Genomic DNA, 72,089 nt, shown 5'->3' with positions numbered 1-72,089 from the left:
GTCTACAGCCCACTCTAGTACCACGGAAATTAATATTTGCTTTCTTAATTCATGTCCCACCATCCTGTCCCATCATCTTGTGAGTGTCTTCGATACGTTCTATTCATCGCCTCATACTGTGGAGAACCTCCTCATCTTAACTTACCAGTCCATCCAGTATTCAACATTCTTCTGTAGCACCACATCTGAAAATCTTTGATTCTCTTCTGTTCCGGTTTTCGCAAAGTCTAAGTTTCACTACCATATAATGTTGTGCAACAAACGTACTTTCTCAGAAATCTATTCCCCATTTTAAGGCCCAAGTGTCATACCAGTAGATTTATTTCGTTAAGTAATACCGTTTATGCCAGTGCTAGTCTCCTTTATATAGCCTCCATGGGTTATTTTGCTGCCTAGATAGCAGAATTCCTTCACTTCGTCTGCTTCGTGATCCTCAATTATGACGTTAAGTACCTCGCGTTTCTCATTTTTGCTACTTCTCATTACTTTCGTTATCTTCGATTTTCTCACAATCCAGATTCTGCAGTCACTAGACTTTTCATTCCATTCAAAACATCCCATAATTCTTCTTTACTTTCACTGATGATAGCAGTGTCATCCTTTCACAGATAATTCTATTCCTCTTGTAACGCTACCACCGACCACCTTAAACGGCAATCGATGCTAGCGTTATTACCTCTGCGAGAAATTTTTAAGTAGTTTTGACCGTGAGGTAACCTAATGGAAAGAGAATAATCAAACTGGGATTCGCTTCAGAAACACTCCAGCAAAGTAAACGGTGGGGCGGGAACAGTCGTTCTCCCAGCACGAGAGCAAGTTGTAACATCACATATTAAAACCGGTCGCCAGCCTAAGTAGGCATTCTTGTGTCAAGCAAAATGATAAAGCAGAAGGCAGTGCTAGGGCTAACCCAAACTTTCTTGACACACACACACACACACACACACACACACACACACACACACACACACACACTAAACTCTTTCCTTATATATTTTCATGCTTCAACACATTAACCTAACCTCGCAGATAAATGTGCTGCTAACAAACAAATGACCATTGAGATAGTAGACAGTAACATATGCCTCTCAATAACACGTACCTTAAATGAACAGTTTATGAAACCGATTACCGACACACATGAAACTAGGAGCACTACTAAATGGGGAAAAGCTTGAAGTGATTCTGAATTTTAATCAGAGGGTCTGCTAATAACCATAATCTATAACTTCTATGCTTTGTACATGGTGTCAATGCATGTGCATTAACCAGCTCGCGATGCAACCAAACAGAATGCAAATCTAACTTCCCTGGCACTGAAGGAGCCTTTGCATTGCTTCATTAAGTAACTGGCCTAGCCGGCCGCAGTGGCCGAGCGGTTCCAGGCGCTTCAGTCTTGAACCGCGCGATCGCTACGGTTGCAGGTTCGAATCCTGCCTCGGGCATGGATGTGTGTGATGTCCTTAGGTAAGTTAGGTTTAAGTAGATCTAAGTTCTAGGGGACTGATGACCTTAGATGTTAAGTCCCATAGTGCTCAGAGCCATTTGAACCATAACTGGCCTAGTACATGACGGCCATTAAACTTTCATCGTTTGAAGAACCATGCTCATTAACAAATCTACACCAGCGTGTATGAGAAATTGTAAGTATTCTTGTCGTTAATTATTAATTAAGTAAAGCACAATTACATAAAACTCTTTAAATAACAAACGTACTTTCATAAACAATTTTTTGACCTACACATAAGTATAACCGCCTGCGCAAATTGCCAACACAACATTAAATTCAGGTTCAACCACTATCTTACAGTGAATCAGGACACTCGGAATTAAATTCACTAGGATATGAGTCCTGTCCAGATTTGTGATTTCGGGTAGTCACGGATGAAAGATAGAGATTTTAGCAACTCCCTGATTATTATTATAAAATCAACCAAATTTCAAAAATACCCCGTCCATTTACAGAGTGCCAAATACAAATAATTTAATGGAAGGGTGGTGGAACTGGTGACGAAATTTTCAGTGGCTATCAATCTGGCGGCGTTGCTATCATAGCAATACTGTTGGCTTCGCCCTCTTACACATCTTCCTGGTGTCGGAATTATACAAACATCAAAAACGTTTTGCATTCCCCTGGTTCCTGGATATCCTGAAGACAGATGTTGACTGTGGTTGTTGTATCACAGGCACAGTCCCTTTGACTGTTCAGAGGTGTCACTAAACCCACCCAAAGATGTAAATAACCATGCATGAGCAGCGCGTATTCGTCGGAGGGAGTACGACAGCCGATCACTTCCAGTCATTCCACCAGGAAGGAGGTACATGGCTCGTAATGTCTGTAGTTCAACCATGCCTACATGGTCAATACCACCCGATCGCGTCCGCATTGTTGCTTTGTGCCAGAAACGGATCTCAACAAGTAAAGTGTCCAGGCGCCTCGGTGTGAACCAAAGCAATGTTGTTCGGACACAGAGGTGATACAGAGAGACAGGAATGGTCGATGACATGCCTCGCTCAGGCCGCCCAAAGGCCACTACTGTAGTGGATCACCACTACCTACGGATTATGGTTCCGAGGATACCTGACAGCAAAGCCACCATGTTGAACGATGTTTTTCGTGCAGCCACAGGACGTCGTGTTACGACTCAAACTGTGCGCAATAGGCTGCATTGTGCGCAACATCACTCCCGACATCTACGACGTGGTCCATCTTTGCAACCACGAAACCAAACAGTGCGATACAGAGGGACCCAACACCAAGCTGAATGGACCGCTCAGGATTGGCATTACGTTCTCTTCAGCGATGAGGGTCGCATATGCCTTCAACCAGACAATCGTCGGAGACCTGTTTGGAGGCAACCCTGTCGGGCTAAACGCCTTAGACACACCGTCCAGCGACTACAGAAAGGTGGAGGTTCATTGCTGTTTTCAGGTGGCATTATGGGGGGCCGACGTACGCCAATTTTGGTCATAGAAGGCGCCGTAACGGCTGTAGAATGCTTGAACATCATCCTCCGACCGACAGTGCAACCATATCGGCAGCATATTGGCGAGGCATTCGTCTTCATGGACGACAATTGTGCCCCCATCGTGCACATCTTGTGAACGACTTCCTTCAGGATTATGACATCGCTCGACTAGAGTGGCCAGCATGTTCTCCAGACATGAACCCTATCGAACATGCCTGGGATGGTTTTAAAAGGGCTGTTTATGGACGACGTGACCCACCAACCACTCTGAGGGATCTACGTCGAACTGCCATTGAGGAGTGGGACAATATGGACCAACTGTGCCCTGATGAACTTGTGGATAATATGCCATGATGAATACAGGCATGCATCAATGCAAGAGGACGTGCTACTGGATATTAGAGGTACCGGTATGTACAGAAATGTGGACCACACCTCTGAAGGTTTCGCTGTTTTCTGTACAGGTTCTGGAACTCTCGGAACCGAGGTGATGCTAAACCTTTTTTGATGTGTGTATTTATAGGGCCAAAAACCATGCAATGATAATGGTATCACCAAGTGAAGCATTCGAGGCCCATAAACACTTCCCATAAGCTCTGGCCTTAAAGCTCCAGGAATATGAGCCATAATGATCCGTTACTGCTAGCGAGGTGTTTACCACATCACTGCTCAGCTGAGACTCCTTACCTGTGACAAAGGTCGAGTTGCCACTTGCCCGCGAAACCTTTTCCACTCCGCCAGACTACTTCCGTAGCTGCTGGGCTTCCCCGCATCTTTTACATTCAATCTACATTTCCTAAATATGGACCAAGTCATTTACAGTACATTATATAACAATCATTCCAGTAGTTATTTAAGTTCACAAGCACTATTTAAACATCGTTCCAAAGTTCGCATAAATATATACACATAGTCAAAGAATTTTCATGACGAGATATAACATTCTACATAGGCAACACTACAAACTGACACAGAAATATCGATAAAGATACAAAATAGGTCAAAATTACACTGTGTAATCAAAAGTATCCGGACACCTGGCTGAAAATAACTTAGACGTTCGTGGCGCCCTCCATCGATAATGCTGGAATTCAACATGGTGTTGGCCACCCTTAGCCTTGATGACAGCTTTCACTCTCGCAGGCCTACGTTCAATCATGTGCTGGAATGGAAGATTTCTTGGGAAATGGAAGAAAGGCAACCCATTCTTCATGGAGTGCTGCACTGAGGAGAGGTATCGACGTCGGTCGGTGAGGCGTGGCACGAAGTCGGCGTTCCAAAACATCCCGAAGGTCTTCTGTTGGATTCTGGTCAGGACTCTGTGCAGATTAGTTCATTACAGGCATTAAATTGTCGTGTAACCATTCTGCCACAGGACGTGCATTATGAACATGTGCTCGACCGTGTTGAAAGATGAAATCGCCAGCCACGAATTGCTCTTCAGCAGTGGAAAGCGAGGAGGTGATTAAGGCATCAAAGTAGGACTGTGCTGTGATAGTGCCACGCAAAAAAACAAGGGGTGCAAGCCCCCTCCATGGAAAACACGATCACACTATAACACCAACGCCTCCGAATGTTGTTGTTGGCACTACACGCGCAGGCACATGACGTTCACCGGGCATTCACCACGCCCTGCCATCGGATCGCCACATTATGCAACCGTGAAACGTCACTCCACACAACTGTTCAATCGTCCAATGTTTACGATCCTAGCGAGGCGTCGTTTCGCATTTACCGCCGTGATGTGTGGCTTATGAGCAGCAGCTAAACCATGAAACCCAAGTTTTCTCACCTCCAACCTAACTGTCTTAGTACTTGCAGTGGATCCTGATGCAGTTTTGAACTCCTGTGTGATGGTCTGCATAGACGTCTGCGTATTACATGTTACGACCCTCTTCAACTGTCGGCAGTCTCTGTCAATCAACAGACGAGGTCGGCTTGTACACTTTTGTGCTATACGTGTTCCTTCATGTTTCTACATTACCATCACATCGGAAACAGTGGACCTAGGGATGTTTAGAAGTGTTTAAATCTCGCATACATACGTGTGACGCAAGTGACACCAAATCATCTGACCACATTCGAAGTCCGTGAGTTAGGCGGAGCGCCCCTTTCTGCTCTCTCACGGTGTCTAACGACTACTGAGGTCGCTGATATGGAGTATCTGGTAGTATGTGGCAGCACAATGCACCTAATATGAAAAACGCATGTTTTTGGGTGTTGCTCGCATAGTGTTGGTCCTACATTATCTTTAGGCTTTCTTTTATTTCCATCATTACTTCTTCTGTGTATGTATATGTAGGTGGAAAGCCTACATCCATTTCTTACACCATTTTCATTCCGAACACTTAAATCTTGGTCTTCCAGTCTTATTGTTCCCTCTTGGTTCTTGTACATGTTGTATATTACATGTTTTTCCCTATTGCTTACATCTTTCTGAATTACCAACGCCCTGAACCATTATACATTTAGAATGCTTCCTCCAGGTCGACAAATAGCTTAACTGTGTCTTGATTTTTCTTGCGTCTTGCTTCTATTATCGGCCGCAACGTCAGGACTACCTCTGTGATGCCTTTAACTTTCCTAAGGCCAAACTGACAATCATCTAACAGATTGTCATCTTTATATTGTATTCTTTTGTATGTTATACTTTCAGAAAATTGGCTGTATGAGAGGTTAAACTGATTGTGCGATGATTCTCGTACTTGTCGGCTGTTGTTACATTCGGAATTGTGTGGGTGATGTTCTTCCGAAAGTTTGACTGTACATAGCCAATCTCACGTATTCTATACTCCAACGCGAATAGTAGTTTTGTTGCCACTTGCCCCAGTGATTTTAGAAATTCAAATGGAACATTATCTATCCTTTCTAGCTTATTCGGTATTCAGTAGACCATAGCTTGTCCAAATTCTGATTCTAATACAGGAACCCCTATCTCTTCTCGGTCGACTCCAGTTTTTTTCTCGTGTCACTTCGTCAGACAAGTCTTCCCCCTATTAAAGGTCTTAGTGTACTCTTTCTACCTATCCGCTCTGCCCTCAGCATTTAACTGTGGAATTCCTATTGTACTCTTAATGTTACAGCCCTTGCTTTTAATTTCAGCGAAAGTTGTTTTGACTTCTCTGTATGCAGAATCAGTCCTAGAGTAAACCATTTCCTATTTCATTTTTTCGCTTTTTTACACAGACACGTAATCTTAGCTTACCTCCACTTCCGTTTTATTTCGTTCCTAAGTGACTTATATTTTTGCATTCCTTAGTTAATAGCACATTTATTATGTCTTTCAACTTAAGTATTTCTTCTGTTACCCACGGTTTTTTCGCAGGTACTGTGTGGTGTCACGCCAGACACAACACTTGCTAGGTGGTAGCTTTTAAATCGGCCGCGGTCCATTAGTATACGACGGACCCGCGTGTCGCCGCTGTCAGTAATTGCAGACCGATCGCCACTACACGACAGGTCTAGAGAGACTTACCAGCACTCGCCCCAGTTGTACAGCCGACGTTGCTAGGAAAGGTTCACTGAGAATTACGCTCTCATTTGCCGAGACGATAGTTAGCATAGCCTTCAGCTAAGTCAATTGCTACCACCTAGCAAGTGTGGTGTATGGCGGTGACACCACATTCTGTACCTATTCTCGACCTATTTTATATCTGTATCGACATTTCTGTGTCAGTTTGTAGTGTTGCTTATGTAGAGTGTTGTATCTGTCATGGAAATTCCTTAACTACACTCCTGGAAATTGAAATAAGAACACCGTGAATTCATTGTCCCAGGAAGGGGAAACTTTATTGACACATTCCTGGGGTCAGATACATCACATGATCACACTGACAGAACCACAGGCACATAGACACAGGCAATAGAGCATGCACAATGTCGGCACTAGTACAGTGTATATCCACCTTTCGCAGCAATGCAGGCTGCTATTCTCCCATGGAGACGATCGTAGAGATGCTGGATGTAGTCCTGTGGAACGGCTTGCCATGCCATTTCCACCTGGCGCCTCAGTTGGACCAGCGTTCGTGCTGGACGTGCAGACCGCGTGAGACGACGCTTCATCCAGTCCCAAACATGCTCAATGGGGGACAGATCCGGAGATCTTGCTGGCCAGGGTAGTTGACTTACACCTTCTAGAGCACGTTGGGCGGCACGGGATACATGCGGACGTGCGTTGGCCTGTTGGAACAGCAAGTTCCCTTGCCGGTCTAGGAATGGTAGAACGATGGGTTCGATGACGGTTTGGATGTACCGTGCACTATTCAGTGTCCCCTCGACGATCACCAGTGGTGTACGGCCAGTGTAGGAGATCGCTCCCCACACCATGATGCCGGGTGTTGACCCTGTGTGCCTCGGTCGTATGCAGTCCTAATTGTGGCGCTCACCTGCACGGCGCCAAACACGCATACGCCCATCATTGGCACCAAGGCAGAAGCGACTCTCATCGCTGAAGACGACACGTCTCCATTCGTCCCTCCATTCACACCTGTCTCGACACCACTGGAGGCGGGCTGCACGATGTTGGGGCGTGAGCGGAAGACGGCCTAACGGTGTGCGGGACCGTAGCCCAGCTTCATGGAGACGGTTGCGAATGGTCCTCGCCGATACCCCAGGAGCAACAGTGTCCCTCATTTGCTGGGAAGTGGCGGTGCGGTCCCCTTCGGCACTGCGTAGGATCCTACGGTCTTGGCGTGCATCCGTGCGTCGCTGCGGTCCGGTCCCAGGTCGACGGGCACGTGCACCTTCCGCCGACCACTGGCGACAACATCGATGTACTGTGGAGACCTCACGCCCCACGTGTTGAGCAATTCGGCGGTACGTCCACCCGGCCTCCCGCATGCCCACTATACGCCCTCGCTCAAAGTCCGTCAACTGCACATACGGTTCACGTCCACGCTGTCGCGGAATGCTACCAGTGTTAAAGACTGCGATGGAGCTCCGTATGCCACGGCAAACTGGCTGACACTGACGGCGGCGGTGCACAAATGCTGCGCAGCTAGCGCCATTCGACGGCCAACACCGCGGTTCCTGGTGTGTCCGTTGTGCCGTGCGTGTGATCATTGCTTGTACAGCCCTCTCGCAGTGTCCAGAGCAAGTATGGTGGGTCTGACACACCTGTATCAATGTGTTCTTTTTTCCATTTCCAGGAGTGTATGTATACATATTTCAGTTATGCGAACTTTTTTAACGAAGTTGTTTAAACTCTGTTTGTGGATTTAAATAACAGCTGGATTGATTGTTATATTATATACAGTGACTTGGTCCATCGTTAGGGAACGTAGAGTTGAATGTCAAAGATGTGTAGTAGCCCCGCAGCTACGCAAGTAGGCTGGCAGAGCGGAAAAGGTGTGGTCGGTGTGCAAGTGGCGACTCGTCCTTTGTTATTGGTAAGGAGTCTGGGCTGAGCAGTGCTGTGGTTAACCTCTCGCTTCCAGTAGAGGATCACTGTGGCTCATATTCTTGGAGGTTCGAGGCCTAGGAGCTTAAGGGCAGTATTTATGGGCCTCGGGTTCTGCATTTCGTGATACTATTATCGAGGCATTTCTTTCAGCCCCATAAAAATGTAATTCCGACTCTAAGAAGATCTGTAACAGTGCAAGGCCAACACTACTGCCATGACTGCATCACCGCCATATCAACAGCCACTGAAAATTACGCTACCATTACCACCAGCATTCCACTAAATTGCTTATATTTGGCACCCTGTAACTGGACCAGGTATCTGTGAAATTTGCTTGATTTTGGTAATAATTGTCTTACACCCGTGATTACCCCAAACCACAAACCTGGACAAGAATCCAGTGAATTTAACTCCCAGTGTCCTAATTTATTATGGTAAGACTTATTCGGCGGCTATAAAGTAGATGTGACTGCTTTGTAATGTGTGGAGTTATAGTGTTTAAAGGTCAGTTTTATAATTTGAGAAATACTCCACTTCCAGTGCATTTTTAAATCAATCTACAGTCATTACGTTAAATAATTTGCCTTACTTGAAAAGCTGCTGAAAATAGCAAATTTGACCTGAAGTGAAAAATATTATTAATTGCCGTATTTATGCACTTCGATCAGAACTACGAACTTTTATCACTGTTCATTTCATGAGATAGTGTTTGAACTTAGTTTTTTTGGCATTTGCACAGCCAATTATTTTTGAGTAGGTTAAAATACTGCTTACCAAAGTTCATTTGTTATTTAAAAAGTTATAGTTTGTTGTGCTTTACTAAATTAACAGTTATTGATGACAATACTTACCATTTCTCATAAGTAGTTGTGTAGTTTTGTTAATGAATGTGGTTCTTCAAACTATGAAAGTTGGATGGTCCTCATGTACTAGGCTAGCTAGTTAATGAGGCAAAGCAAAGGCTGTTTCAGAGCCAGTGTGATTAGATTTGCATTCTGTTTAATTGCTTCAAATCCAGCTTCAGAAAGAAATATTTACTGTGTTAGCTGTTCTAAAGCAAGTTGCATCATGTACAGGCATAGAGACCCTGTACTAAGCAATGATATTTTAGGGCACGATGATTAACAGGCCCCCTCAGAATCATTCATACTCTTCTCTGTTGCTATTAGTTTCATATGCGTTGGTAATTGGTTCTATAAACTGCTGCTGCTAAAGTGCGCGTCATATACCTTGGCGGCCGAGTTTAGGTTCGTTCGGCGCATCTGACGTCACAAAACACAGTCAGCCAATGAACAGAGAACGACGTTGCCAGATCTCGACTGCAGTGCAGAGCACGGACGAGTGTCTTCAGTTTTAGAAACGTTCCGTCATAAATAAAGTAATAGAACAAAAGCAATGTCTTGATAGCCGACTTTCATTTATAGAAAGTTTGGAAAAAGCATTCTTTATACCAATTGCTTCATATTCTATTAATTAAACCAAACAAGTAATAAGACTCCTACTTCAAGCGATAGCAAGGAAAGGTGTTTGTTTCAATCTCATGAATTGTTTATTTCCTATTGTACTTCGACGAAGCGTGAGTAATTCATAATCATACCAACAGTGTTTATAAGTAGTTGCGTGCTGTGTTAGACTCTGTATGGAGATAAATATTCGATGAGCTGAGGTAGCGGAACGGATAAGGTGTTGGGCTGCCAAGTGAAAGGTTGTGAGTTCAAACCTTGGGTGGTGTGTAAAATTTTCTTTATTTAAAAACAATATTGGAGTGCCTTAATTCACGAATTTTATTCGTTTCAATGAAATTTCTAGTGCTTTGTCTCTTCATTAACTTTTTCGCTGCTGCAGACACGTGCTCCTCGCATTTCGCGCTGTGCGCGATTTTGTCATCACTGCACTTCTCGACTGTGCAGACACATGGTGTTCCCACTGCTTTGACACACTTGTAATTCGATTTCACAAAAACTATTTGGCCAAAAAATTTGATTTTTACACGTCTACTTGACTGATACCTTCCCCCCATAAATGACTTAATTTTGTTTTGATGTGCAGCATTAAATGTAGTAAACCATTGCACGAAATTTTGAAGAGTTTGCAGAGGTAAAAGTCCATAGCGTATACTTTCCGTATGGTCGATTTTAGTTGCCACAATGTTGAGAATGAAATGTGGACAAGATACCTAAATTTCATATAATATTTACTGTATAACAATATCTCATTTAATTTAAGTACCACATAGGTGTCGTATGTAATATTGAGAAATATTCCGTCTTTCGCGACTGTAATAAAAGTTTTATTTGCACACGGCGCGTTTGGCTTTATTTTAAAGCACTTCCATCGGTGAAAGGTACATACACTATGGTATTCATGTTATATTTCTTGTTTTTGTTCCACAGTCGCAGTTTTACCAATGGTATTGAAATATATCCCTCTTCTGCAACTGTAATAAGCGACTTATTTAGTCGAGACGCGTGTCTCTCTTTTGAAGCATCATAAGAGGACTGTATTTTGTGTCCTCCATTGCCAAGTCACCTTTCGTAGTTTTGTGCTGCGGTAGCACAATATTCAACGTTTGTGTCGGCTGATCAGTGTTTTAGCAAATAAATACTGTTTGTGTGTGCCACACACAAAATTATATTTGACATAGCTCTGAGCACTTCACTGACAGACGGTATATTCAAGTCTTAATGTTTTTGTAAGTCCACAGTTTTGTTTAATGTATTTTGTCTACTTCCTTTTGATTGATTGAAGTGCTTTAAAATAAAGCCAAACGCGCCCAGTGTAAGTAAAACTTTTGTTACAGTCGCGAAAGGTGGAATATTTCTCAATATTACATACGACACTTATGTGGTACTTAAATTAAATGAAATATATAGGTATCTTGTCCACATTTCATTCTCAACATTGTGGCAACTAAAATCGACCATCCGGAAAGTATACTCTATGGACTTTACCTCTGCAAACTCTTCAAAATTTCGTGCAATGGTTTACTATATTTAATGCTGCATAATAACTGCGTTGAACATCGAAACAAAATTAAGTCATTTATGGGGGGAAGGTATCAGTCAAGAAGATAGGTAAAAATCTAATTTTTGAGCCAAATAGTTTTTGTGGAATCGAATGATAAAGAGTGCCAAAGCAGTCGGAACACAATGTGTCTGCACAGGCGAGCAGTGCAGTGACAAAATCGCCCACAGCGCGGAATGCAGGGAGCACGTCTATGTAGCAGCGAAAGGGTTAATGCGGCCGTGGTGGCTTTACTTCATGAACTGCGCGCTCCCCCCTAAACGTAAGCTTGCGAACTATGCTATACTACGGCGCTGCTTCCATTGGCGCGTGCGTCGTGTGCAACTGGCAACGCAGCAATCTCCCGCGTCTGGGCGGGCATGCGCGAGCCGCCAAGATAAAAGAAGTGAACTATAGTTCATTTAAGGTACATGTTGCTGAGAGGCATATGTTACTGTTTGTCATCTCATTATCCATTTGCTTCTCTGACTTACAAGTTAGTAGTACATTTATCTACAAGGTTAGGTCACTGTATTGTAGTGTCAACAGATATAAAGAAAGTGTTTAGTGTGTGTGTCAAGGAAGGTTAGGTTAGCCTTTGCACTGCCTTCTGCTTTATTATATATCTTGACACAGGAATGCCTACTTAGGCTGGCGGTCGATATTAATATATAATTTTACGAGTTGCTTTTGTGCTGGGAAAACGTCTGTTCCTGACCCACATGTTTACTGTTGGTTATGCTTTGTTGGGGTGTTTCGGGAATGTATCCCAGTTAGATAGTTCTGTTTCCATTAGGTTATCTCACGGTCAGAACTTTCTAAAGAATTCCTCGCAGATGCTTAACGTTAGCATCAATTGCCCTTTAAGGTTGTCAGTGTTACAGTTACAGTACATTCCTTGTACCTACGTTCTTGTTTCCTCATCCATGGTCGCCCCTTCAACTGAACTGTCTACTGGGCTATTCATTACTGCAGTACCCTTGGCTTCAGAGGATCGCAACATATCTCTTCCTTCCTAAGCAATTCAGTACCTCACTTCTTTTCGCACTGATTCTATCTGTATACGCTCCCAAATTTCAGCCTGTTTTTCATCACCAGCATATGACTTCGGAATGTCTGCCTGACTATGATGTATTATAATTGAAATCTTCCCATATATCCTGGCGTTTTCCAAATGTAACTCCTTCTCTTGTGATACTTGAACACAGCATTTGTTATTACTGATATTTATTGCAGAACTCAGTGAGATAATCTCCTCTGTAGTTTGTACTAACAAGGCCATAATCTCCCATAACCTTCTCGTCCAATCACTCACCTACAACAGCATTCAAATCCCTCAGGACTACTAGATTTTCATCTCCCTTTACTATTGAATTAACCGTTCAATGTACTTATATACTTTTGTAACGCCAGAAATGCATATACTCCTATTTCCATCTATTGTACTATTATTTTTTTTCCTTGTTTTGTTACCTCAAGATATGACATTTCTGTCTCTTTATATATTGTAATTGTTTTACTGTTTGTATATATATATTTATGCACTCATGTCGATGTATAATTGGTTTGTTTCGTAAATATTATTTGTATTTTTACGCTGGGTCTTGCCTAGGGAAAACTGCTATCGAACGATTACGTCGATAGGTCGTGGTCCTATGCAAAGTATAAGGCCTAACGACACCTTTGAGTTACTGTGCGTGGACTTGTACGGACCTTTGCCCAAGTCATCAGGAAACTTTGCTTACATTTTAGTAGTGCTAGAAGCTTTTTCCAAGTTCATCAAACTATACCCGATTAGGAAAGCTACAGCCAAAGCAGTCTATAGCAAGCTTGTGAACGATTATTTTGTTCATATTGGTAAGCCCAAGGCGATTCTATCAGACAATGGGGCACAATTTACTTCTAAGTTGTGGAATGAAGGCTTGGAAAGTAATGGGGTCGAGGTGATCCATATTTCAGCTTATTGTCCGGCTGGGAATCCCGCTGAGAGGTATATGCGCGAGCTAGGCCGACTGTGCCGTACCTATTGCCATCACAACCATAGGGCATGGGGCAAATATGTAGCAGTATTTGAGAGAATTATGAACACCTTGAGACATGAATCGACGGGATTTTCTCCAGACGAAATCCTGTTGGATGACAGAAGTAAAAGTTTAGTGGAAGAGATAATCAAATTCCCTCCACGGATTGACATTAGTATTGGTGTGAAAAAAGATCGTTTGCGAGAAGTAATGAAGCTTAAAGCCGATGCTCGCATACGTCGTCATGACGCTAAAGCGCGTTTTGCTAAGTTTGCGATCGGAGACTTAGTACTTGTAAAAGCTCATGAGAAATCGAGCGAGATAGACAATGAAATCTCTAAATTTAAGTTTGTTTATAATGGACCATATAAAGTCATTGGTATACCTCACACAAATGCTTATTGCTTAGAGTATCCAAGCTCTGGAAAGCTATTAGGTATACGAAATATAGTAGATTTGAAATTGTACCAACCTAGGATCGATTAATACCACACAATGGGTAATTTGTACAATATGTAAATATAGAGTGTAAGATTTAAGGTTTGCTAGATTGCCATGCTTTTGACTGACCAAGAGGACATTAAAGAAGTTGTAATTAATAAGTAATTAATTTTGACTAAATGATTTAAGAGAGAGTGATTATTTATCAATTGAAAAATCCAAGCTGCTAATTTAAGTTTTCAGCTGAGTCACAGTAGATTAAGCAACGTAAATATGATTTTGTAACTAGCTGTAAGATTTCATGAATATGTGTTTTACTAGTCATTGCCGATGTACTTAGACGCTGTTTTAAGTTTCAGGCTAGTACATGCGTGTGATGATGGACAGTGTTGAGTTATCCACTGTGATAGTATTAAGGGACTCCTTGAGATTACTCGGGAGTGAGTTTTTCCTAAAGAATTCAGTGAAACGGACGTTCTGGAAACGCCGTCACAAGGGCGAGTGAGATCAAGCGTGCCGCACACGCGGGCGCAACAATACTGGCGAGGCGAGCCGCTGTCGGCTCTTGTGCCGCTGTTGGCTCTTGTGCCGCTGTCGGCATTCTTTGTACTTGCGAGTACGAAAGGCGGAATAGTTTTTCTTCCCGGACAGCTGATGTGAAAGAATTCTGCTGTCAATATTTATGTTTTTTTCGATCTACTGAATATTATTTTCTTGTTTAGCGTTAAGTGGAATCTCATGACGAGATATTAATTATGAAAAGGTTATGTAAAAATGTGTATTCTATGTAATTAATTATTAATTTGCGTGTTTTGATCTACCTGTTTTTATGACCATGTACTCTGATTAATTTTGCAAATAGTATTCCATTTCTCATAGTGTTACGAATTTTAATGATTTTGGAATAGCTAAACCATTTTCTATATCTTCTATGAATTTTAATATGTTGTCAACCTGTTTTATTTTGTGCAAGATGACAGAGTGGAATAAGATTAGGAGTGTCCCCACTCAATTATTATGGTCTAAAAATTGATTTATGATTAATTAGACGAATGCTAAATTTTGTTGATGTTTTGAGCATATGCATTTCCGCTGTTTCTTTTTTGGGACATTTTCTGAGTCTGTTTACGTTACACGAACATCCTCAGACAATGTGGGGCACGTGTAACGCCGGAAATGCATATACTCCTATTTCCATCTATTGTACTATTATTTTTTTTCCTTGTTTTGTTACCTCAAGATATGACATTTCTGTCTCTTTATATATTGTAATTGTTTTACTGTTTGTATATATATATTTATGCACTCATGTCGATGTATAATTGGTTTGTTTCGTAAATATTATTTGTATTTTTACGCTGGGTCTTGCCTAGGGAAAACTGCTATCGAACGATTACGTCGATAGGTCGTGTGACGAATCAAAGTGTGTAGGATCTTTGGTAGTGTTAACTCTGCCGCGTGGAGCGCGGGCAGAACAGTGGGAGTCTGGCGGGAGTAGCGAGTGGAGCAGGTGTTGTGTGACGCTCCCGCGAGTTGCCGCGCTTTCGGGGTTTGGCAGCATGTAATTGCGCTCGACTCGCGATGATAGTTTCTGACATGGTGTCGCGGACGGGAAGCATTAGCTGGCGCACATCAAGAGCCCGTTTCGCCTGGTGACCGTGTCGAGAAGAAGGCGCGCCAACATCCAGCTTCTGCAACAGCGACGGCCGACAATGAGTGACTGTCGCCACCTCCTCGATCGACGGCTTCAAACCTTCAATCAACCAACAAGGAAGACTAAAAGCACGTAAAGTTTCAGAACTGTATGGCAGACCTCAGCTTTTCAAATTGTTCCATTTGCCTCGCAAAATTACAGCAACTTAGCATGAACCTTTGTTGCTCATTGTCCCAATTGCATTGCCAAGCAGGGTCCCTTCCTTTTCCGAAATGAACCCGAGTGTCGTTGAAATTCAAACGCCAGCATTAAAAAATATAATTAGATTTCACTGCTTTAATTTCAAAGTTCAGTAGCTGGCTACAATATTTAGGTTACACGAGCACAAATTTAGAGTGCGAGTTTTGTTAGCATATTTTAGCTTACCTGTGACTGCAGCTCAGCTTGGTACGTACTAAATTTTACTATTGTTAATAGTTCAGAATCATTTAATTCAAGTTCAAAGTTAAATCTCTTGTTTCTAAATTGCATAGAGTCAAGTTGCTTTTGAAATGATTGTTGAGGTAGTCCAAGACTAACCGTATTTTACTGGATTTCGATGTGCTTCAGAAAGAAAGCTCACTATTAACTTCAGTCACTAAATTAACTTTCGATTTTCCGGTTTTATTAATTCTTTTGCTTAATTAAGTCAGAGTGTAGCGAAATTTATTACTTCTGACAAACTTTCAGTTTTCACACTACACGTGTCAACCTTCAGTTGCCACGCTTCTAGTGTTAATTATATGTGTAATAACCTTTCTTTTTCAGTTACTATAGTAATTGTCCTTAGGACTGGCGACCGTGATTTCCCCCAAATCTCAAATATCTAATTACCGCTAGTTAATTGTTAACGTAACGGCCGCACATTTACTTTCTTTATTAACTTTACCCCTTTTCAAAATTAAGTTCCACCAGTTTCATTTGCATTTTTCCTTTCATTTAGATGTAACCCTTTCCTCCCTCTTTACCGATAGATTGACTTCGGTGACGATTGCTTTTCCCACATTTCCATTAGGTACACGCGGTTTAATTTTTCACTGTCATTAAGGTCGATAAGTGAGGGGGAGGTTACACTTTCTCTATCTATTCTTCTTCTGCTTGCCACGTTGGCACATATACCTGAAGTATAGTTATCGCTACTGGTTTGCTGTAGATTCTGATGAGGACAAACCTTTCCCTGAACTATTCATAGTAACTAACTCTCTGTCCTACTTTTCTGTTCATAGCGAATTCCATTCCCGCTATACCATTTTTTCTGCTGCTGTTGACATTACCCTATACTTGTCTAACCAGAAATACTTTCCTTCTTCCAATTTCACTGCACTGACGCCCACTGTATATAGACTGAGGTTTAGCATTTTCCTTTATAGATATCCTAGCTTTGCTACCATGTTCAAACTTTTTATATTCCTCGCCCCAATACGTAGAACATTATTATTATTTTGGCTCTTAAATATTTTTCTCCTGATCGCCTGCCCCTTGGCAGGCCCCTCCCTGACATTCGAGTAGGTGATTAATCCGGAATCTACTACCACTGGAGAGATCATCATTAGTACAGGCCACATGTCCTATGGATAGGTATTATGTGCCTTTAATGCCGTGGTTGCCATTGCCTTCTGCATCCTCATGGAGCTCATAATTGTTCATCCTTCCGCCTTTGAGGGGCAGTTCCCACCCTCAAGGGCAAGAAAGTATCCTGAACATATGTCTGCTCCTCCGCCCTCTATGCCAAGACTGTTGGCAGATCGAGGATGACATTTTATGCCAGAAGTGTTCGGCCACCATTTCTGATAATTTAGAACCCGGGGCCTAACCGCTTTTGCTTCATTTATTATGTTCATCATTGTTCTCATCACGGGATTTGGACGGCCGTCAGATGATACCCCTTGAAGTTCTTCGTTGAATACTTCACTCAGTTTTCCTATTTCAGAGGGCAGACAGCCATCTGACCAAATACGCTGAGCTACCGTGCCAGCAATCCGTAGACCACAGCTCCTTTACTATTCGCGTTTTTGGAATGAGAAATCCTTCCTGCTGTCGAAAAGATTTTATACTGATTTCGTGTACGATGACGAAGTTGGAGCGCCAGCTTATGATGAGGACTCGTTTATAAACGGACGGCCGTTACAGGTCAAACGATTTTCCAGGCTGTTCACTTTTATCAAGCTGAGAATCCACCATCAGTAAGCAAAATGGAAAATGGTAACTGACTTGGGTGTGTGGGGCGGCAGGTGGAATAATTGTAAATGTTCCTATTACTTATTTAATGCTGTTGTTTGCCATTCTCAACACTGGTTCTCTAACTACAATATTGGCAACCAGAAAGTGATTAGCAAAACGTGAAGCCTGTAATTAGAATTCCTAGTGCCCACTTCATCTGAGAAATACATTTATAGCTCTGAGGAATTAGGAGATTGTCTGGGATTCATAATCAAAAATCATTATCTCTAAAATGTTCACTATATTCTGAAAGTCACAGACCACAAAGAATCCACACAATCTATAACTGTTCAAATTAAATGTTTAAGTGACTGCTCGCCATAATTTGATGATAATGTTCATCAAACGCCACGCTAATAATGGTAGAATGTCTGTCCTGCGGTGGCACGTGAAAATACGACATACGCAAGCTAAAGATAGATCATTAACGTCATCGTAAAATTAACACTTCACTCGAAAACGATTTCATGGTTACGCATATCTCGAGTAACTTATTACGGCGTTCCTACATATAAAGCTTTGGTGCGGACGGCTAAGGGAACGCCTGATCAAATCTGCTCTCCCGACTAGCCGCTGGGCTTGTAATGCACCACTTTAAGTTATCGAATAAATCATTGCTTCCTTTGCTGATGGCCGATGAAGCTCTCAATTGAAATGTGCAATCAGCACACAGGTAAGTATTCATAATAAAAGTCTGACGTGGCTGAGTCAAATATTTTGGCCGAGATAATTAAGTTAATTACATTACATGCAGTAGACGAGCTCTGAACTAGCCCTTTGGAGATACGCTATCGCTATAGTTATATAGTTATTCTGTTGAAACTACTCACATCTTAATGATTACAGCGGATCTCCCTTCTACTTAAATTTAAACTTCCTACCTTTATTTATTCGCCTACTTAATCCCTCTTGCTTCCTTAATTTCTAAGACCAAAACCAGAAAATCATGAATTACAACTAAAATATTAATTTGTGAGATCCAGAATACTGTTTCTACTAAATTATTATGCAAAAGGAATCTAAATATAAATTTTTAAGTTTGTACCTCTTTTCTGTTGCGCCAATGATTTTTACAGAAAAACGTCCAAATTTCGAAAATGGTTAAAGTTATTGTGATGTTCAACACATATTGATTTAGTATTACTCCTGACATGCTAGAAGCGTTTCAGGTTATTTACTTGATTATTAAAGTATTGCGCAACATTTATGATGTCAGAGCTAGTTACAGCGGACTGGCTGGCACACAATGGAAAGACTGATGTGAATTTTTAAAGGCGTGAGTAGGCTGCTTCCCTACAGGTGCTCAAATGCTCATATGATAGTTGGCGGGGGGGTTGGGAGGGGAAGGGCGGGGGGGGGGGGGGGGGGGAGGACGCTTAGACCTAGGGTTGTGGAGTATTTTTACTACTTTGCAAGACGAGTGGCGACTTTCAATCCTTCCAGATCTCAGCTTATCTGGAGGAAAGAAAATTTTTTTAATGATTTTAGGTGCAAGATTTATACAGAAATATGCAATCATTTTGAAAATATGCTTTGCACACATGGATTCATTTTACAAACTAAAATAACTAATTACGAATTATTTTCTGTTGTAATAAATGGTAAAATGATCATTCAGTAATTACCATGCAAAGTAATTACAACAGGATTTAGTAATTACTATGCAAAATAATTATTCAATACTACAGTGCGTAATGGTACTTGAATTACGTAACCATTACGGCTCCTCTCCTCAACCTCTCGATACCAGCAATATTCTACTGTGTTTCTGTAAAATAGTTCACATATTTCTGTGACAACATTCAGATTTGATTTCACTAATGTCGAGGTACTTCGATACATCGATATGTATATATTACAATGATATTATTCTTATGTGTATCCTTTCTTTTGTCACTATGGTCATTGGTGTACTTGTAACTCTGATTTTTGGGCGAGTAAGCGGTTATTAGAGAGTCAAGCTTTGGTCGTCATGTTAAAAAGACGCAAATTGTAGTCAGTTTATGAAATGTGAACTTTAACAGTGAGGAAAGTATTTTCAAGTATGTTTTATATTGTGAAGTGATGTTTTGGAACGCGCTACGTGATATTGCAACAAAAGTAATAAAAAAGAAGTCTAACTTAAATTAGGAGTGCTGATTACTTTTTTACATCACCATTGTCCTAACTTGCAAAAGTTTAATCTTCAAGAATGGATTATGAAACACATCTATAAAACTTTTGAATATCACAGAATAACACCTAGGCCTCTTCGCATACGAGCTTGGAATCATCACTACCTAGATTTTCTATGATTGAGCCATGAGTTCACAACGAGACCAGCGTGGCAAACACGAAAAGATGAGTGCCTAGTTTATCCATTATTTCAAGAAATGACTTTATTAACAGTGCTCTAATGACACCTGCCACATAATATAACTTTGTTGTTGCCCGAAAATGCAATATTTAGCAGCGTGAGCAACACTACAAATTTCAGGAAGAGGAAGAGGAAGTTAACAAGAGACTCGCCTTTCTTCCATATTTGGGGCCCACATCAGCCAAAATCGGGAGGCTATTAAGAAAAGCAAGCATAAACACCGTCTTCCGACCACCGCCGAAGACGAAAGAGCTGCTGGGCTCAGCTAAAGACCCACTCAAACTAAACACACCTGGTATATACAACATTGCCTGCGAATGTGGTGTGCAGTACATCGGTCAAACGCAGCGCTGCATCTCTAAAAGGTGCGAGGAACACATCAGGCATGTTCGACTTGGACAGATAGAGAAATCTGCTATAGCTGAACATAGCATCAAAGAAAACCACACTTTTCATTTCGAAAACACCAGGGTGCTGTGCCGAGCCGGGAGCTATTGGGATAGCGTCATTAAAGAATCAATAGAAATACGGGTCCACGAGAATATTGTGAACAGGAACGAAGGCTATCAACTGAGCGCGGCCTGGAATCCAGCATTAGCCGCAATACGCCAGGAACGCAACAAGAACCGTCCAGCTCACGAGACGCGATCAGAATGCTCTGACGGAGACACGAACGGCGCACCCGCTTCCCCCTCCACCCCGCCCGCCGGCTCCTCTGGACCCAGCCTCCCGCGGCTAGGTGGTGGGGGGCACACCGCAGGTATAAAGGGACCGGCATCCGCAAAGTCTCGGCACTTCGCCAGAAGATGATGAGTATGTCACTCGTCGAAACGTCGCAGTTTGAAGACACCGCCACCCGGCTGGAAGCCCGAGAACTCTTCGCCAGCTGTATACGCCGGGAAAGCATACATTCACATTTAATACAACCATAATTAATTTTTGACCTTTCTTGTGTTAGGATTGTTAGAAGTGGAATATATTGAACCAACCATATCTGTGCATTCTGGTGATCAGAAGACGCCACACACAGCCACATTTAACTTGCTGATATTTTGATTGTGATGCTCGATAGTTGGCAGCACTTGTGCATGATGGAAAAGTTAAACATTCAAAAATGTGTACATCAGGTTTCCATTCGGAAAAAATACTTTTCTTGCAGCTAAGACACAGAAAACGTTAACGTGCACAATTGTAGCCAGATGGTCTGAAATGAAAGCGGCCGTAAGAAAGTACCTCTTCCGACCCTATTAAGAGCTGCGTAATATCGATTTGTAAATCATTTTCTTTGAAAGAAAACTATCTGACTTCATTATGTTTTTCTTTCCCTGAGAACTAAGACTAAGAGGGGGAGGGGAGTGGGGTGGGGTGGCGAAGGCCTTAGCCCTGGTATGCGTATAAAATCAAAAGCATTAAAAACTCGTCAGTTGTTGAAGTCACTTAGATTGCATCGCAATCCTACAGATGTATGGGCATTATGCATTGCGCGTGGTCAGTATTCACGCAATATGATGTGCGTTCGAGAAGCCGAACGGTGGGGAGACGCACAATGGCAGGGAGCAGTGTGTGACGTGCTGCTCCAGTGAACAGCGTTATTCTGCAGCACTTCAGTGCTGAGTGCGAGTTGTGATAAGAGTTCTACATTTTGTACTAATGTGCGCGTTAACTCGGGCTTTGTGAATAGATTTAGAAATTGTAGTATTCGTCTTAGATTACGTCTGTCAAAGGCTACAAGACTTGTGTTAACTAGCGACAGTGGCAATTTCCCGATTGTACAAATTCTACGCGAGATAGTTAGTAGCAAAAACTGTGGCTCGATGTACGCGCTCGCTCAAGCTATGCCAGTGAACAAAGTAGGCAATTTCTGGTTCAAATGGTTCAAATGGCTCTGAGCACTATGGGACCTAACTTCTGAGGTCATCAGTCCCCTAGAACTTAGAACTACTTAAACCTAACTAACCTAAGGACACCACACACATCCATGGCCGAAGCAGGATTCTAACCTGCGACCGTAGCGGTTGCGCAATTCCACACTGTAGCGCCTAGAACTGCTCGGTCACTCCGGCCGGCGCAACTTCTGAAGCGTAAGGTGTGGAACGGTGAGAGTCAACACAATGGAGATACCGCAAACTCATCTCCATCTCTGTGTGTGCAGAAACGCATCAGACGCCCGCCTCCTCACTTTCACACCACTCTAAGTACTGCAGTCTTCAGAAAGCTATCATAATCAATGTACGCTATCGAGGACTTTCCTAAAGGGTGGAATTATCGCTCATTATAATGCACGTATCCTAGTGTCTAATTATATGGAACACACGCCATACGTAACAACCCTTTAGCGTAACGCACAAAGTGAAAAAAAGAGGGAGAGCTACAAGAAGGTATTTCCTGACATAATCATTTTAACCATAGCGACATTAGCGAGTTCAGTTTATAGTACGATGTCTCATGCTGATGTATTCAGGTTATTTGTTGCGCACTACAGTGAGGAGATTTTCTGCAAACCTCGTAAAGCGGAACAGTGGAAGGGACGCGTGGGCCGCTGGAAGCGTCGATGACCAGGTCGGGTTATGTCTCCTCTGCGGACATTTGTGTGCTAATGTCGGCATTGAGGCTCCGTAGGGTGTGTAGTGAGATAGGAACACAATGCACAGCGTGGCCTTAGCGGCGGGTCTACCGTCTGCTGGCCTCCCGGACGCAATTACAGGGCCACGCTCGCGCGTTAAGACGTAATCACCTTGCTCTTCAGTATTCTGCCCAGAGGCCGGATTACGGCAATGCAAATAGCAACCGTGTGAGGCTCTCGATTTTCGTTAATGACGGTAGTGCTGTATCACCTTTAATGCACTGGAAGACGCTTAGTATATGACGGTATTCCTGTTCTCTCACGTGCAAGTTCATTGTCGTTTGTCTATTCACCACAAATCCTCTTTATAATGGAAAGAGAAGTACACGTGTAACTAACAGTCGCAAGCTCCGCTGTGTTCCCCTATAAATTACACTGACAAAATACTAAACAAATTATAGTTTGTCTGAAAAAAGATCCCAAGAGAAAGAGGGAGTTGTGTGACGTAAACGAAAGTTGGCAGCGTATTTCTACATCTGGAAGATTATCTCTATGCACATTTCGCGCCAGTTTCGTAATACACTACTGGCCATTAAAATTGCTACACCACGAAGATGACGTGCTAGAGCAGCGAAATTTAACCGACAATAAGAAGATCCTGGCATATGCAAATGATTAGCTTTTCAGAGCATTCACACAAGGTTGGCGCCAGTGGCGACACCTACAACGTCCCGAAATGAGGAAAGTTTCCAACCGATTACTCGTACACAAACAGCAGTTGACCGGCGTCCGGAGTGGCCGAGCGGTTAAAGGCGCTACAGTCTGGAACCGCACGACCGCTACGGTCGCAGCCTCGGGCATGGCTGTGTGTGATGTCCTTAGGTTAGTTAGGTTTAAGTAGTTCTGAGTTCTAGGGGACTTATGACCACAGCAGTTGAGTCCCATAGTGCTCAGAGCCATTTGACCCATTTTTTGAACCGGCGTTGCCTGGTGAAACGTTGTTGTGATGCCTCGTGTAAGGAGGAGAAATGTGTACCATCACATTTCCGACTTTGGTAAAGGTCGGATTGTAGCCTATCGCGATTGCGGTTTATTGTATCGCGACATTGCTGCAAGCGTTGGTCGAGATCCAATGACTGTTAGCGGAATATGGAATCGATGGGTTCAGGATGGTAATACGGAACGCCATGCTGGATCCCAATAGCCTCGTCTCACTAGCAGTCGAGATGACAGGCATCTTATCCGCATGGCTGTAACGGATAGTGCAGCCACGTCTCGACCCCGGAGTCAACAGATGGGGACGTTTGCAAGACAACAACCATCTGCACGAACAGTTCGAAGACGTTTGCAGCAGCATGGACTAACAGCTCGGAGACCATGGCTGCGGTTACCCTTGACGCTGCATCACAGACAGGAGCGCCTGAGATGGTGTACTCAACGATTAAGCTGGGTGCACGAATGGCAAAATGTCATTTTTTCGGATGAATCCAGGTTCTGTTTACAGCATCATGATGGTCGCATCCGTGTTTGGCGACATCGCGGTGAACGCACATTGGAAGGGTGTAATCGTCATTGCGATACTGGCGTATCACCCGGCGTGATGGTATGGGTGCCACTGGCTACACGTCTCGATCACCTCTTGTTCGCATTGACGGAACTTTGAACAGTGGACGTTATATTTCAGATGTGTTCCGAACCGTGGGTCTATCCTTCATTCGATCTCTGTTAAGCACTATATTTCAGCAGGATAACGCACGACCGCATGTTGCAGGTCCTGTACCGGCCTTTCTGGATACAGAAAATGTTCGACTGCTGCCCTGGCCAGCACATTCTCCAGATCTCTCACCAATTGAAAACGTCTGGTCAACGGTGGTCGAGCAACTGGCTCTTCACAATACACCACCACTACTCTTGATGAACTGTGGTATCGTGTTCAAGCTGCATGAGCAGCTGTACCTGTATACGCCATCCAAGTTCTGTTTGACTCAATGCCCAGGCGTATCAAGGCCATTATTACGGCCAGAGGTGGTTGTTCTGGGTACTGATTTCTCAGGATCTATGCACCCAAATTGCGTGAAAATGTAATCACATGTCAGTTCTAGTATAATATACTTGTCCAATGAATACGTTTATCATCTGCATTTCTTCTTGGTGTAGCAACTTTACTGGCCAGTTGTGTACGTGTCATGCATATAATTTACTTGACTTCTCCGCTTCGCTGCCGCAAGTTGCAACCCTCTGTCACTAGAGTGCTCCGATTTGTAGCATTTAAAATGGCGGTATGTAGCATAGCAATGTCAACGCGTCAGAAAGAGCGTGCTATAATCGTTTTTCTAGTTGTAGGAAAATGCCTCCAATTGAAATGCGTAGAATAATAAAAGCTGTCTACGGTGATGACTGTCTCAACATCAGTAATGTGGGACGTTGGCTGTTCGTGCTCGTAATGAAGAAAACGGTAGTGCTAACGTCAACGAGTGTTACAGAGCTTGGAGTGTTTGTAAAATTCAAAGAACACCTTCGAGGGCATCAGTTTGACAGTGATGAAGCGTTGCTAGCAGGAGGTGACGTTGTGGCTCCGTCAACAGTGTCAAATATTCAACAGTGACGGTGTCAACAAATTAGTCTCCACCTTGGACAAAAGTGTTGGTTGAACCCGCTCAGAGTTGTTCACCCGCCTGGTGCAAGTCTTTCTCTATGATGCCACTTCGGTAATTTTGTGTGTCGATGAAGGTGAAATGCCGGCCGGTGTGACCGAGCGGTTCTAGGCATTACAGTCAGGAACCGCGCGACCACTACGGTCGCAGGTTCGAATAATGCCTCAGGCATGGATGTGTGTGCTGTCCTTAAGTTAGTTAGGTTTAAATAGTTCTACGTTCTAGGGGACTGATGACCTCAGAAGTTAAGTCCCATAGTGCTCAGAGCCGTTTGAACATTTTTTGAAGGTGAAATGAAATGATTAGGACAATACAAATATTCATTCCCTGAGCGAAGAAAATTTCCGACCCCGCGATATAGAGGAAGCGACCCTAAACCATAGACCTCGATTTTCGGAATATTTGTATTAAACAGTAGGTTCGAAAGGATTTATCTTCAGTCCGCCGTTTTTAATCCGAGCACTTCACACTTGGTCTTCCATTCATATTGCTTTCTCATGGATCTCGTACATACCGTATACTGCTTCTTTTTCACTACATGTTGCACAATTGTACATGGACGAACACTATACGAGTATCGTGGCTGACAAGCCGAATGAAGGCTTATGGATTTTTCATGTTTCCTGTGATAGTATCAGCACTGGAGCCTTAAGTTTTCCGAAATAAAAACTGATTGTCATCTAACAGATCCCGGCCTCTGCGCAGTTACCAGCACCATACCCTTCTCCAAACAAATCCAACTGAACAATCGATTACCTAATATTTTGTTTGGTAATCATATTACCTAATTATATATTACCTAATTATATATAAATATAAATGTTAATCTTCGTGTTGCAATTAGTGGTAAGTAGTTTGTGTACGCATCTGTTCATTTTTTTATTTTTTTTATTTTCATAGGTGTTTCTCAAAAGTGTTTCCTTTCAAAGAGATGCTTCCCGTCAATCAACTTATATCGTTGTATGTTACTTTGAATCTTATTGTAACCAGTGTTGGCCACATATGCTAGAATATACTGTGCCCCTACTGGTCACAATTTTTCAGTAATACGTTCCGATTAATAATTCATTTAACTATCAACATTTTGCAGTCCGGTCACCTGTTAACGTGCGACTATGTAATTGATGTTTGTTAGTGTGGAATAAATACTTGATGAGTCCTTTTACATATCATATTTCAGGAGTACAGTTTTATAATATCCAACAGCGCACTTGGCATTGACCCCTGGTAGAATCCAGTCTTGCAGTTCACAGAAGAAGATCTTCCGGAGTACTGATCTGTCTGCAGACGCAATTATCGTCCTCATCCTATTTCACCACGATATCCTCCGTCTACTAAATGTTCTTCAGTTGTCATAAGGCGAGTGGTGACCACGTTCTCTTTTTGTGGCATATTCTGGATTTACTAAGAACTTAAGTAGAAGGACGTAGAAACAGACCATGGGGACCGATACCGTACTGTTGGCGAGGAGGTTTGTGCCTCTGACATGACCCAGAGAACTATGCTTGTGGGAGCTTAAGCTCCTGGCAGGGCCATCCAAGCCAGACAGGGCTCTTGGGCAGGACCCAACCGAAGGGCAGTACGCAACGTCTGGCGGCAAGTAGGGGAGGGGGGAGAGGAGGGCTGGTTCATAGGCGTAGGGAAGCCGACCCTCTTAAAAGAGCAACCTTAACCTTGGTCAGATACAGGGAAGGACATCCTACAAAACCTGAGGAGTTATATCCCCAGCAGTAGTGAAGGCAACTATCTAGGGAGACAACCCCTCTGGAAAAACAAGTCTTCTAGAATACCTGAAGGCGATAGCCCCACCACATAGCTACCCTGGCTACACGCCGGTATCCTGTAAAGGGGGAATCATCATATTACTCAGAATCTCCAGAAAGAACAAGCCAGACGGATAAATGTAAGACAACCTTGGCTTACAACAACAACCGACAAATTTGAATAGACATTGTATTCAATCTGGCTACGTGGAATGTTCACAGTCTTAAAGATAAGGAAACACAACCATAAAATGAGCTAAATTTACAAAATATTGACATGCCCATTATAACGGAAACCAAAACGAAACCTAAACGCCCCACGACAATAAACAAGTGTGGCATAATCCACAGCGGAGTTCCTCAAAAGGAAACAGCCTACGAAGGAGTTGCTTTTCTGTTAAAGAAGACTTTAACAAAATACGACGACTATTCAGTAAATAATGATCATAATCTTTTTTTGACAACATACCTTTACGCATTATCATAACTCTGATGGTCCTTCTCAAAGAAGTCTCCCATTGATGTGATGCACTTGTCCCTGCATTTCTGCCAGTCTTGATGCATGCTGGAAACCATTTTTCGAGAGGTCCTTCAAACTCTCGCCTCCGCAGCCTTCACCACTGCTTCTGATGATTCATAACGCCTCCCACGAAGGCGTTACTTCATGTTAGGGAATAGAAAAAGTCACATGGGGCTAAATCCAGACTATTGGGAAGTTAAGGGATGCACTTCACTTTGACTTTGCAAGATATTCAGCAACAACATTGGCAGTATGCGGCCGCGCGTTGTCGTGGTGCATCATACAGCCTTCTTCACGGAAATGTGATATTTTGCCCATGGTATGGACTTGCAATGTTTTCAGGACATCCGTGTAGTATTATCTAGTTACTGATGTGTGTGCAGGTACAACCAAACGGTTCCATGAATATAAAAGAATGAGATGACCACAACTTTCCAAGCGGAAGCAACCACTTTTGCTTTTTTGAGGGTTGGTGATGAAGGAGATTTCCACACCGAGCTTTGCTGTTTGCTCTCAGGATCAAAATGATGTAGCCAAGTTTCATAAGAAGTGATTACATTTGAAAGAAATTTCGGATCTTCCTCTAACACCAACTTTAACTGGATGCTGACTTGCACGCGAATGTCCTTGTGTTCGTGAATCAACAGTCTTGGAAACCATCGCTCACAAACACGTGTCATGTGCAATTTTTTTGTCATCAACGTATGGGTGGCACTCAATGAAATATTCTGTATTTCAGAAAGTGATCATAAGGTAATTGTCGATCCTCTCTCACAACGACAGCAGCAGTGTTGCTGTTTTCTTCCGTAACAGCACTCACTGTAGCACCGTGTCCACCTTCCTGTGAAATTGATTTTCTCCCCTCTTTAAACATTTTAAACCGCCTTCGAGATGTATGTTCTGTAGGAAAGAACAGACCCCCTCATAGGCCAACTGAAAAATCGTATAGGCCTCAGCTGAAGATTTGTTGGACGAAATCAGAATTTCAAAACCGCATACCGTTCCTCGAGTGTTACCTCCATTGCAGCGGTGGGCGATGCTGAACATCTCTGACCTTGCCTGCCACTCACAGGCGGGAACCAGGAGACCCAACAATAAAACTGCTACGAGTGTTTTTTCACATTAAGCCAACAGAATATGATGTTTAAATTTTAGAGCGAGAAATTATGACCATAAAAAATTATGATCATTCTCTATTGAACAGCCTTTGTACGCCTTCATCAAAGAACGCATAATTGTGGCCAGAATAAAGATAACAAGAGGTAATCTATCGCCAATTGGAGTATATGTTCCGGAAGAGGGAGGAGATAATGACTCTTAAGATTTCTATGATATCTTGCAACAAGAACTGTATGTAACCTATAAATTGTTATCTGACAATAACAGGAGGTTTAAATGCAATAGTGGGGACACCCCCGTGGAAAATTTTATTGTTATGAAGGGGAAAATGTAACATAAAATAATGGACACAGATATCAAGTGTTCTCATTAAATAATGAGCTAAGAATAACAAACACATTCTTCAGGTATAAAAAGATCCACGAATATATTTGATAAGCTACAGGTTCTGCCACCGTTACGAAGTATGTAATTGCAAATAAGAAGATTAAGACCTCAGTGCAAGACACAAAGGTCATCAGAGGCCCAGATGTTTCTTCAGATCATTTTTGCTAGGCTCAAAAATAAAACCAGTATTTTTTATTTATAGTTAAAAATAAAACTACTTAAACGATGGATAATATCATCCAAAAACAAACAACGTAATGCAGAAGCAACATTTAAAGCGCACATACTACCAGAAGATGCCGTACCAACCAGGCATGGAATAATATAAAGGAAGAACGGATTAAGCAGCAACAGAAGAACCTGGCACAAGAAAGAACAGTTTTCTCAAAGGGGACCTGCACTACTGGGGTGATGAAAGACGTAGTCAAACTGCATGTAAGAAACGTGACTACTTACAAATTCTGTAGTCCTCAGAAGGTCAAGATCTGAGACTAGATTATTAAAGGGAATCAGTTCAAGACAAAATGAAAGACAGACAAGTTAAAAATCGTAGTTGGGAAAAATATGTTTCCGATTTTGAACATGGTGTAAGAGGAAGAATATAAATAAATGAAAGTTTTAAATGATGAAGATAAGGACGATCTGCAAATAAACACAGTATCTGAATCTAGTTAGTTAGAATATTACAAAACACTCTGCAGTAAACTAAGTGATATTCCTCTTCTGTTGATCCAGCAAGCGATTCGCGGAGAAAAAATGCATTAGATGTGGAATTTCTTGTGCTACTGTCGGAATTCGCACCGCGTGAAAGATATTTTTCGCGGAAACTAGCGTCACCACAGTAAGTGATACTTGACGTTTACGCCAACCTTGATAGATAATGGACGGTATTGTAACCTTGCTGGCGGCGAGATATTCAGTTTTTATTCCGTAACATCTTGTCATATCTCCAGAAATGTTGTACAGTGGAATTTTTCTGACACGAATTTCATAATACGGAGTAAATAATATCATACTCCCTTTTCTAAAAAATTTCTAACTGTTATGTTTCGCACAGTATGTTTTTCAAGTGATTTTTTGGCAGTGTAAGCAGTTTTCTATTTACTTTTAATTAATTAATTAATTAATTTATTTATTTTCCAACCAAGAAACCTACACCTGAAACGTCTCATCCTGGGATTAAAACTACCGTAGTAAGTGAATTGTTCTAATAGAAATAGTTAAGACTGAAGGACCTGTAGCGCAAATGGTACTTATATAATTCATAAGAGAAAATTTGCGGGTAGGTAGAGTTCTCCAAACCTGGAACAATAGAGAAGTTACTGTGCATCGTGTGAGATGAGAGAGGTAAGATAAAAAAAAATGTAATCATGTCGGATCATTCTCGGTAATGGACTAGCTATCATTAAAATTATCACGAACCGCATAAGAAAATACATTTTAATCAGCTAAAGGAACAAGCATAGTGGACTTCTTGCAGGGCACGAATTAAACGACAGAGGGGGGAATTTAGTATTAATTACCACTTTGTCGGGAATCATGTCCAAATATAAATTTCTGCCTGCTCATAAATGTCTGTACGTTGTGAAAGACTGGCGTAAGGTTTTCTGTTTATATCTTCCGTTTATTTTCCTCTGTGGTAATTCGTTATGAAGTTCATGTTGAACAGTATTTTCCTTCGGTGCTTGACAGAACAAAAAACTAACATTAATAATAAAACGCATTTATGCAAATGCTAAGTTAAAGTAGTGAAGTGAACTTTCATTTCCTATTTTTTGTTAAATATAACATCTTCCATATAACATTAAAAACTTACAGAATTCACTTTTTGTCCCTGCGTAATATTAAATTAATACCTCGTTCCTTGTAAACATTCTGTATGCCACCATTTTATGAATCATCTCCTTCAATAACACCTGTGTAGGTCGTACACCGTTTCATCTCTGGTTGCAACAATCATTTATCGCCTATCAATGGCCTAGGAAGCGGGAAGCAGGTACGTGATCAAATAAATAATATATTTCGTAAAAACATGAACGTGTTACCTTTTTAGTACTATTTGTTAACACTGATTCCACTGTGCTTTACCATCACACAAACAAAGTCTTATAGCTTTCTCAACTTTAAACGGGAAACCAGAACTTACTGTTAGTCAACTTAATGCCAGCTCATGCATCATGTGGGCAACGTAATCTGATTTAACTCATGGCGTACACAACCGTTAACAGCTGCAATTTATACCTCCATTCGTCATTTTAAAACATTACAGCAGAATTTCTGTTCTAAAAGGAGCTAAATTCTTTAACAATTTTTAGATTGTTTTAATTACTGGACGTTATCAAACCCATCAATGCTTTTCCACTCTCAAATTACCATATATTTGTGCAATGTGAAAAATTTGCAGGAGACGACGAGGCTTAAACGAGATTTATAAATTTCCCTCACACATCGAAGTATCTCCATACAGTAAATGTGAAAATTTCAAAATTTCTCGGTGATTACCCCCCATTCCTCTCTCCTCGTCCCTTGTTATCCTCTCCTCCCCCACTCTCTCTCTCTCTCTCTCTCTCTCTCTCTCTCTCTCTCTCTCACACACACACACACACACACACACACACACACACACACCAGGAGCTCTTCCTTTCCGTGATATTAGTTACACCGTTCTGCCTGGACGACCCTGCTATTGGGTCGCCTAGTTTACAACTTGCGATTTGCATATAGACACGGTCTCCGGTAAAGTGTGTCTGAGTAGGAAGTCTGTTCCCTTGGCAACGTGTTCCTGGGATCGGGCACACTCACATCTACCATCCCCAGTGTCATGCGGTGTGCAGTTTCAATCGCTTGAAGAAATTTCAAAGGGAACCCAATACGCAACAAAGTTATTTACTGGTTTTCTCAAAGACTTCTTGCGGAAGAGTGTCTGATCATGCGACTTCACGAGAAGATGATTTCCTTATTTCTCTGCCAATCAACTAACAACTGAATAAACCATAACTCGAATGTGTGGCTATTAACATGTTTCGTATAACAGTTTCGAGAAGAAGAGAAGATTGTGGCCATTGCATTTTCATATATTATTATTGATTAGTTAATTAAAATTATTCTTTATTTGTTATGATAAACAAATATTCTTTATGTGTACTTTTATTTTAATTATTGATTTAGTTATTGGTTTTGCTTAGTTTAGCTTAGTTCCTTATTTCCTTTTCTCTTTACTTCTCTGAAAAACTGGAAAAATGAATAATTCGTTTTAAATACATCAAAAGAGCAAGAGTTGTACTCCGCAGCGACGGTCCCGCAGAAATTCCTTGTCGCTATCAGCTCCACCTGAAGTCTCTTAAACCTTTATTCGCTACGCAAATCGTTTGGCGCAACTGTTTGCTATGTTGTTTGATGAGTCTGGATGATAGGTCCAAGAATAGATGAAGTTAAAGTCTTTTAATTCAGAGATAATCTCTCGACGAATTATTTACTATATACCGTAATGGCGTTTCACAACAATACAATCTCTCTCCTCCTCTCACGTCCGATCTCTCCATTTTCTTCACAAAGAGTCCATAAAACAAATTCTTTGGTTCGGTAAGACACAGAGATGCGTTCGTAGCACAGAACATTCTATTCTCGCAGTCGTATATGAGGTTTACCACAGTATCAATTCGTCGCTCCCAAACTATATGGTTACATGGTTAAATACACCAAATTTTCTCTCTCGAGCGCGAATTTCCTTTCCTTAGACATTTTGGGGCCAAACGCACAATAAATAATGACTAATGCTTTGGTATTATACTACTGAACAGAATGTGCTTATGGCGGTCGACTTTTGCTGCTAATGTAATCTGTGTAAGGTTTAATAATTTGACATAACTGTTTCAGTAACTCCGTAAAGGGCCAATGTGGCCATGGACTTCCGATCACAATAGCCTTCCCATTCGGGCGACGGTTACTTAGGGAAACCAGGAGCATGCTAATTTAACCTTATGTTCCACCAAGTAATGTACAAAAAGAATTTAAAATATTAACTGACAGATCTGAAAGTATACTTATATAATGTGTTCTTGCATTGGTGGGGTCAGGTATCAACAAATGTTAAGATATCTTGGTAGCGAGGTCAGCACGACGTCTCGTGGAAGGTGCAGGGCAGGTGCGGACAGAGACGGAAATGACCCTCTTTCTACTGTGTGTGGGATGGTGAGCAACAGGATTGATCTTCAGGTAAAAGAAAGGCTGGATCAGACATTCATATGGCCTTTCACAGGGCGGTGAAGCGTGAACATGTGACATACCCCGAAAACAGTATCTATGGTAGTCATTACTGATGGAAAAGCTCTGTGAGAGAACGGGTTAGTACACACATTCTCACGCTACTGGTCTGAATTCACAGACTCTGAACAAGTAGTACCCAACCTTATTACATAGAATTCGGTTAATTTTTCGTCACATTTACAAATTTTTGTCTTTATATAGTCACTTATGAATATCAGAGTACCATATCAACACACATTTTCTCAGTACCCTCCATACTTTCCTACGTAAGTCTGTGAAGTAACAGTACATTCTAAGTTTTTTTTGCGCATTTCGCAACACCGATATGTCACCAGGTGTTGTGAGTATTCGTTACTAACCTCTCCTCATATTCTTTGGGTATACACACACACTAATTCTGATTCATATTGGTTCTACGATGAAATAGCACATCATTCACTACTTTATAGTACTAGCTTATTTTATCTTATTGTGGATTTTCTTAATTTCTGTCAAATTTTTATCCACCTTGGATCACTTTGTTGGAGACTCGTTATATCTGCAAATAACTCTAAATACTATCTTCTGTTTACCAGATCTCTTATCTATAATATTGGAAACTCTTCATTTTCATCCAAGATGATGCCTTCTTCCAATCCTTCTGGAAGACTGGATAACGCATCTGCTGTGGTATTCTCCTTTCCTTGGAGAACTGGTATTCCTGAAGAGCGACCGTCCACCTTCATACCTCTCATGTAATAGCTTACAGGTTTGTAAATAGCTAAGAGGTTGATGGTCATAGCATACTGTGGTTCTTGCTCCATATAAATAACCGTGAAGCTTTTTGAAGGTCCACACTACTGCAAGAGCCTCCTGTTCTGTCGTGTATAAGATCTGCTGCAACTTCACAGTGTCCTACTAGCGAAAGCTATTGAGCAAAAGGTGGGCCTGCCATTTATTATTCGAACTTGGAACAGATACACACCCAAACCAACAGATGAAGCATCAGCCATTAAAAAAAATTCAACTGACATATCGGGATGATACAGAATCTTCGCATTGGACAAAGTTTGCTTGATTGCTTCGAATGCTCGTTGTCGTTCCTCAATCCACTACCAATGCACATTCTTCCTTAACAATGGCTCAAATTCATCGACTGATCCTCAATGAATAGACGAAAAAACGATGCAAGTCCTAAAATGCTTTTAACTGTCTTTTCGTTCTAGGAACGGGAAAATTGTTTGTTGCACTGATCTTCTTTTCGTCGCTCCTAGTATCTTGCAATGTTGTGAAGGACAAGTCGGTAACTGGGTATTCTTCATTTTGTTAAATAGGTTAATAGATGCTGCATTTACCGATGGGCCCGTATCCAAAACTAGTCACTGGAATATTTACTATTATATCTTTAATTGCAGATATGAATTCTGATAAGTATTCTTCTGTACATTTGGTTGTGTCAGCATGAAGCACCTCTTCTATTAACTTTCCATCGTTATATCTCATCATACGAACTTTCTGCCCATAGCCCCTATGCCTTTCCTCGACCTCTCCTCCACAGCATGATTCAATTGGAATTATTTTTCTGAGCGCGATTCATTTGCATGAATCGCATCCTGTCTCACTTCTGTAATAACTGGTGTCTGTTGTTTCCAGTCATTATTCATTGGCAGAGAAGATGCGTCTGTCTCTTACTGTTTTGCCAATTCGTAGTACACTCCTGGAAATGGAAAAAAGAACACATTGACACCGGTGTTTCAGACCCACCATACTTGCTCCGGACACTGCGAGAGGGCTGTACAAGCAATGATCACACGCACGGCACAGCGGACACACCAGGAACCGCGGTGTTGGCCGTCGAATGGCGCTAGCTGCGCAGCATTTGTGCACCGCCGCCGTCAGTGTCAGCCAGTTTGCCGTGGCATACGGAGCTCCATCGCAGTCTTTAACACTGGTAGCATGCCGCGACAGCGTGGCCGTGAACCGTATGTGCAGTTGACGGACTTTGGGCGAGGGCGTATAGTGGGCATGCGGGAGGCCGGGTGGACGTACCGCCGAATTGCTCAACACGTGGGGCGTGAGGTCTCCACAGTACATCGATGTTGTCGCCAGTGGTCGGCGGAAGGTGCACGTGCCCGTCGACCTGGGACCGGACCGCAGCGACGCACGGATGCACGCCAAGACCGTAGGATCCTACGCAGTGCCGTAGGGGACCGCACCGCCACTTCCCAGCAAATTAGGGACACTGTTGCTCCTGGGGTATCGGCGAGGACCATTCGCAACCGTCTCCATGAAGCTGGGCTACGGTCCCGCACACCGTTAGGCCGTCTTCCGCTCACGCCCCAACATCGTGCAGCCCGCCTCCAGTGGTGTCGCGACAGGCGTGAATGGAGGGACGAATGGAGACGTGTCGTCTTCAGCGATGAGAGTCGCTTCTGCCTTGGTGCCAATGATGGTCGTATGCGTGTTTGGCGCCGTGCAGGTGAGCGCCACAATCAGGACTGCATACGACCGAGGCACACAGGGCCAACACTCGACATCATGGTGTGGGGAGCGATCTCCTACTCTGGCCGTACACCACTGGTGATCGTCGAGGGGACACTGAATAGTGCACGGTACATCCAAACCGTCATCGAACCCATCGTTCTACCATTCCTAGACCGGCAAGGGAACTTGCTGTTCCAACAGGACAATGCACGTCCGCATGTATCCCGTGCCACCCAACGTGCTCTAGAAGGTGTAAGTCAACTACCCTGGCCAGCAAGATCTCCGGATCTGTCCCCCATTGAGCATGTTTGGGACTGGATGAAGCGTCGTCTCACGCGGTCTGCACGTCCAGCACGAACGCTGGTCCAACTGAGGCGCCAGGTGGAAATGGCATGGCAAGCCGTTCCACAGCACTACATCCAGCATCTCTACTATCGTCTCCATGGGAGAATAGCAGCCTGCATTGCTGCGAAAGGTGGATAAACACTGTACTAGTGCCGACATTGTGCATGCTCTGTTGCCTGTGTCTATGTGCCTGTGGGTCTGTCAGTGTGATCATGTGATGTATCTGACCCCAGGAATGTGTCAATAAAGTTTCCCCTTCCTGGGACAATGAATTCACGGTGTTCTTATTTCAATTTCCAGGAGTGTATTTCGATTTACATTTATCCGGGATTGTATCGTCTATCGCCGGCCGCGGTGGCCGTGCGGTTCTAGGCGCTCCAGTCCGGAGCCGCGCTGCTGCTACGGTCGCAGGTTCGAATCCTGTCTCGGGCATGGGTGTGTGTGATGTCCTTAGGTTAGTTAGGTTTAAGTAGTTCTAAGTTCTAGGGGACTGATGACCACAGCAGTTGAGTCCCATAGTGCTCAGAGCCATTTGAACCATTTTGTATGGTCTATCGTGTCTATTCCGTCTGTTTTTGCCACCACAGAAATTATTCCCATTACCGATACGCTGGTTACGATGTTGGTATTAATTATTAAAATTCTGCGGGGCCCGACTCGCATTTGTTCCTTGAATAAGCATGTCTGCCATAGGCAATATTTTCCTGCGAGTACGAACTGTGTCTAACTGCTCTTGCCTTAATATCTTCTTGGATCAAGTCAGTGGAGTCCAAGACTGACATATTTTTTTTATATTCTCCTCTGAAGCGTGTATTAATTTTTCTCGCGTCTTAGCCGGAAGTTTCGTCTTCAAATCCGCAAAATATCCTTACGCGTTATAGGCTCGTCCCAGTATCTTTCTTTGTTTAAATACTTCTCAAAGTATCGCCATAGACGTCCAGATTTTGCACACTAAAGTTCCAAGTAAAATATTTCTTTCCTCAATCGTTCTTGCACGCCAGAGGACCAATACTTGGCGAGAAACGCCTTCTCAAATTCCTCGTAAGTTTGGCATGTATCCATGATATCTGTGGCCCGTAACACGCCATCACCTTGGATATAGCATGAAACGTAGCTAATCTTTTGCGCTTCAGCCCATGCCCTTGGTAATAGTCCACGAAATCCTCGTATGAATACAACCGGGTTTATTGATTTTCGGTCAGGTGAGAATGGCTGAAATTGCAGATGCTTCAACAATTTTTCATTCATTAGCACTACAGCATACACATTACTAGCTTGTGGCACTACATGCATTCCGTTGTAATTTACATTCCGCATAGGCGAAGCATGTCCGTTACGAAAACATGATTCGTGGCCCTAGACCTGCGTTCGCGCTGTTTCAAGTGCCTCGTTCTACAGTCTTTTACTGTCCCTCGAATCTGTTCCACATCTTCCTAAATAGTTTCGACAGAATGGACTATTTCTTCCTTCCATTATTTGAAATTTGATCTTATTGTTCTTTTACCTCCTTAATATCTTCCTTAATGTTCTCTGGAATTGGTAGGCTGTCAACAGGCAATTTGTTTACCGCTCCTTTTATGCTTTCGCCTTCACATTGTATCACCTGCTGTTCTTTATCGGATGCCCATTCCTCTAGTTTAGTTGAGAAATCTTGTTGATCCTTATTGAAATTTGCTTGTATCAACTGATCACACCAAGAAGCTATGCTAGTCACTGTTCCTGCTAACTCTCCTACGGAAATTTCTGCTTCCTTGTGCTTCGATGTAATGGTTTGCTTTTCTTGGGTAATCTTTTGAATATTCAGTGGAAACTGATTTTGCGTACGCAATTACGCTACCTCATTTGGTACTTGTTGTTGCTGCCTAACTATGGTCTGACATATAGGGTTTGTTTTGACACATGTCTGCTTGCTTGTACCTCGGCTGCCGTATCAGTTTGCTTTTGCTGCACTGTTTGTACCACTGACGACATATCAGCTTGTTTCTGTGACATATCAGCTTGTTTGTGCGACATATCAGCTTGTTTGTGTGACATATCAGCTTGTTTCTGTGACATATCAGCTTGTTTGTGTGACATATCAGCTTGTTTGTGTGACATATCAGCTTGTTTGTCTGAAATATCAGCTTGTTTGTGTGACATATCAGCTTGTTTGTGTGACATATCAGCTTGTTTGTGTGACATATCAGCTTGTTTGTGTGACATATCAGCTTGTTTGTGTGACATATCAGCTTGTTTGTGTGACATATCAGCTTCTTTCTGTGACATATCAGCTTGTTTGTGTGACATATCAGCTTGTTTCTGTGACCTATTCTGCACCACTACTGACATATCCGTTTGGTTTTGTGAAATTGTCGTTACCGACACAGATAAAAGCCCTAGCTGTTCCAAAATTAAAGTTAAACGATTTGTCTACTGCTGAGACGAAGCTGCAATTTCCTGCCGGCCGGGGTGGCTGAGCGGTTCTAGGCGCTACAGTCTGGAACCGCACGACCGCTACGGTCGCAGGTTTGAATCCTGCCTCGGACATGGATGTGTTTCATATCCTTAGGTTTGTTAGGTTTAAGTAGTTCTAAGTTCTAGGGGACTGATGACCTCAGAAGTTAAGTCCCATTGTGCTCACAGCCATTTTCTTGCAATTTCCTCTACACTAGGAATTTCACTGATTTCCTGGACCTCTGAAAGTTTATCCATTTTTGATATGTGATAGAGTCTTGACCATAACCCAATTAGAAACACAAAATACCTACACGCTTTTACACACCTAATTACGCTACTTCACATAAAAAGTTCTCCTGAAAAGAATGCACGAAATAATTGCCTATAACTATTTCTGAAGAAAATCCAGAAATGAACTGGAAATATAGCACAATTCTACAATATACAGATTGAGACAATCCAGACCATAGACCCAGAGTTGATCGTTGTGTGTGCCGCCTTATACAGCTAGCAGCGATGTGAAGTTCTGCAGTGAGGATCGGAACTGCTCAGTTCACATGACCGGATTCCACCAATATTAATTATTGTGCATGAAACACACATACAATATATGGATTAGTACCTGCGTATAATAGTGTAATATAATATATACAACTATTACTAACTGTTGGACGTCCTGTACTCGGACGACAAATTAATATACTATTATATTTAGTTAATTAAAATTATACTTTATTCATTTATTATTATAAATAAATATTCTTCATGTGTGTTTTTATTTAAATTATTGGTTTAGTTATTGGTTTTAGTTGGTTTAGCTTACTTCCTTATTTTCTTTTATCTTCACTCTACTGAAAACCTGGAAAATACAAATAATTCATATTAAGTACCACGTTAGAGCAAAGGGTGTATACTACAGCGGCGATTGCGCCGAAATTCTGCGTCGTTATCGGGTCCACCTGAAATGTCTAAAACCTTTGCACGTCGCTACGCAAATCGTTCGGCACAACTATGCGCTATGTTGTTCGCTGAGTCCGTATGATAGGTCCAACAATAAGTTGGTTAGTATGGGTAGAGGTCATTGTTGGCAACCGGAATAAAATAATAATTGGATCCTTTTACCGACCTCCCAATTCAGATGATACAGGTGCTGAAAGGTTCAAAGAAACTTGAATTTGTTTTCAAATTCGTACTCGACTCATACGATAATAGTTGGTGGTGGCTTTAATTTACCCTCCATATGTTGGTGAAAATACATGTTCCATTCCGGAGGTACGCATAAAATATCATCCGAAATTGTGCTAAACGCATTCTCTGAATATTATTTCGAGCAATTAGTTCATGAGCCCACGCGAATAGTAAACGGTTGTATAAACACACTTGACCTCTTAGCAACAAATAATCCTGAGTTAATAACGAGAGTCAAAACCGATTCAGGGATTAATGAACACAGGGTTGTCGTAGCAAGACTGAATACTGTAATCCCCAAATCCTCGAAAAATAAGCAAAAATTATACATATTCAAAAAAGCAGATAAAAATTCACTTGACGTCTTCCTGAGAGACAATCTCCACTCATTCCAAATTAATAACATAAGTGTAGACCATATGTGGCTTAAATTCAAAGAAACAGTATCGGCAGCAATTTATACCTAACGAATTTACAAACGAAGGAGATGATCCTTTATGGTACACAAAACGGGTTAGAACACTGATGCAGAAACAACGGATCAAACATGACAAATTTAAACAGACGCAAAGTCCCCAAGATTGGCTATCTTTTACAGAAACTCGAAATGTAGCGCAGACTTCAAAGCGAGATGCTTATAATAGTTTCCACTACGCAACTTTGTCTCGAAACCTGGCAAAAAATCCAGAGAGATTCTGGTCGTATGTGAAGTATGCCAGTGGCAAGAAACAATCAACGCCTTTTCTGCGCTATAGCGATGGAGATACTATCGAAGACAGTGCTGCCCAAGCAGAGTTACTAAACACAGCCTTCCGAAATGCTTTCGCAAAAGAAGACGAAGTAAATATTCCAGAATTCGAATCGATAACAGCTGACAGCATGAGTAACGTATAATGAAATATACTCGGAGCAGTGAAGCAACTTAAATCACTTAATAAAAACATGACTCGATTTGTGATATCCTGTCAGAGAGGTCACAGTTCTTAGTAATTGACGGAAAGCCATCGAGTGAAACGGAAGTGATTTCTGGCGTTCCCTAAGGTAGTGTTATAGGCCCTTGCTGTTCCTTATCTATATAAACGATTGTTTGCAGATGACGCTGTCATTTATCGACTAATGAAGTCATCAGATGATCAAAACAAACTGCAAAACGATTTAGAAAAAAATATCTGAATGGTGCGAAAAGTGTCATTTGACCCTAAATAACGAAAAGTGTGAGGTCATCCACATGAGTGCTAAAAGGAACTCGTTAAACATCAGTTATACGAAAAGTCAGTCTAATCTAAAAGCCGTAAATTCAACTAAATACCTAGGTATTACAATTACGAACAAGTTAAATGGAAAGGAACACATGGAAAATGTTGTGGGGAAGGCTAACCAGACTGCGTTTTATTGGCAGGACACTTAGAAAATGTAACAGACCTACTAAGGATACTGCCTACATTACGCTTGTCCGTCTTCTTTTAGAATACTTCTACACCGTGTGGGATCCTTACCAGATAGGACTGACCGAGTACATCGAAAAACTTCAAAGAAAGGCAGCACGTTTTGTATGAACGCGAAATATGGGAGAGAGTGTCACAGAAATGATACAGGATTTGGGCTGGACATCATTAAAAGAAAGGCGTTTTTCGTTGCGACGGAATCTTCTCACGAAATTCCAGTCACCAACTTCCTCCTCCGAATGCGAAAATATTTTGTTGACTCCGACCTTAACATTAGTCACTCGCCATCACTCCGTTCAGTGTATTACACTGACACACGTCTGGGATAACTGTTGTGTACCATGGTATCTAAGGTTTCTATACATTGAATCATTACACAATCAGCAGTTTAATGAAAATCCTCTAACTGTTTTGTCTCTTAATGTTCGTTTTCGTATTATGCATACGATCGAGCGGAGACTCGCACCGAAGTTAAAGAAACTGAGTTTCCTGGTGATGAGTGTCCTCTTCTTTCGGCTTGGGTGAGCTTATCGTGGGTGTCGATTGACGTTCATACTTCGTAGGTGTGATAGCTATGGCATTTGGTATATCTGTATTCTCCCAGCACATTATTGCTTTCTATTCCCAATCTCATTTCACTGACAATATTTTCTTCTCTCGATCACATTTTATGTCCTCATGTACATGTCTCATTACCTTAAAACAAAAAAGATTCTGGAACGATGTTATGCATTTTGTTTACAGGTACAGTGCACTCCAGATTAATCAAATCGCATATCGTATTCTGTCATTAGTTAATTAGCTATTATATGTTTTTTTGTATATTATTAAGATGTGATGAATACTTAGACGTATACGTTCCACATCAGATGATAGCACTTGATCGTCTGTTAGTAGGCTCTAATAAACGTTATTATTCCTCAGCATTAATCTCTTCTTGATATAATGATAGCAGCAAGTGAAATGAAATTATAGAGACAGGCGAGAATTCCACCTTAAGTTCTAATTTACTACTGGACACTCATGTTCTTATAACCAACCGATATTAAGATTCTTTGATACCGCAGACACCAGTCGAAATGAATTTCTTTAGATGTGGTTTCATATTTAGCTAGCCCAGCTCATAATTTGTATCTTATTATACCGTATGGACCTTTGATTGTGGCACCATACACAATCATTAACCTGGCTCCAGGGAGGTAGGGTGCCCTTCCTTATTCCTCCACTGGGGTAATTCCTGTCTGGCGTGTCCATGTCGCGGGGGTGGGCATCCTACACTTCAGTAGGCCGGAGTGCTAGGATAGCTGAGTTCAGCCAGTGACCCAATCCCATGGGGTATAACACGGAACCCATGCCCAGTGTTACGGGTGAAGACCTTATTGGCAGCGAAGGCGGAGAAGGAAGACTTCGGAGCGGCGTAGCTGGCAGATGAGGCAACCCTCCTTTCTGGGGATTAAATGAGAAGGGAACCACTGCCTTGTGGTGGAGGAGAAACTCCAAAGGCTAAGGGTGACAACCCCAACAGAAAATCCTTCCTTGCGTTAGGCCTAGCAAGCCAGTAGGAAAGTCTTCATACATTGCTTTAAAAACACAGACGAGCCTCGGAACGAACCACTCAGGATTTGACCCCACTGCTTCTTCAAGTACTGGTGCAAATGATGGGAGACCTGATGATATTCATCAGTACAAGAAGATGAAACCAACTGGACTAAAAAATAACCTAAATATTGGCACTCTTAATATATTAACCCTCAATGGAAAAATGGAAGGAATGACAGATGTACTAACAGAGAGGAAGTTAGATATATTGGGATTAAGCGAAACAAAGTGGAAGGGAAAAGGTGAGAAGAGTTTGAGAGGAGCAGGAAAACTGTACTGGAATGGGAATAACAGGTCTGGTAGAAATGGTGTGGCAGTGATGGTGAATAAGAATGTACAAAGCTGTATTGAAAATGTGAAATATATATCAGACAGGATCATAATCTTAAACCTGAGATTCCAAAAAGGAACACTAAATATAATCCAGATTTATGCACCTCAAGTGGGATGTAGCGAAGAAGAGAAGATGGACTTTGAAAATGTGTTAGAAAACCATATAGAGAGCGCTAATATAGTGATGGGAGATTTTAATGCACAGGTAGGCAAAGACAGAAAGGGATTTGAGCAAGTATTGGGATGTTTTGGATATGGAGACAGAAATGAAGAAGGGGAAAGACTCCTGGATTTGTGCCAGAGGAATGGAATGAAAATAGCAAACAGCTGGTTAATGAAGAGAGAAAGTCATGTTATCACCAGATACAGTTGGGATGGAAGAACGAAGAGTGTAATTGATTATATTCTAGTAGATAGGGAATGGGGAGAGAAAGTAACAAATGTGAAAGTAATTCCAAGTGTGAGTGCAGATGGAGACCACAGATTACTGCTGGGACAATGGAAAATGAAAAATAGAAAACAGAAGAAAGTGATGAGGATACGGGATTGGAAATTGAAGGAGAGTGAATGTGCTGAGAAGCACAGAGAATTAGTAACACAAAAATTTCCAAATGAAGTTTTCTGCGATGTAGGAAAAGAATGGAGTTTATTCAAAGACACTTTAGTCGAAGCAGCACAAAAAGTATGTAGTAGAACATCTGGAAAGGAAAAAATAAGACAGACAAGTTGGTGGGATGATACCACAATCCAAGCAGTTAGAAGAAAAAATGGAGCATGGGGAAAATGGTGGAAAGCTAAAAATGACGAAGACCATAAAAGATACATAGAGGAAAAGAAGAAGTGCAAAGAAATAGTGCAAACAGCAAAGAAAAAGGCATGGGGAGAATTTAAAAAAAAACTTGAAGAAGACGTGAAGAGCAATAAGGAACTGTTCTATAAAATGATGAAAAATAAAAGGAAGGCTTCTGAAGTACCAGTAAAGATGGAAACAGAGGACGGTACCATTATTGAAGATCCAGGGAATATAAAAGATCTCTGGGAAGAACATTTTAAGAAGCTGTTAAACGCTGAGGAGCAGGTACATGAGGACACAAAAAGTAATGGAGAAATTGAGAGAAGTTGGGAAGCAGAATTAGGACAAATTACACGGGAGGAAATGGAAAGAGCTGTTAAAAAGATGAATGGGGGGAAAGCCCCAGGACCTGATGAAGTATCAAAGGACATGATAAGAACAGCAGGTCCAGTGGGAATGCAGTGACTATATAGAGTACTATCAAGTGTGTGGAGAAATAGTAAAATACCTGACGACTGGAGAACAGGAGACATTGTTCCCATCTTCAAGAAAGGCAATAAAAGACTTTGTAAAAACTACAGAGGAATAACCCTCATGAGTCATACAGCCAAGATTTTTGAAAGAATTTTACTAAATCGAATAAGTGAAAAGATAGAAAAGGAGCTGAGTGAAGAACAGCATGGGTTTAGGGAAGGAAGGAGCACGATCGACCTGATAATTTCTATCTGTCAACTGATGGAAAAAAGTTGGAAGTATAACAAAAGGGTGATAATGGTTTTTATAGACATAGAAAAGGCATATGACTCAGTTGACAGGGAAAGACTCTGGGAAAAACTGAAGAAGATAGATGTAGAAGATGGATACATTAATGTTATAAAGACAAAGTACAGAGGCCACAATTGTAGAATTAGAACACCATTGGGGAACTCTGAATACTTCGAAATAAGACAAGGACTTAAGCAGGGAAGTATTCTATCCCCTGCGCTTTTTAATGTTGTGATGGAGGGAATGAATAGGGCAGTTAAAGCTATAGTAAAAGAAAAAGACAAAAAGATGATTTTTGCAGATGATATGGTAATATGGGGTGATAAAGAGGTAGATGTACAGTTACAGCTTGATGCGTGGAAGGAAATAATGAAAAGGTATGGATTAAAAATAAATAAAGATAAGAGTGAAGTAATGGTATTTGGAAGAGAGACAGGAATCAATGGAAATATTACCTTGAATGGAGAACCCCTCAAAGTGGTAGAAAGTTTCACTTATTTAGGGAGTGAAATATCTAGGGATGGAAGAATAACTAACGAAATTAATAGGAGGTTACAGAAGGGAGGTAATTTCTACCAAACAATAAAACATCTGATTTGGAATAATGAAGCTTCAGAAAGAGCAAAACTCCTTATGTATAAGAATTATTACATCCCTATTGTCACCTATGGTGGGGAAACATGGACAATGACAGAAAGGGACTGGAGCAGACTGCAAGCAGGGGAAATGAAATTTCTCAGAGCAGTTAAGGGAATAACAAGAATGGACAGAGTAAGGACTGTAGAGATTAGAAAGGACCTCAAACAAGAAAGTATGAGAGAAGAAATTGAAAGAAAGAGATTAAGATGGTATGGGCGTGTTAAGAGGATGCATGCGCAGAGACTCCCCAAAATTATGGAAGAACTAAAGATGGATGGGAAAAGACCTCGAGGGCGCCCAAGAACACGGTGGAAAATGAGAGTGAGAATATATGTTGAAAGGAGAGGTGTGACCTGGCAGCAAGTGGAGGAAGAAAAGTGGTGGGAGGACCGAGCCAAATGGAGACGACTCGTCAGCACCCAGACCCGGCAGTAGCTGGAGCGGGATTCGGATATAGATAGATAGATATACCGTATGGTTGCTAATAAAGCAGTACCAACAAATAATTACACACATTGCATTCCTTCTGTTTTGTAATGTCTATAATATAAATAATACCTGAAATAATAATCTCTGTAGCATTGTTAGCTTTGCATATGCTCAGCCCACCAATGCCTATAGCCCCGTATTAGATTTGTATGATAACGTTTACGTATTATCTTTGCGAGAAACGTGTTTTAGCAGGTCACGTCTTATGTGGAAGTGCTATTTTGCAGCAGTGGATTGTAATTTATCCCAGCCTGTGAGTGGAAGTATGTTGAGAAAAAAAATTGTTTTGAGCTTTTGCAGAGGCTTGAAAAACAGCTGAGTATGCGTAGTATTTTTCACAGGGCAACAAGGTCTGATTAGCTGCAGAATGGGTTTTTTTCGTAACGACGTTAAAAACATATTTGCTCCGTCGGCTCCCCTGTATTCTGCGCTCTTCATACGGTTCAGGTGAAGGATATCACTTTAATCTCCCATGAGTATGAAAATAAGTAAGTTCAGCTGCGATAGATGCATAGAGAAAAAACATGAAGCATGCTGATAGATAACGGCATAATTGTGGGAGCTAATTTACCTTCAATCAGTCACAGGACTACAACAGGGGCACTCCAACTAAATATTGAGAGTCTTAACATAGTCTGAAGGCAACATGTTCTAAATTTAATTATAATTCCAAATATAAATACCTTTCTTAATCGACACTCTTATAACTTCGCATATAAGGGGTAGTCAAATGAGAACGAGCCAGATGGAGAAAAGTACTTCAACTGTCTATTATTTCAAAATTGATTGCCATAGCTATTAATACACATGTCCTACAGTGAGAAATAACAGCCAGTAACACCACGAAAAAAATGTTTATGCTTACCTGAACACGCTCACATCTTGCCAAGGTTGTTGCAAGTACGCTTCAGACGTTTCTCTGGAAACCCCTTACACGGCTCCAATCGAGTGTCGATCTCTTCCCATGCTATTTCCCTATTTTTGTAGCCCTGAAGAAAAGCACTCCAACCGTCAACTTTGGACAAAGATGTGAATAGCTGGGCATTGTACCATGGGCAACGGCAAATATTTTCATGAGGGAGCTGAACATCTTGCCCCACAGTGGGGTAGATGTGTTAAAAGTTAAGCCGATTACTTTTTAAATAAGTAGCTTACTTACTTTTCCAGGTGTCTCATTTTTATTTTACTGCCCTTTATAGCAACGCACATTTGATAAATCTCTACTCATACATTATTCCAGAATGGAATCTTTCTGGACAGCCCAAGCCAGCTGAGGTATAAACTAATAGTAATCAAATTCAGGTGTCTTGAGACAATTCTGATATTTCAGTTCCATGTTATGTATTAAATGTTAGCACATTGTACTTGTAACGTGAGTACTTATTCTAGGATTGAGAACAACTGTGTAAGTTGAAATGAAAAGTTTAAAGTCGCAAATTTTAGCACAAAAATTACAGCTTTTACACAGTTTTCAACTCGACAATATAAAAACAGCGCAATGGATAACGCATTTCGCCAACATTCAAAAGTGAAATAATCCTAAACACAACAATATTAAATATTAACTCTCAGACACAACAATATTAAATTTTAATTAGAAGTTTCTTTACAAAATTGTTCCTACACATACGTTATGATGTTGGTCAGTACTACAAAAATCGTCCGATTTCGGTCAAAGTTCAGTACTATTTAGGATGACAATCAAATATACAGCGGATGGTTAGTTATGTGACAAATCTGAGCGCAAGATTACCCAAGGTCGCTCGAGTTTATAGTGGACGCAAGCTGGTAAGCCAACAAAGTTTACACCTCTGCAAGCGGTATTTACCTTAAGCTGGGACGAGCTCCCGCCTGCAAGGCTGCTGCCGGCCGAAGTGGCCGTGCGGTTAAAGGCGCTGCAGTCTGGAACCGCAAGACCGCTACGGCCGCAGGTTCGAATCCTGCGTCGGGCATGGATGTTTGTGATGTTCTTAGGTTAGTTAGGTTTAACTAGTGCTAAGTTCTAGGGGACTAATAACCTCAGCAGTTGAGTCCCATAGTGCTCAGAGCCAATTTTTTTTTTTTTTTGTAAGGCTGCTCTCTCCCACCGAAATTCCTACAAAGCTAATCAGACCTTTGCTGAACTTTCCTGCAGAAACGTTCCCTATGTTCCTCGTTGTGAGAGAAAACATGTACTGAGTCCTAGTCTTAGTATGTGGCGATATATACATGCATGGTTGGAGCAGCGTGCGTATTATAGTGCCTTCTCAGTTCTCGCCAGAACGATTAACTAATGTGGTTGGTTCGTGACTCTACAGTTGGAGCTAAACGTTGCTACAGCTAATCTGTAGCTGGATTCCAGCCGCTGTGAACGCAGTGTCCACACAAATTTCTTCTCTGCGTTGTACAGAGCGTTGAGCAGTCCCTTCTGCACTTGACGCCAGTTCAGAGAAGAGTCCACGAAAATTTCTCTCTTGTCCTACTCATGACAGAACTTCCTCCCCTAATAGGGTTCTTCACGTCACAGCCTTTTCGACCAATAGGAGTGTTCCTCTTGTTTTGTGGAAACTTTCTGTACCAATCACAATGTCCCTTCTATCAAACTGCGTTGGAAGTTCAGTATTTTTCTCCTTCCTCGTAAGTTACCGCCAATAGGACGTTTTGTGCTCATTCTAGACGTCTTAAGTACATTGATCTTTCCGTGTGTCACACTCACTGGACGCATGTTCGAAATGTGTTACTAATTTTTGTTTGTGTCCTGTTGGAAGCTTTTTCTCTGTCCCTTGTGCAGATGTGCCACTACACGCGGTCCTCCTTCCTGAATCACCTGGCTGGGGATGCTCACCTTCCTCCTGCCACCCCTTAAAGTGGTTTCCATCGTAACCCCGGCAGTGCGCCTTCCCTACGCCATTGTACACCTGGTTTTTCAAACTAAAAACGACTCGAGTTATCTGTTCCACCTTCCGCTCAAAGACATGCATTGTATAAGAACAGAGTGTTAATTACCGTCGATTAACTGTCATTCCTTTTTACATTATATACTGATAGGCAAATGTTCTCATAAATGCCGAATTACGTTAGGTGTCATGTTCACCTTCTCGTTGTGATGTATAAAGCTCCCACGTAAGGTGCGAATCTGACCTTTTATTCTGCCACCTTATAGACTGTAAACATGATAGGAATTGTATGTTATACATTGCATCATACATGTTCCTCAGATGAGTCTGTAATATCTGTGAGTCTTGTCTATATGAATATTGGTAAAAAATTAAATATTATGTTATTCATATCTGGCTAAGTAGTAAGCTTTGAGCTAGTTTGATAAAAGACATAATGGGGCACAAATAAGAAGTAGATCAGTGCTGCTCCTGAAATAATGGGGAGGATTTCTCTCCTTAAATAAACAAACCTGCCACTTGGCCTAGTGCCATTGTTTGAAGAAATCTAATTATTTTTGACCCCACTGTAAAGAAGCTCCTCACCTGCACTCTTATCTTTGCTTATGCAAACGTCCAATAATGAGCAAATGCTTTTCACATAATCTAACTTACTGCTCATAAACATCAACTTATTTGCCATTACTTCTCATCCAACAGGGCCACAACCCTAAGTTTTGAAACTTCCTGACAGATTAAAACTGTGTACCGGACCGAGACTTCAACTCGGGGCCTTTGCCTTTCGTGGGCAAGTGCTCTACCATATGAGCTACCCAGGTACGACTCACGACCAGTCCTCACAGCTTCAATTCTGCCAGTACCTTCTCTAATGTTTATGCAAGATTTATTCGCAACAAAATGCTTTATTCTAATCTTAACAACCTTTATTTATAACCAAAAATGACGGACACCCGGACTCCTCTCCCACAATCGTTTAGTACGTCTCTACAGGTGCTGTACCACCAGCACTCTCCTCTGCATCAGCGCAGTCAGCGCAGCCATCAGGTGAAGTTAGTACTGGTGTTCTGTACACAAGTCGGTGAATAGCAAGAGCAGCAGCAAATTCAGATCTTATCGGCAATCTCATTTACACTATTTGCAGCAGAGTATTGTGGTCAGTGGCATTGTTTGCAATCATTCCAATGTATTACTACCTCCCCTTATTGTTATTTTCAATTTTGAGGGACATCTTTGCAGTTTTACTGACTTTCTCCCAGTTTTTCAAATACAAAAGTTTCCATGTTAAGGCACACATAGCTACGAGACTCTTAATGTGTAAAATTTATCACAATGCGATATTTTAACAAATTAAACCAATATCCAATGTTAAACAATTTCTGCTATGTGTTATTTATCAACAAATACACTTCTGGGACGCTACCTCTGTAAGCCCACCAACGTATGACCACCGTCGTAAATTGATATTTACAGGGAAAAGATCATAATTATTTCAGTGTGCATGGAGAGCCCGAAATCTGTAGCAATACGTATTTGTGAAGCATGTGCCGAGACGTTCTCTGCTTGCATGAGTACCTGCCGTTGCCTGCGGTAAATTCATTGCAATCTTCTATTAGTCTGTCTCCTTTTCCCTCTCTCTGTCTATCTTCTCTTAATCATTCTGTCCATCTTTCTGTCCATCTACTCCTCCTCCAGTGTCCAATTCACCCTCCTCCCTCTCCGTCCATCTCCTCTTCCCGCACCTCCCTCAAAGAATGTACACCTCCTCCTACCCCTATCTCCTCTTCATCACTTTTTCTTTCCATTTCCTCCTCTCTCTCTCTCTGACCATATCCTTCTCCCGCCTATCTGTATCCATCTCCTCCACCACTTTCTGTCACCACGTCACCACCCCCACCCAATAGGTGGCTGGTTGTTCGTACCCTCAAGGTTTTTCGTTGCAGATAATAACTAACACGCCTATCAAATTTCGCTGAAATTGTTCCAGGGGTTTAGGGTGAGTATTTTACCCATGGTGTTGTCCGAATACGCACATATCACATCTATTTTACAAATATTTAAAATATTTCAAAGGTCTTTTTGCAGACTTTTTTTTTTTTTTTTTTTTTTATTGGACGTCGTTTATAGCTATGCGTTGTATGATGATGTAATTTTGCAGACACATCCAGTGGTATATGTGGCTGCTGTCTGTGAAGTAAGTCGCGAAAACAGTTACTAGTAAATGAGTAGTAAATTAAAAAGTATGCTGAATGCGACCGTTTCACTGCACCAACTGCGATAATGTAGTCAGCAATGAACTTTTTCCTTTGATTACTTCATTTTGTGCAATGGACAGAGTAAGGACTGTAGAGATTAGAAAGGACCTCAAACAAGAAAGTATGAGAGAAGAAATTGAAAGAAAGAGATTAAGATGGTATGGGCGTGTTAAGAGGATGCATGCGCAGAGACTCCCCAAAATTATGGAAGAACTAAAGATGGATGGGAAAAGACCTCGAGGGCGCCCAAGAACACGGTGGAAAATGAGAGTGAGAATATATGTTGAAAGGAGAGGTGTGACCTGGCAGCAAGTGGAGGAAGAAAAGTGGTGGGAGGACCGAGCCAAATGGAGACGACTCGTCAGCACCCAGACCCGGCAGTAGCTGGAGCGGGATTCGGATATAGATAGATAGATATACCGTATGGTTGCTAATAAAGCAGTACCAACAAATAATTACACACATTGCATTCCTTCTGTTTTGTAATGTCTATAATATAAATAATACCTGAAATAATAATCTCTGTAGCATTGTTAGCTTTGCATATGCTCAGTCCACCAATGCCTACGTATTATCTTTGCGAGAAACGTGTTTTAGCAGGTCACGTCTTATGTGGAAGTGCTATTTTGCAGCAGTGGATTGTAATTTATCCCAGCCTGTGAGTGGAAGTATGTTGAGAAAAAAAATTGTTTTGAGCTTTTGCAGAGGCTTGAAAAACAGCTGAGTATGCGTAGTATTTTTCACAGGGCAACAAGGTCTGATTAGCTGCAGAATGGGTTTTTTTCGTAACGACGTTAAAAACATATTTGCTCCGTCGGCTCCCCTGTATTCTGCGCTCTTCATACGGTTCAGGTGAAGGATATCACTTTAATCTCCCATGAGTATGAAAATAAGTAAGTTCAGCTGCGATAGATGCATAGAGAAAAAACATGAAGCATGCTGATAGATAACGGCATAATTGTGGGAGCTAATTTACCTTCAATCAGTCACAGGACTACAACAGGGGCACTCCAACTAAATATTGAGAGTCTTAACATAGTCTGAAGGCAACATGTTCTAAATTTAATTATAATTCCAAATATAAATACCTTTCTTAATCGACACTCTTATAACTTCGCATATAAGGGGTAGTCAAATGAGAACGAGCCAGATGGAGAAAAGTACTTCAACTGTCTATTATTTCAAAATTGATTGCCATAGCTATTAATACACATGTCCTACAGTGAGAAATAACAGCCAGTAACACCACGAAAAAAATGTTTATGCTTACCTGAACACGCTCACATCTTGCCAAGGTTGTTGCAAGTACGCTTCAGACGTTTCTCTGGAAACCCCTTACACGGCTCCAATCGAGTGTCGATCTCTTCCCATGCTATTTCCCTATTTTTGTAGCCCTGAAGAAAAGCACTCCAACCGTCAACTTTGGACAAAGATGTGAATAGCTGGGCATTGTACCATGGGCAACGGCAAATATTTTCATGAGGGAGCTGAACATCTTGCCCCACAGTGGGGTAGATGTGTTAAAAGTTAAGCCGATTACTTTTTAAATAAGTAGCTTACTTACTTTTCCAGGTGTCTCATTTTTATTTTACTGCCCTTTATAGCAACGCACATTTGATAAATCTCTACTCATACATTATTCCAGAATGGAATCTTTCTGGACAGCCCAAGCCAGCTGAGGTATAAACTAATAGTAATCAAATTCAGGTGTCTTGAGACAATTCTGATATTTCAGTTCCATGTTATGTATTAAATGTTAGCACATTGTACTTGTAACGTGAGTACTTATTCTAGGATTGAGAACAACTGTGTAAGTTGAAATGAAAAGTTTAAAGTCGCAAATTTTAGCACAAAAATTACAGCTTTTACACAGTTTTCAACTCGACAACATAAAAACAGCGCAATGGATAACGCATTTCGCCAACATTCAAAAGTGAAATAATCCTAAACACAACAATATTAAATATTAACTCTCAGACACAACAATATTAAATTTTAATTAGAAGTTTCTTTACAAAATTGTTCCTACACATACGTTATGATGTTGGTCAGTACTACAAAAATCGTCCGATTTCGGTCAAAGTTCAGTACTATTTAGGATGACAATCAAATATACAGCGGATGGTTAGTTATGTGACAAATCTGAGCGCAAGATTACCCAAGGTAATGCCCAGGCGTATCAAGGCCGTTATTACGGCCAGAGGTGGTTGTTCTGGGTACTGATTTCTCAGGGTCTATGCACCCAAATTGTTGAAAATGTAATCACAAGTCAGTTCTAGTGTAGTATATTTGTCCAATGAATACCCATTTATCATCTGCATTTTTTTCTTGGTGTACCAATTTTAATGGCCAGTAGTGTAAGATCTTTCTGAAAAGTAGTTGTATTTCTTCCATCGAAATCACTTTAAATCCTGTACAACACACGAAATTGTCTACATACATTTCATCAAGAGCATGTGCACAATATAGATCACATAGAGCTCTATTAGTTAACTAAAGGGGTTTACGTTGGTGCTGGGTCCATGTGGGGGAGATATATTGTACTATAGTTGAAGTGAAACGTCATGCGATTTAGAGGTGCATTAGCAACGCTTCTTTGATCCTTGCTGTGGAGAACTATAGATTTGCCTCATCCTACATTCTCGTAGACGTGGCAAGAGTTTTGAGTGCGGCAAAAAAAGAAAAAGAAGTCGATAGACCAGTACGATCTCCCACGATTGCCAAACTATAATGTAACGATTACAGAAATAGAGAAGCGCTGACGACGATATGTAAATTGCATTCCAAAGTCCGGGAAATGTGTTTTGGAGATGCAAATGGCATACACCGAAGATTGCAGTTTTCGTAGGAGATTTGTTTATGGCAATATCACATGGCAATACTCTAACAAAGGGGCTGCTATTGAAAGTGTAGGGGATCCCTTTGTCGCTTCTTCTAAGCGTAGTGGACAATGGATTAACAAAACAGTTGAGCGTTTTTTCATACGACAGTTTAGTCAGTGCGAGAATTTTATGAGGATGATCAACAACGAGAATCTGAGGTACATGGTACGTGATTACCTGCGGCTGTGTGGAGCGAACCAGGCGGTTACCTAGTAGATTAGAGGGTCTCGGGAAAGTACTGAAAGGGCGTTAGTCTAAGTGGGAGCAGGGAAAACACGGAAGGTAGGCCTTGGAACAATCGGTATGGTAGTTGTATATAGTGGTAGCTATCTTGGGAAGAACCAAAGCTCCAAGCACTATTAGAAAACACTGAAGCTCAGTTGTTATAGGTACGGGAAGTTGGCTAATAAGTTCAGCCGAGATTTTTACAAAGGAGCTAACCCTGTTCAGAAAGAATAAAGTATATGCAGTTGGTGGTGCTGCAACGATTAGTGCTGTCAGAATTTGTAGATTCTGCAAGTTACAATGGATAGAGGTGGTACTTGACAACAGGAATAATTTAATAATTCACTCCTTTATCCGAACTATCTTCTCAGATGATACAGCTGCTGAATATTTCATAAAGAACTTGAATCTCATTTTAACGGGTACCCCAATCTTATCATTATAGTAGGTGGTGACTTCAGTCTACCCTCGATATGTTGGGGAGAGTATTTGTTAAAAGTCGGTGGGAGACATAAATGTCTTCTGAAATCGTACTAAATGCTTTCTCGGAAAATATTTTGAACAACTTGTTCAAGAGCCCCTAGAAGTGGTCAACAATTAATCCTGAGCGTATTGGGAGCATATGACGGATATAGGGTTTAATGAACACAAGAATGTTGTAGCGAAACTGAATACCATAACATCGAAACACAACCAACATATACGTTTACATCTTTATATAAAAAAAAGTATAAAAATTCGCTTAACGCCTGCCATGAGATAGTCTACACTCGTTCCAGTCTATGTAAGCCTAGACCAGATTTACTTTAAACGCAAAGAAACGGAATCATCAGCAAGTAAGTCATTTATACCGAATAAATTAATAGAGATGGTCCGGATCCCCCATGGAAAAAAAAGGACAGGAGCATCGTTGCAGAAGCAGCGAAAGACGCTTGTTAACTTTAAAAGAACGCGAAACTCTCAAGATGGTGGAAGTGTCAGAGAAGTTCGAAATTTAGCGCGAAATTCAGTGCGAGGTATTTTTAATAGTTCCTACAGAAAAACTTTCTCTCGAAATCGGGCACTAGGCGCTACAGTCTGGAAAAGCGCGACCGCTACGGTCGCAAGTTCGAATCCTGCCTCGGGCATGGATGTGTGTGATGTCTTTAGGTTAGTTAGGTTTAAGTATTTCTACGTTCTAGGGGACTAATGACCTCAGAAGCAAAGTCCCATAGTGCTCAGAGCCATTTCTTTTTTAAATTGGGCAGAAAACCGAAAGAGATTTTGGTCGTATGTAGAGCACACCAGCGGCAAGACTGAGTTAATACCTTCACTGCGCCATGGCAATGGTGATGATAGTGTCACTAAAGCTGACTTACTAACCACGGTTTTCAGAAATTCCTTCATCAAAGATGACGAAGTAAATATTCCACAATTCCAATTAATAATATCAACCAACATGAGTAACGTAGCTTTAATCATATAATACAGCCTAGCCTCCGCTCCATGTTGTATACCATTCAAGTTGCTTTCAGAGTATGCTGGTGCAGTAGCTCCATTCTTAGCTATCACAAACAACCAGTCCCTCCACGAAAGATCCATACCTAAAGTTTGGGACGTTTCTCAAAGCACATTAGTACTATATAATAGAAACAGCAGTAAGCCACAGAACTATATATGCATATCACTAACATCGATTTTCCATAGTATTTTGGAACGTATATGGTAGTTGAACATTATGAATTATCTCGATGGAAGCGTTTTACTGACAAATAGCCAACACGGATTCAGAAAATATCGTTCTTGTGAAGCACAACTAAAGTAATCAGTGCTTTCGGTAGGGGGTTTCAAACTGAATCCCTAGTTTTACATTTCCAGAAGAGACTCAAAAGCGACTCACATGCGACTTCAGATCAAATAGCGTGCCCGTGGAATATCGTCTCATTTGTGCGACTATATTCGTGATTTCTGCAGAAAGGCCTCAGCAATTATCGGAAAGTCATCGAGTAAAATAGAAGTAATATTTGGCGTTCCCTATGCTGTTCCTGATCTATATAAACGATTTAGGATACAAACCCTCATAGATTGTTTGCATGTGATACTGTCTTTTACCGACTTTTAAAGTCTTCAGATGATCAAAACAGGTTTCAAAATGATTTAGAGTAGATATCTGTAAGGATCTAAAACTGACAATTTACTTTAAACAATAAAAAGGGTGAAGTCATACACAAGAGTACTAAATGGAATCCGCTAAATGTCGGTTACACGACACATCATACAAATACAAAAGCTGTCAGCTCAACTAAATACTTTGGGATTACAATTACGAATAACCTATACTGGAACGATTGTACATAATATCTTGTGGGGAAACCAAACCAAACACTGCGATTTATTGGCAGAACACTTAGAAAATGCATCGGGTCTACTAAAGTGACTACTTGCACTACAGTGTACGCTCACTTCTGGAGTACTGCTCTACGGTGTGGGATTAGCATCAGACAGGATTGACGGAGGAAGTTCAAAGATTGGCACCTCGTTTTGTATTATCACGAAATATAGGGGACAGTGAAACGGATATGATACACGAATTGGGATGGTAATCACGAAAACAAAGGCGTTTTGGTTGCAACAGAATCTTCCATTGAAATTTCAGTCACCATCTTTCAGTGTGCAAAATCTCTTCGTTGGCGCCCATCTACTTTATGGGAAAAAGTTTATCATAAGAAAGCAGTAGAAATCAGACCTCACACTAAAAGATTTAAGTGTCCGTTTTTGCATGCTGGTAGCCAGCAGAACGGTAGAGAAATGTGGCCGAGCGGTTCTAGGCGCTTCATTCTGGAACCGCGGGATCGCTACAGACGCAGGTTCGAATCCTATCTCGGGCTTGGATGTATGTGATGTCCTTAGGTTAGTTAGGTTTAAGTAGTTCTAACATCTAGGGGACTGATGACCTCAGATGTTAAGTCCAATAGTGCTCAGAGCCATTTGAACCATTTAGTAGAGAAGCAGCATGAAGGTGGTTCGATAAACCTCTGCTAGGCACTTAATTTTGAATTTCAGACTAGTCATGAAGGTGTAGTAGTTGATAAGTTGATGAAGGAAGGTGTTGTGGATCACGGTGAGGTATTGACTGATGAGAAAAAATTACAGGATAGAATGTTGCAGATGATGTGATAGTTCCTCGTACACACGTCTTGTGAAATTTCGGATGCTTAACGTGAATGGAGCAGGGTCGGTGTTATTATATTCTCTGTCACAGACCATAAAGTGCCACGTGTGTGTTGCGAATTTGTTTTTCGGTACCGTCCCTGGATGGACACTAGGATCGTTTTGGAAATCTGTTGTATTTCTTTAACTGAAATCCGTTCGAGTTCCTACAAAACATATGTACATGTCTACAAACCTTTCGCCAAATACAATATGCACAATGTGTGGTGTCACCGCCAGACACCACAGTTGCTAGGTGGTAGCTTAAATCGGCCGCGGTCCACTAGTACATGTCGGACCCGCGTGTCGCCACTGTGTGATCGCAGACCGAGCGCCACCACAAGGCAGGTCTCGAGATACGGGATAGCACTCGCCCCAGTTGTACGACGACTTTGCTAGCGACTACACTGACGAAGCCTTTCTCTCATTTGCCGAGAGACCGTTAGAATAGCCTTCTGCTAAGTCCATGGCTACGACCTAGCAAGGCGCCATTAGCCTTACATAGTTTGATAGCTATCGTATGAAATGTCTCATCAAGAATACTGTAATTCACATCAAAGAATAAAAGATAAGTATTCGAGGAGCTGCATACTTTTCTTGTTAGAATTCACTACTTATCCTGTTCCAGAATTCACGCCGACTGCGTTAGATAGCGTGCATTTAGGCCGCCTCTATCTACAAAGTGTTGGCACATTTACCAACACATCACAATGTACATTTCACAACGCTCTGTTAGGCAACTAACGGGGGATGAGTTGGTGCTGTGTCGAAGTGAGGGCGATATATACTCTACCGTACTTGAAATCAGATATAATGCGGTTTAAAGGTGCAGCTGCAAGGCGTCTTTGATTTTTCCTCTGGAGAAATACTAATTTGCCTTTCCATTCAACGTCGCAGTGAAAAGACTACATTTTACATTGCGATCATATGGGAGCCTACCGATTTCGTAGTTCTGGCAATAGTTTGAGTCTACAATAAAAAATAACGATCGTCAAGTACACTCTTGATCGATCTGCGAAATTGTAATGTAACAGTTACGGAAAGAAAGATGTGCTAACGATAATACACAAATATCATTTCAAAATCAGAGGGATGTACGTTGGAACGGCAAATTCTATATATCGAACACGGTAGTTTTAATTAAGACAGCATCGTGCATCAGTTCCCTACAAAAGTAGCAGAAGTTCAGTTTTCGTAAAAAAAATTAAGGAAAAATAAGTTTTTTTCGATTCCCAGAGGAGGGGTTGGGAAGGATAAAAGATATGTTTTATGAGAGAGGGAAAGCCCATCAAACATGTTTGTCGGCGACCCATGACGTGTTAGTGGAGGCTGTAGTTTCTGTATCGGCATTGGATAGGAGTTTCGTGGTGTTTAAAGTTTGTGACCAAAGCATGTGCATAGGTCTACAGAGGTAGCAAAAGTATGTCAGGATGCTGAAATGTTAGCAATAATATATCATTACTGACGATTAAGAATTAATTTTACAGAAGTAGAATATAAGTGGCTTAGGCCTGCATGAACTTCTTGATCTCTCCAGCGTGGTGAGGTGTGGTGTGCGATGATCCGCAAAGACAGATGCATATCGGACAGGGTTGAGGGGTGGGTGCCAATATGTTTTCCCAAATGTACTCTGCCGTACGTGATCTCCTGTCAGAAAAAGTTTCTACTGTACTGTTCGTAATACAAAGGATAATATGTGAGGGTGATAGCATGTGGAGAAGAGTGTGTAGGGATGTCTTCTAAGGTCTAGAAGTCGAAATACACTAAGCAATGTCGAAATGCTACCGCTGAGAGGTGACTGGATTTTTGGAGAATATTACACTACGGTACATCAAGAATAAACACTCACAGTGCATCACAAATCCTACGAATGCTTCTGAAACTTATCAGCCCGGATTTTCTTTTTAAATATTGCACTTCTCTCCAACTGTTAGCATTTATTTTAAATCTCCTGGTCCCTGCAGCATTCGGTGCATCACCAGCGCCTACGCAAGTATCGAGAGGTCATAGAACAGACCCGTTATCGATACGCCCACTGCCAGCGCCACTTGTTCACGCACTTGTGTGTGTGTGTCTAGTGGGAGCATTCCCCCACCTACGCCTCACTATGGAAATTCCCGCAGAGGTACTGGCTGCAAAAAAAAAAAAAAAAAAAAAAAAAAAAAAAAAAAAAAAAAAAAAAAAAACAGTAGAAGCACATGATGGAAGTGCCAGTGGCTGTGACTGGTGAAGCATGCTGCGCAGAAACAGGGCTACCACAGTAGAGTGCAGGAGAATTTGCACGGAGAGTGGGGAGACATGCAGCATTTTATAGGTTTTATAATGAAGATGTAATTTCCCCCGTCCTATCCCAGTGCTAGTGACACAAGTAAAGGATAAAAGTATAATTTAGAGACGAGTACGCCTTTCTGTAGAAATATTCCCACTGTTATCTACAAGTCCAGTTTAATCGTGGAGTGTTAGACTCCCCTTAGGCCACTTGATAGTGACATAATTGTTTTTAACACACTAATAATGAAGGGAGAAGTTCCTTAAAGTCAGATGTAGACTAGGTGACTAGGTACATAGCAAGAGCTTATACTCGTCTGTTGTTCAATAATGCTTTCTGCTGCTATTGGAAACGATAAGTACGATATATTCGAGAGGCAAGAACGGAGACATTTCAAATTAAAGAGCCCTACTAACTTTGCAGGCTGCGCCGAAGCGAAAAAACTTTATTTTGCATCCAATGTTGTTAATCTAACCATCATTATCTTTACAGATGACGAAATTAATGTTCAAAAAACGTACATGGTAGTAGTTACTCGATCTCAGACTGCATCATTGAGCTTTTCTACCCATTAAGGATTGAATTCGCTTTCCACTTTTCACTACAACCATCTCAGAACCTCGCGTTATTCTGAAAAAATACTCGGAATAGTTCTTACACTTTATCCTACCACAATTGGGAATCGTATTGTATGAAATTCACGACCTGTTAAAACGATCTGTCATTAAAGCGTGCATAGCGTCCTTTCTTGTTAAAAACCAAAGATTCACGTTTATCAACAGCCCGACTAAGGACAATTTCTCCCAATCGACTGATGAAGTCTTTCATTTTTAATGTATGTGATCATCCAGACTTCGGGTGTTGTAGTTCCATGGAAACGTCTTGATGGCTAAGAACTTTCTTTCTGATGTCCTGTCACTTAGACATGACCATCTTTGGTACCAATGGGTTTCAGCTTTGAAATTCATATTACATTTTAATTCAAACTAAAAGAACTGTTCATTTCTTACTATTGTATTTGGGTTATGCAGACAATACTTCCTCTTGAAATAATATGTAGTTGAATACTGTTACATAGAGTCATATTGTATTTGAGTAATGTTATGTTCTGCATATTGCAGTTTCGATCCCCCTTCCTCCTATTGTCCCTCCCCCTTCCTTCCCCCACCCCATTCCCCACTTAGTAATATGCTTTAATGATTTTGTTATACTTGTAAACATATTGAAGAGGTTTCAGCAAAATGGTGTACAATATTTCATTATAAAAGCTAATATTGTAATGACAAAAAACACATTAATTTCTGTTGTAATGTAATTTTAATGTTATTATGTTTGTTATATAAAGTTAGCGAGAATGTACCATTGGAGCAACATTTCCTCCATCCTCTCCCTCCTTTGTTCCCCGCCGTTCCCACCCGTCCAGTTCCTTGGTCTCTACCCCTCCACAACCTCTGCCTGTTTTCCTACGTACCTCCCCCGATCCCTCTACCCCTCCCCCTTGTAAGTAATTCAACTTCTGACTCCTACCCTACCACTGGCTTGTCCGTGATGAGAGATAATGCCGACACTGTACATCTTGCAATACTGAATTCCCTAACGATTTCCGAAATGGATTGTCCCATGCGTGTAGATTCAACCACTTCCGCGTTCAGAGTCTTTTAATTCGCGCAGTATGGCCGTAGTCACGTCGGATACCTTTCCAGACGAAGCACCTAACTACAAATAACGGCTCTTCCAATGCATTGCCGTTTTATACTTTGTGTACGCGCTACTACCACCAACTGTATATGTGCATATAGTTATGCAATGTCTTTGGTCACCTCAGTGCAGTGGGATTATTTTGATGTAAAATGGTAAAGCCGCACTCATGTGCGATTTCAGGTATAATGTAATGCTCTTACAATTCGACCACTACATGTTCTAACGCTTACGTTGTGACCAGATGACACGAATGTCAAACATTCAGCTTTAACCTAGGTCCAGGTGTTCAACTACATTACAACTGACTTTTACCTTTCTATTTTCAGTTGGAGCTATTAATTATACGATTCTTGCTTTTTGTAAAGCCCAACTATGAGCTCTTACTAGAACTTTTTGTGCTTTTTGTACGGACTGTAGATATTATATACTCAGTAACATAGTTCGGGCAAATTTTGATTTACATGTATATTAATGTCTCTCTGGGAGCTATAGATATTATGTAACAAAGGCTGTACACATAAAAATAAAGTTCGCAATATTTAAATTTTGATAGAATACCAGATATTTACGTGTTTCTTATCCTTCATTACGAGAGTCTTTTACAAAGTAATGTATTCATTAAAGTATGTTTAAAGTTTTGTATCAAACACTTAATCTATCGGTACAAAAGATATCGAGACGAATTAACAAAACATTTAGAGAAATGGTGTCAATACTTCAGCTGTCCTACAGAGTCTTCCACCACACAGGATTACTACGGGCTATACGTACATAAAAATATGTGAAACTGTCAAAAAATTCCTTCTTTGGGATGTAGTTCAGCTCGTGCACCACTTTGACTTGAATGTTGATTATGCCACCAAAGCCTTCAACCTTCATGTGAATTTCCGAACTTCGTTGTTTTGTGACATGTTCGAAATGATAACACCTAGTCTCGTCAGCTACGTCGGTTTCGTCCAGAAAAACAATTGTCCGCATTTTGTATTTCAATCCAGTGCTCGCAAGCATCCACGTGGGGCTTTCTTTCTTTCCTTCTTTTCTTTTTTTGTCTGCAGGCAAGTATGAGATACAAAATTTACACACACTTTTCTCTTCTTCAAAAAATTCTACAGATCGCCTTGAACACTTGATATAGAATTTGTCGCTCCATTGCGAAATGCAACACAGCAAAGTTGACACACTGCGTCCGCACGTCCACTACGTAACGCGGCCTGTTGACAAGTCGATGGTCGAATGCACATCTATTATTTACAGTTGTCAGTTGAAGTTGCCAGCATAGTTCCTGCTCTGACTCACTTATATGACAGGAATAAAATCAGTCTCGGATTTCCTTGGGAGGACAATGTATATTCATACGGTCTGCTACCTGCTTTACTCTAGCCGTTCTTCATTTTTTACTTACTATTTGCTAGAGGAAATTAGTTACACCGCCGTTCCTGGAAGACACCTGCTAGGGCGGCACCTTGTTAGGGCCCGATATCCGGCGAGTAGGCAGCCCCAGCGTCGGACAGTAATGGAGGCGACAGCTGCCAGCAGCAGTTGGGGACAGTTACAGGCGACGCTGCTAGCTTCTGGCAAGTCCGCTCTGAGCGGAGGATAGCGGGCTGCCGGGTAGAATCGTCTGGGTGCTACGGGCTACTTTTCACAAAAACCAAGGAAGGTCAAAACTGCCGTACAGGTCTTCACGGATTATTATATAAGAATGAGTATGTCTGGGTGAAGCTTAAGTGTCAGTTATCGACCTATGACAAAGGTCACGGAAGTAATCTTAAGCAGAGGGTACACCATGCCAAAAAATTAGTCCTTAAAGCAAGATATAGCGTTTGTTTTCGTTCTTATTTCCTCTAATGCTTCTTTATACTTTTAGCCAGTCTTGGTTTGAGCTTGGGGCATCCTCGTTTCCCAGGCTATAGTACACCGATTTTACTTATTGTGAAGCACCGTAGCACTGTAGCACGCCGCTAGGGAAGCCAAAACAAAATTAAGCAGCTCACTTTATCAGTGACGTTCTGATTGAACTGTTGCGCAGTTTGATCGTACAAATAATTTGAAAATCCAGTTGTCTGGCAAGAATCTTAAAGCGGCAAAATGCAAACATATTTATCTTTGCTGTAATAGTAAATATCAAGAGTGTCTCCAGGCACAGCTTCACCGGTCTTCGAGTCTCCATTCAAAGCGGGATTCATCACTGAAGACATTTTTGCTCCAGTGAATGAGATTTCAAGCCGAAGACGTATCTGGAGATACCCCGGACAGTGGGGGGATACCAACCTTGTTGCCACTCGCCATACTGTCGGACAACCAGGAGTGACAGTCTGGGATGCCATTTCATTTCATAGCAGGCAACATCGGTTGTCATCCTTTGTATCCTTACAGTATAGCAGTGCGTTGACGATATTGTACGCCCCGTTTGGTTGCGTTCGTGGAAAGCCATCCTGTGCCTACATTTCGGCGGGATAATGCCCGATAGCACACTGTGAGAGTTTCTACTACTGGTCTTCTAGAGAGTTTCTACTACTGGTCTTCTAATTGCCAGACTCTGCCTTGGCCAGAAATGGGAGAACGTTTGGAGCATTACGGGAAGTGCCCTCATACCAGCTTGGAAGTTTGACGATAGAATATTTCACCATATCACTCAGGAGGATATTCAACAATTCTGGCAGCTGATGCCAACTAGAATAACGGCTTGCATAAGGGTCAGAGGCAGACCAAAGCTTTATTGATAGAATGGTACATACAAAAAAGATAATTGTTTGGAAAGTTGCGGAGCTCATTTCGCTCTAGAATAGGGACAATTTTACGGAAGGAAACAGATAGTCTGAAATGCTTCCAGCACACTTCCAACAACTAATACACCATAGTGAATTAATGCTTACGTGATAATCTCTTTGGTAAGGGCCTGCGGTAAAAAGTGCAGGTGAAGGATTGATAAAAGTGCTTCATAGATGAAAAATTTGTTAGGGATTGCAAAAACACTCGTCACTTGATATGGTGCCCAAAAATGCTCCCAGACATATGACCAAAGAAACTCTTGGCGCTCTAGAGTGGAAGCAACTACGAGAAGTGAGCTTTTACGTAAAGACAAATATGTATGAGACTGTGAGAACTATTTGATTTTGATATCGTTTGATCCCCAGAATTTACTGATGCTATCAAAAAGAGATGACCATAGGCAAAATCTGGAAAAGTCTCTGTATTAATTTCACGCCTACTCTTCGACTTCAATAAAGTTATTCAAAATAACATTCGAATAACATTTTCTGGGTACGTTTCCACTTCCACATTTGTCACAAAATGCCTTTGTATTTTCTGTATGTACTGCGTGTGTACCTATTCTTTGGGATTTTTTTGGACATTAATTGATGCGCTGATCATAACACCGTTCTCAAATGTCAGGATTTAAGACTACCGGCAGAGTTATTAAGTCATTTGTCACCGCATTTCGGAAAAAGGCTAATATAAGACTACTGCAATTTATCCTACGAGAACCTTATTAATAATACATTGGAGCATTTTACGTGAGTTCTGAAAACTATCACAACACTAGAATCTTTCGTAACAGTGTGGATGACGAGCAGATATAAAGCGAAACAAGACCAAAAGATACACTACGTGATCAAAATTATCAGGACACCTGGCTGAAAATGACTTACAAGTTCGTGGCACCCTCCATCGGTAATGCTGTAATTCAATATTGTGTTTGGCCCAACATTAGCCTTGATGACAGCTTCCATTCTAGCAGCGATACGTTCAGTCAGGTATTGGAAGGTTTCTTGGGGAATGGCAGCCCAATCTTCACTGACTGCTGCAATAAGGACAGGTATCGATGTCGGCCGGTGAGGCCTGGCACGAAGTCGGCGTCCCAAAATATCCCAAAGGTGTTCTATAGGATTCAGGTCAGGACTCAATGCAGGCCAATCCATTACAGGAATGTTATCGTCGTATAACAACTCCGACACAGGATGTGCATTATGAACAGGTGCTCGATCATGTTGAAAGAAGCAATCGCCATCCCCGAATTGCTCTTCAACAGTGAGAAGCAAGAAGGTGCTTAAAACGTCAATGTAGGCCTGTGCTGCGATAGTGCCACGCAAAGCAACATGGGGTGCAAGCCCCCTCCATGAGACACACGACCATAACACTAACGCCTCCTAATTTTACTGTTTACACTACACACGCTGGCAGATGACGTTCACCAGGCAATTACCATACCCAGACCCTGCCATCTGATAGCCACATAGTGATTCGTCACTCCATACAACGTTTTTCCACTGTCAGTCGTCCAATGTTTCCGCTCCTTACACCAAACAAGGCGTCGTTTGGCATTTACCAGCGTGGTGTGTGGGTTATGAGCAGCCGCTCGACCATGAAAAACAAGTTTCCTCACTTCCCGCCTGTCATAGGACTTGCGAACAGTAGTGTAGTTGGGGCCACGGTGCAATTTTTATATAAAATTGACACGTAAATTAATTAAAATGATCAATTAATCAGTTTTTTTCAGCAATCCGACTACACTCACCAGCTAGGACAACTGTGAATCTATGGAGGGAACACGATGTTCCTTTCGAGGGACACTATTGAGAAATGACAATTGAAGCTGACCACAGAGGAATTCTGCAGCACACAACATACATCTCGCATAAGAACTGTGCTATTAAAACACGATCGTAGTGCCTACGTTACTGTCACTCTGCATAAAAAGCAGTCTTGAGTCTACAGTCACACGCACGAGTCACTGGCAGTGTTACGTTTTCACGCAGAAATGCTACCTGCGATTTGGAATCAAGTCTACTCATTCTACCATGCACGCAAATTGTTTCTTGTAGAAATGTCTTTAAGTGCTTACAGCCACTGGTGAATCATATTTGTGCCACTCTCGTATCTCGAAATGAGTCACGACCTTTATTTCGAACTTATCTGCTAATGATCCCATACACGAAGAACCACAGGAATGGTTTTAGACAGTCACTCTGCATCTTGTAACTGCTCCTAAGTTTCTGTACTGCCGCCCCTACAGCTTAGTCCATGTGATCGTCCCGATTTAAGACGACCTTTACGAAAGTCGGAGAGTGTTATATGTAAGACCTTCTGCATCCTGTGAGGAAACATAACGAGCAGAGTTAATGCTACAGGAGAGCGTTTTGACCACTTAGTGCAAATGGGAACATGGTGTCATAGCTCAACCAACCATATACAGTGTGTAAGGCTAGCGCCGAACGAAGCCTTCCCCTGCAACATGAGGTAGCAGAAGAGATAGTATGAGCAGTTGGGTGGTGTTTCTTGTTGGAAAAATTAGGAAGACAACACATCATGCATGACAATTAGGAAGGAAAAAAATTTTGAGACACATCTCCAAACTACATACAGGTAGACCATATCCAAGAGACTATCATTCACACGAGAGGGCTCCTGTATTGCTCTTCATAAGCAGTTTAATACATTGTTCATTTCGGTTGTAACACACCCAATGAGTGTACACTGCCATATACTTTTTTTCCTATCGTGACTTAGAGAACCGAGTCGTTTTGATCCTCTAGCTCTCACAGAAAACTGAACGCCCCATTGCGTATACAATACAGCTACCACACCACAGGCTGGTAGAAATAAAACACAGATGCGGTGTGCCGGCCGGAGTGGCCAAGCGGTTCTAGGCGCTACAGTCTGTTACCGCACGACCGCTACGGTCGCAGGTTCGAATCCTGCCTCGGGCATGGATGTGTGTGATGTCTTTATGTTAGTTAGGTTTAACTAGTTCAAAGTTCTATGGGACTGATGACCTCACAAGTTAAGTCCAAAAGTGCTCAGAGCCATTTGAACAGATGCGGTGTTTCTCATTGACAAAAATGTGGTAGACATCGCAACATATGGAAACTGGAAGAGTTTGCCGTATTGTAGAACGCTTCCAACAACTATTTGAAGGTGATTACCTGTACAGTTAATCTCATATTACCACCGAAAGGGTAGTGGGTGTCTCGGTGCTCCGTTTCGAAAAGTATTGTTCCTTCATATACGCCGAAATATGGAGAAATTGAGGGAGCACTAGCATCTCTTGACTGCTGTCTTCAGTGCTTTCCTGGAAAAAAGAGAACCATCTGCCTGTAAACTTACTTACATATGCGTTGAAGGATGACAGAGAGTGGATGGAGAGAGAGGGTAAGATGGAGTTGTCACAAGGAAGAATTTAATGGTAGAGCTATGATGTATTCTAGAGAGAGAGGGACATGTCGTTGTAGGTCGTTTGACCACTTTTTCCGATGGTTTGTCAGGATGCATCAATTGTGTGACATAACCTGCATTCGACCGGCATACAACTGCGTGTTCTGGGTATTACTTAGAGCACTGTCCTCTTGCGATCGTTAACAGCAAACCTCTCGCTCATCAGAGGACTTCCATCCAGTTTCGTCACATTCCTCTACACGAACGAAGACTTATGCAAGGCACTCCATCACCCTGCCGTATTTGGGCCATAAAATCGAGTCTTCAGTTTCATAACAACGATGATTCTAAGTTAGCGACATGTGTTTTTGAGATACTACTGTCCCCATGTATATATCTACATGACAGATGTCCTGTTTACGGAGTTAGTGGAGGCATGACGTGTAGTATCACAGGTCAAACACCGCTGCTATGCGTGTTTCCCTTTCTTTGTAAGAGGCATTCCCCGTTACTAACGATCATTATATAAAGGATTAATGCGAGCATAATATAATTTATGAACCGTGATCGGATGTGAATAGTGGGGCTATACAACTCTGGAAAGCTATATTGTACGTGTATCACAAGGAGTCAATGTTTTAAGGAAGTAGTTTTTCATTTTACAGTTTATCGTCATAGTTTATCATAGAGATACCTGGAAGGGGAATGTATGTCGCGCACTGGAAATATATTTCTTACATTGGGATAGTAACAGTGTTGCATTCCATCCGACTAATAGGTCGGAAACCACAACGATCTAAGATTTTAGCGTATTATAAGTGCAGAACATTGTAGCCTTCGGAGTGCAAGTGTTTATGTTCTCTCTTACCAGTACCTTCTTGGTAATTACCCCAGCCACTAGAATAATGCCTTAGAATTGATTGTGCAGTTGATTTATGTAAACGCAGCAAACTCTGTCCGTCTGAAGCTCCATCACGCATAAAAACCACCCATTTCGTATTCTTAACAGTCTGCTATATCATCATAACAGTTTCATATCTACTGTACATCGATAAGGGGTGCTAACCTCCTCCACATTCGCGCGTCTGGAGAAATCTTGTGCTCTTCGATGGATGCGGAACAGCAGTTACAGTCTAGGTTCGCACTGTCCCTACACGAAACGTGGAATGTAGCAATCTACTTCTGGTCAACTGCCGGGAGCATTGGTCAAAGACAATGGGAGGAGATCTTTCGGTCTCAAACTTCAATCTAAGAATGCGAGAATGCCCTGTGACTCCCGTCCAAATACAGAAAGATCGTAAGTTACGCACTACGATAGAAGTGCAAGAGATATGTAGGTCGCTGTCTGATATACCTTGGCGTATATGTTGGAGAATTAAGAATGAATGAACATACTGCAGAGTCATCTACTTAAATTCGCGATGGTACTCACAGAGTAGTGGATGGACTGTTTAGCGATGATACAGAAATTGGTAAGTATGCTTCCATGTCGTTTGTTGGCGTTGAAATTACGATTCAGTTGCTAAAATTGAGTTCACTATCAGCTATGATGCTCATTATTGCAGTACATCGACAGTGTCTTTTCCATCACAATAGTCCAGGTACGCTGTTGATTACCACATAACGTGATTCACACAGTGTGATGTCTAGTTCCCTGGAGGGAGTCAATGGATCAAACATGTTAATGTAGGTTTAGAATCTGACACAGATGTCGAAGTCGAGGCGAAAAAAAAATGTATGGCAGTGTACAAAGCGTGTTACAGCAGAGAGAGTGGTGTATCAAACAACGGAACAGGGTCTCTCTCATGCAACTGATAACATCTGGGAGAAGGTTCTCTTACAGTACAGGCGATGAAACTTTTCACCGGTCTGTGCAAGCGACGTCGATCACTGGCCATCTGCTCCAGTGGATAAATATCTGTATATCTGATAGGACTGCCGCATATGCTTAATGCCGGCACATATATGTTATTTGTTTTCGATATATCGGAGAGACATAAATGCGGTAAAAATCTATCAGATGAGATTAACGGAGCTTTTATTGTTCGTAATGTTTGGCAGCTGGATGGTTCACAATGACAATGATAGAATGTTTGGGTGATAGACGTGAATGGATCTTGAGGGATGCGGATCTGTTTTGGTGTTGAGTCTTCCTAATTTTCCCAGCAAGAAACACCACCGTAACTGTTCATACTGTCGCCATGTTGCAAGAGCAGGCTTAATTTGACGTTGACATTACATATAGTAATAGGTGACAGAGCTACTACAATATACTCCCACTTCCACTGAGCGGTCAAAACACGCTCCTGTAGCATTAACACAGCTTGCAGAATATGGCGGATATTGCTCTCTCCGATTTCTGGGTAAATTTGCTGATATTGATCTCGCTATCAACTGCAGTGTGTACTACAATAAATTGCTTCATATTAGTGGTGCCTTTCCAATCCGGACAGTCCACTGGGTATGCTGCTGATTACCGGATAAAGACTGACTGACACCACTCCATTGAGCTGGAGGGAACCTCGATGGAACACTGGGTATCGGCTACTTGTTGCTGTGGAACATGGGATTAAATGCAGTGGTCATCATTTTAATACAGTGAAACGTCCCCTTAGAAAAATTATGTAAGACTGTGCTTAAACTAACACACTATATTTTTAGCGCAACGCAATCTGACTTTCAAAAATCCCTACAAAAGAATGGCCCTGACTAACATTAACCTATACCTTTCAAAAATCACTTACCTCACCAAAAATCTTCGTTACTCGAACTACTGCAAATAAAGAGCGCCACTACTGCCAGCTAAATAAAAGATTCAAACTACGGAAGGCACTAACTACTGATAGGCATAGTTAGCAAATGAAAGATTTTAATAGAGAACAAACAATGTATTTACCTTAATAGTCATCAAAAGTCATAATATATATAGCAGTTCATGACATCCAGTCTTCTCCCCCCACATCCACCACTGCTGGCGGCTCACCTCCAACTGCGCAACGCTATGCGCTATTAATATCCAGCTGCCGCTGCCTGACACTACAATGGCAGACAACAATGCAAACTAGCCACAGACTGCACACAGCACAGCTAGTGATTTTCATACAGAGCGCTACGTGGCGTTACCAATATAAGAACCTAAACAGCCTACATACATAGCCCCCATGCTCCTCACAAAAAATTTTACAAATTGTTTTGGGCAGTGGCCAAAAGTGATTTGAAGAAATTTTTCATAATTACAATAACAAAGATATCAAATGCACACACTTATTGATACAATGTTGGTCAAAAGCTAAAATTTTCTCACAGTCCATAAAGTCTGTCCTGATCATTCATCACAGTAAAATTGCAGATTTTTTCAAAGTCTGAGCAGGAAAAGAAAATGCACACGGAAGTAGTGGATTTCCATAGAGTCTTGAAGAAGTAGTGTTGTCCTTCCAACGGAAAGACAGTGCTGACTCTCGACATGCAGAAAGGTAAGGGGCCACAACAGAGCAAACCCACCACAGAGTCATTCGACGTTTTGAAGAATACTGGTAGGTAGGTCATCACAGAGTAGACCCACTGTAGTCCTGGTAGAGATTACGATATTGGTGGGCCACCAGAGATGCAGAACCACTGCAGTCCTTGTAGAAATAATGGAGTGGTGAGTCATCAAAGGTGTAGACCCACTGTAGTCCTTGTAGAGATAGCTAGCAACCATCTGATGTGACTGTGCAGGTGCACAATCACCATCGAAGAGTCTTGCAGAGACTATAGCAAGTCCATAAACCACCACTTGTGCACTCACAAAGTTTCTGGAATTGTCTTTAGAACCAGTAATGCTGTTATCCAGTCCCTTGCTGAATTATTAACACATGTGCAAACACTAACAATCCCTACTTCTCACATATTGTCCATATACTATGACCAACAGAAACGTGTGCAGTGAAATGGAACTTACAAGTTAATAATATGATGAACTGGTGTCAATTACAATTTTATAACATAAGAATACAATTACAACGGTTCAAAATACATCATTAAAGAACATAACAATACAGATAACATTTGTAGTACAGGCTTTACAAAAGAATAGAAATAACATATACATCAGTGTTACAGGAATTATGACATAAGTGAATATATAAAATAATGAGAATAGTTTTCGAAACATTAATTTCACACATGAGCGTTAAAACAGAACAGAATAAATAATGTCTAAACATCTTTACAAAGAAAATAACATCGTATTTGAAAAATTCTACAACATAACTCTTATTAGCTAAACACATAAAGACAGGAAAAACACAAATATACAAGAGTACACAAACACATAGCAGAATAACACAGGGGGAAAGGACAGGGTTTGCTTTCAGTGTAACATTTGGTACTGCAGTATTTTGCAACCAAAACCTTTTTTTTTCTTGGAGATCTCCCTTCATTCATCATTATTCCCAAAAAGTCCTATCTATACCCCTTTTCTGTATTCTAAATATATTTCTTTCAAAATAATTATTTCTCAGTGCACAATACTCATTTTTGCCAAATCTGTTTCATATAACTTCTCAATGCATTCTTTCCCTATTCTTCATAGTTAGTTTCTTATATAGTATCCCCCCAGTATCCCCCCTCTTATGCTAACATAAATCTGCTGAGCTCAGATGCTAAACTAAGGAACGAGGCAATGCA

This window comes from Schistocerca americana, chromosome 2 (genome assembly GCF_021461395.2).
Source record: "Schistocerca americana isolate TAMUIC-IGC-003095 chromosome 2, iqSchAmer2.1, whole genome shotgun sequence".
NCBI lineage: Eukaryota > Metazoa > Arthropoda > Insecta > Orthoptera > Acrididae > Schistocerca > Schistocerca americana.
Note: the sequence above shows the minus strand (reverse complement) of the source record.